Source organism: Papaver somniferum, chromosome 2 (genome assembly GCF_003573695.1).
Source record: "Papaver somniferum cultivar HN1 chromosome 2, ASM357369v1, whole genome shotgun sequence".
NCBI lineage: Eukaryota > Viridiplantae > Streptophyta > Magnoliopsida > Ranunculales > Papaveraceae > Papaver > Papaver somniferum.
In genome coordinates, this window is record NC_039359.1 from 105,139,575 (window position 1) to 105,211,663 (window position 72,089).

At 35.5% G+C, this 72,089-nt stretch overlaps 4 protein-coding genes and 1 pseudogene across 5 annotated transcripts; 2 read left to right on the forward strand and 3 right to left on the reverse strand.

Annotated features, from left to right (window-relative positions):
• Positions 1-26,703: 26,703 nt before the first annotated feature.
• LOC113348667 lies at positions 26,704-28,913 on the reverse strand. Its single transcript, XM_026592512.1, has 2 exons — positions 28,516-28,913; positions 26,704-27,631 (listed from the first exon to the last, which is right to left on the reverse strand). The coding sequence occupies exons 1-2, from the start codon at positions 28,895-28,897 to the stop codon at positions 26,925-26,927; spliced, it is 1,089 nt and encodes a 362-aa protein (XP_026448297.1). The 5' UTR covers positions 28,898-28,913; the 3' UTR covers positions 26,704-26,924.
• A 153-nt stretch (positions 28,914-29,066) lies between these two features.
• On the forward strand, positions 29,067-36,072 carry LOC113348668 (double-strand break repair protein MRE11-like). Its single transcript, XM_026592513.1, has 23 exons — positions 29,067-29,207; positions 29,543-29,586; positions 29,884-30,019; positions 30,498-30,655; positions 30,892-30,982; positions 31,408-31,527; positions 31,615-31,683; positions 31,782-31,873; positions 32,089-32,191; positions 32,320-32,427; positions 32,529-32,591; positions 32,668-32,739; positions 32,894-32,971; positions 33,072-33,134; positions 33,246-33,309; positions 33,414-33,496; positions 33,742-33,855; positions 33,997-34,074; positions 34,232-34,303; positions 34,417-34,676; positions 34,812-34,932; positions 35,367-35,576; positions 35,760-36,072. The coding sequence occupies exons 2-23, from the start codon at positions 29,570-29,572 to the stop codon at positions 35,790-35,792; spliced, it is 2,205 nt and encodes a 734-aa protein (XP_026448298.1). The 5' UTR covers positions 29,067-29,207; positions 29,543-29,569; the 3' UTR covers positions 35,793-36,072.
• Positions 36,073-37,044: 972 nt separating this feature from the next.
• LOC113353778 lies at positions 37,045-38,399 on the reverse strand. 2 transcript variants are annotated; one of them, XM_026597277.1, is made up of 3 exons: positions 38,384-38,399; positions 37,500-37,596; positions 37,045-37,404 (listed from the first exon to the last, which is right to left on the reverse strand). In XM_026597277.1, exons 1-3 carry the CDS (start codon positions 38,384-38,386, stop codon positions 37,259-37,261), a joined length of 246 nt encoding a protein of 81 aa, XP_026453062.1. In that variant the 5' UTR covers positions 38,387-38,399; the 3' UTR covers positions 37,045-37,258. The 2 variants fall into 2 exon arrangements, with proteins under 2 accessions (XP_026453062.1, XP_026453063.1); XM_026597278.1 differs by lacking the exon at positions 38,384-38,399 and having other exon boundaries at positions 37,500-37,601.
• A 709-nt stretch (positions 38,400-39,108) lies between these two features.
• Positions 39,109-42,667, reverse strand: LOC113348669 (serine-rich adhesin for platelets-like). The gene is made up of 6 exons (XM_026592514.1): positions 42,324-42,667; positions 41,920-41,984; positions 41,795-41,824; positions 40,671-41,661; positions 40,351-40,587; positions 39,109-39,381 (listed from the first exon to the last, which is right to left on the reverse strand). Exons 1-6 carry the CDS (start codon positions 42,465-42,467, stop codon positions 39,310-39,312), a joined length of 1,539 nt encoding a protein of 512 aa, XP_026448299.1. The 5' UTR covers positions 42,468-42,667; the 3' UTR covers positions 39,109-39,309.
• A 25,610-nt stretch (positions 42,668-68,277) lies between these two features.
• Positions 68,278-68,374, forward strand: LOC113354808 (annotated as a pseudogene).
• Positions 68,375-72,089: the final 3,715 nt, after the last annotated feature.

Genomic DNA, 72,089 nt, shown 5'->3' on the forward strand with positions numbered 1-72,089 from the left:
CGTAATTATCAAACGAATAACTTACTTTCATATGTCTAAACCAATTGGTTTCAGTACTCATCCTGTGTACCCTACCTGGAAAGTCAGTTCTCTGAGTTCCTTAAATATTCTTACTCAGAATAAAGGTCCTAACAATCTGAGAGAAGTTCGGATTCCTTCCTTCGTAAAAAGCGGAGTTAATAATACAGTTGATGTGAAAAAGGTATCAGGAAAAAGCCGATGTCCTTCAGGTAAGAATCAATTTTCTAAGTCATATTTTTGTAAGGATGAATTTTATGATTACCGATCACATCATAATGGTTTCTTCCAACATTTCGTAAGGAAAAGGATAACCAAAAACCTTATTCGTTTAATGATCTAATGACCCATACTTGTGTTAAGTAATCACAAGGTTGAAATCTTACTCACAAAAATCATGGTTGAGTAAGATATATTCAGGTATACTTGATGGCAAAGTGTTTTCTAATTCTCTAAACTATTTTCTTATCGTCTTTAGCTAGAGTATCAATCACAAACATTTTTGCATAAGTATTTTTTTCTTTGTTTGTTTTATTCTTTTGGGCCATGTTGTATTCGTATGTGTACACGGGTTGCCTTCACGAGTCAACTGTTTAAACCCTAAAATCCCTTCCTCAATAAACCCTTAAATACTTACCTATTGAGTTACAAAATTCACATACGCATACTCTAGGTTAGTTTATGGGTTATCAAGAATGTCTTCTTCTTCATCTTGCTATGGTATTTTGCAAGAGGATTCCTTGACAAAGGTTTTGTTGTTGAGTCCAAGAAGAAAAGAACCCTTGTAGATGAAGATCATCCTAATGCTTCATGTTATTTTGCCTATGTTCAGGATGATGCTGAAAAGGATGATATGATTTCTGCTGAAGTTGTTCATGACTTTCTTAAGTACTTTGGGGAAGCAAAACAAGAGCTCATTGTTACTCTGAAAAATCTTGATGCATTGAAAACTGAGTTGGAAAAGGTTACTATTGACCTTGGTCTCATAAAGTCTTACATCAATGATCTTCGCAAAGAGAATCACCTCTCTAATGCTACAATGAATGATGTCGATCACAAGCTCAAAGACCCTATGACTCGTGAGGATCCTGAACCGTCCATATGATTAGTTCGTGTTCGGGTATACGCTGGAGTCTGTTTTTCTTTAGCTTGTTGCTTTTTAGTTTCCTAGTATATCTTCTTTTTGGTTTAGTTGGAAGAATAACTAATGCTTGTGACTACACATAACTATTCTTTTTTCATCTTCTTATTTTTTTTAGGTTTATTAGTATTAAATTCTAAAAACAAATATATTTGGATGATGATGTTTTTGCAGTATTAATCTTTATGATTTGATATATTGCAATTTTTTATGGGATGTTGGTGTTTACGTCCGTGAACTATGTTTGTCCCATACTCTGTCAAAAGTAAAGTCGTTTGTGATCGGTATTCACGTACTGGTAAAAGAATGAATAGAATTTTGACAAATACAAAAGTTAAGCCTATATTTTCAAACATTTGATGGAAGATAGGTTAAAATCTTTTGTTTTCAAGGATTATGTCTATTAATTGTCATTATGCAAATAGTGATTGAAGATAGAATGAATCCTTGTGTATTCCGCAGTATGGATCATCCCTGACCCATATTTTTATGTATTATTGTGAGGCTCCGTAATGCATCTTATGTGGAGCACTAAACAACCAAGTTGATTTATTAGCTTAGTTGGTGTTCCGTGAGATATGTTATGTCGAGCATATTGAACTAAATTAATCATCTTGTTTGGTAATTTAGTTATTGCTCCAAAAGTTTTCTTATGTCGAGAAAAACAAATGACAATTAAATTGATTGCTTTTGTGATTAGTTTGGTTGTGTATTCCAATTAGATTAATTATGGGTCCTCTTGTAATTAATTTAGTTGAGTATTTTCGTGTCTCCATAAGTTCACTTATGTTGAGCATAATCAATTGAATTGATCACCTCTTGTGTTTAATTCGATTGTGTATTCCGATTAAATTAATCATGGGTTCACTTGTGATTAATTTGATTGAGTTTTTTGGATATATAAAATCATTTTCATGGTTTTTGGTGTCCAATAAAATCCTTCTTTTCTTTTGAAATTAAGTTCGCTCTTGTTGCTCTTTCGGGAATGACATCTAATGGGGGAAAGTTCTTTTGAACTTGTGCTTAATGGTCATATCTTGAGGGATGTGCGGCTGTGGAACATTAGAGGGGTTATCTTGTATCTTTAAACTCCTTGATGAATGCATTTAGCTTTGGCTTTATGATTGCATCTAAATTAGTTGGTATGTATTTTTATTTTAGTCTATGAAACGTCTCTTTCGGAAATTTCATTAGGATCCCGTTCTTGTACCTTTGCCAATTTTATTGACAAAAAGGAGGAGAATTAATATGTAGTTCATACTACAAATACATATGGTTTTCGGATCATTATGTAAGGGGGGGGGGGGGGGTGATTTCCAAGTGAGATGGAGTATTGACTAAGGGGGAGTGATACATATCACCATAGTATTATTGTTGAAGTTGTGATACAACTGAACTTTGACACTGTGTAATAATACTATGACATTGTATAACAATGATTGAGACCGATGCTTTCTCATTGTTATAGCTACGGATCTCCAACAACGGTGATACTAAACTTACAACCTTTGGGATCATTGGAGTACTTGGAAGTGATGAAGATTTCGAGGAACGTTGAAGATTAGACATGTGGAATATGAGCTACTAAAGTTTCTTTATCTTTTTTGTATTCCATATGTATTGATAGTTTTTCACTAAAATTGACAAAGGGGGATATTGTTAGAACATTGCTCGGTCGAACTCGCATGTGTTGCTATCTCAAGCATGTTTGTCAATGTTAGTGATCAAAACTATAAGTCTTGATTTATAGTCTATTATAGATAAGTCTGGAACTAGGATGGTAAGTGTAGTTGAGCTCAAGGACTTCATGGCGATTCATCATACAAGCAGAAGAACTACTCAAGGAAACGGTGGAACTTCTCAACAAAAAGGTATGTGAAGACTTGAACTTATCTATCACTCAAAAGTCTATCTACTCTATCTCCTACTCTTTGAGACAAGAAGTCGTATGCTATATATATAAACTTGGATTATACACATTTGGTATTTCGAGCCGAGTATACCTCTCCTATCTACATCTCGAAATATGTGTTGGTAAGATTTTCGCTTCGATCAAGATTATCTTTACCTAGTGACGAAAGTCATGATATATTTCAATCACTTTGAAAATTGCTTTGACGAGAAATGGTGTAACAACTGTATAAGGTCCTCTAAGAATGTTTCAATGATCGAAATGAGAGTTTAGATTACATAACCAATGATGGACATAAGCATTGTTGTGGAAACACATTTATGTATAAGTCATATTCCTTGAACCAAAGTTTGCGAACTTTGTTGATCAAGAGAAACCGGAAGAATGGCTTGTTGCCAAGTCCGCGAACTCAGTCCGCGAACTGCCGAACTTCTCATCCTGAGAAATTCTTCCGGTTTCTGTTGATCAACAAAGTTCGCAAACTTGGCAACAAGCCATTCTTCCGGTTTCTGTTGATAAAAAAAGTTCGCAAACTTTGGTTCAAGGAATAGGACTTATACATAAATGTGTTTCCATAACAATGCTTATGTCCACCATTGGTTATGTAATCTAAACTCTCATTTCAATCATTCAAACATTCTTAGAGGACGTTATGTAGTTGTTTCACCATTTCTCGTCAAAGCAATTTTCTAGATGATTGAAACATATCATGAATTTGGTCACTAGGTAAAGATAAACTTGATCGAAGAGAAAAGCCTACCAACACATATTTCGAGATATAGATAGGGGAGGTATACTCGGCTCAAAATACCAAATGTGTATAATCCAAGTCTATATACATAGCATACGACTTTTTGTCACAAAGAGTAGGAGATAAAGTAGATAGACTTTTGAGTGATAGATAATTTCACGTCTTCACATACCTTTTTGTCGAGAAGTTTCACCGGCTCTTTGAGTAGTTCTTCTTCTTGTATGATGAATCTCCATGAAGTCCCTGAGCTCAACTACACTTTTTATCCTAGTCCGAGACTTAGCTATAATATACTAGAAATCAAGATTTACAGTTTTGATCACTAACATTGACAAATATGCTTGAGATAGCAACGCATGCGAGTTCGACCGAGCAATGCTCTAACAATACCCCCCTTTGTCAATTTTATTAACAAAACTATCAATACATATGGGATACAAAAAAGATAAAGAAACTTTAGTAGCTCCTATTCCACATGTCTAATCTTCAACATTCCTCGAAATCTTCGTCATTTCCAAGTACTCCAATGATCCCAAAGGTTGTAAGTTTAGTATCACCGTTATTGAAGATCCGTAGCTATAACAATGAGAAAGCATCGGTCTTGATCATTGTTATACAATGTCATAGTATTATTACACAGTGTCAAAGTTCAATTGTATCACAACTTCAACAATAATACTATGGTGATATGTATCACTCCCCCTTAGTCAATACTCCATCTCACATGGAAACCACCCCCCCTTACGCAATGATCCGAAAACCATATGTATTTGTAGTGTGAACTACATATTAATTCTCCCCCTTTTTGTCAATAAAATTGGCAAAGGTACAAGAACGGGATCCTAATGAAATTTCCGTAAGAGACATTTCATGAATAAAATAAAAATACATACCATCTAATTTAGATGCAATCATATAGCCGAAGCTAATAACATTCATCAAGGAGTTTAAAGATACAAGATAACCCCTCTAATATTCCACATCCGCACTCCCCTCAAGATATTACCATTAAGCACAAGTTCAAAATAACTCTCCCCCATTTGATGTCATTCCCGAAAGAACAACAAGAGCGACCTTAATTTCAAAAGAAAGGAAGGATTTGAATGGACACCAAAAACCATGAGAATGATTTTCTATATCCAAAAACTCAATCAAATTAATAACAAGTAAACCCATGATTAATTTAATCGGGATACTCAATCAAATTAAACACAAAAAATGATCAACTTATTTGATTATGCTCGACATAAGAGAACTTACGGAGCATACGACTAACATAACCATTAGAAAAGGAATAGGATAGTCGTTCATATACTCAACATAAGAGGAAACTTACGGAGTATGAAGATACTCAACTAGATTAATTGAAAGTAAACCCATAATTAATCTAATTGGAATACACAACCAAACTAATTACAAAAGTAATCAATTCAATTGTCAATTGTTTTGCTCAACATAAAAAGACTTATGGAGCAATAACTAAATAACCAAACAAGATGATTAATCTAGTTCAGAAATGCTCAACATAAAGTACCTTACGGAAAAACCAACAAAGCTAATAAAAAATTAATAAACTTGGTTGTATCGTGCTCAACATAAGACACATTACGGAGCCTCACAGTAATACATAAACTATGGATCAGGGATGATCAATACTGCGGAATACTCAAGGATTCATTCTATCTTCAATCACTATTTGCATAACGATAATTAGTAGACATAATCCTTGAAAACAAAAGATTTTAACCTATCTTCCATCAAAGAATTGACAATATAGGCTTAACTTTTGTATTTGTCAAAAGTCTATTCATTCTTTTACCAGTAAGTGAATACTAACTCATGAATGACTTTACTTTTGACCATATATGGGACCTTCAAGTTCACGGCCATAAACATACATATCCCATAACAAATTGCAATATAATAAATCACAAAGATTAATACTGTAAAAACATCATCCTCCAAATATTTTTAGAATTTTATATCAATAAACCTAAAAAAGAACAAGAAGATGAAACATAATAGCTATGTGTAGTCACAATCATTGCTATTCAAGCACTGGTTATCCTTCTAACTAAACCAAAAAGAAGACATACTAGGCAACAATAAATAACAAGCTAAAGAAACACAGACTCCAGCGTATGCCCGAACACGAACTAAGATCATATGGACGGTTCAGGATCCTCACGAGTCTTAGGGTCTTCAAACTTGTGATCAACAACTACTATTGCATCATCGGAAAGATGATTACCTTTGTGAAGATCATTGATTTGATGTTTTATGAGACCAAGGTCAGAGACAACCTTTTCCAACTCAGTTTTCAACTTATCAAGACCTTTTAGAGTATCAACGAGCTATTGTTTTGCTTCCCCAAAGTACTTAAGAAAGTCATGAACAACTTCAGCATAAATCATATCATCCTTTTCAGCATCCTCATGAACATAGGCAAAATAACACGAAGCATTAGGATGATCTTCATCTACAAGTGTTCTTTTCTTCTTGGACTCAACAATAAAACCTTTTTCAAGGAATCCTCTCGCAAAATCACCGTAGCAAGATGAAGAAGAAGACATTATTGACAACCCAGAAAACAACCTAGAGTATGCATACGTGATTTTTGCAACTCAATAGGCTGGGTACTTAAAGGATTTCTTAGGGAAGGAAATTTTAGGGTTTACAAAATGTTGACCCGTACTGGTTACCGTGTACACATACGAATACAACATGGCACTCAAAGAATAACCAAAAAAAAAAAAAACTTTTGCTAAAGAGAAACTCATACATGGCTCAATAAATTCCATGACCATGGTGAAGAAACTTAAATCACAAGTGTAGCAGGCAAAAGGAATTCCAAAGAGAGAAGTAAAACTAGACAAGAGAATACTTTTAGGCAATATTGTTTGCAGACACTAGTTTAGCTATAGACGATAAGAAGATAGCTCAACTAATAATAATAAAAAAATTGCCACAGTATACCTGACAATATCTCACTCAACAAGGATTTTTGTGAATGAGATTCCAACCCTGTGATTAATTAGCACAAGTATGAGCCTTGAGCTCATCAAATGACCGTAGATTACGGTTGACTCTCTTTTTCCAAGATCTTGAGGAAAAACGGTTATGATGTGAAAAATTATCATAAAATTTGCTATCAACAAAATAGGATGCATAGTTTTTATTTTTACCCGAAGTAGCTTGACCAGGGCAATTTGACAACCTGTTAATGATCTCTTTATAACCTTCAATTATCATTTTTAGATTGTCTTCGCAATATTTGATTCTTTCTTCTGGTACCTTTTCCACAACGTCGTTTCCCTTTCTATCATAAGAAGATTTATGAACTCTTCTTCGATGAAATGATTTAGGAAGACTGTCTCTCCTTTGAATATTTTAGGAACATCTTGAACTGACCTTCCTGGTATAAAACACAGGGCGAGTACTAAAACCAATTGGTTTAGACATGCGAATGTCAGTTACACCTTCAAGAATCAAATCTAAGGTGTGTTGAAGACGATCAATAGATTTGTCATTCAACCTGGATTTTCTCTCTCGTTCATCATGTCATTTTGAATTACAAAAGAGACATACTTTCTCATCAAAGAGGTGCTTAGGAGAAATAGTTTTACAACCATTGTTAGGATACTTCTTCCTTCCATGTGGTGTATAGGTTCCTTGATTAGAGGAAGACATAATCACATCATTTCTTACAGGAAGGGATTCTGATATTACTTCTGGTTTAGGAACGTTTTTAGTCGTAGCAGAAGTACTTGGTATATTAGACTGCTTAGAGCATCATTGAATAGAGAGTTTACTCAATCGATGTTCAATTTACAAGGCATCCCTTTTCAGGCTAGCCTCAAGAGTCATACGTGAAGAATGATCTTCAGTATTTTCCTTGAATTTGCAGTCTCTCATAACACCAAGAAGAACATTGACATGGTGTTTCAACCGATTAAATCTATCAGCTTGGATTCTAGCAAGATTTAGAATCAATTCACTTTCTTCAGATGTTTCCCGTTCATTAATAGAGATGGTCTCTCTTGAAGGGTAATCAGAATCACACATGTCAGTGTGGGTCTGTCTCGTCAGAACACAAGGTTCTTCAATATTCGAGATTGAAATATCTTTCTCTTTATTAGACTTAGACGAGACATAACTTTTATTTCTGGTGAAGGGTTTATCAGAGATACTACTGTTGTACATAGAGTTAGATTGCTACAAACACATACTTGTAAGGTCTTGAACGTGTTTGTCTGCTCTGATACCAATTGAAAAAGCGGGGGTCTAATAACACCACCCAATATTTCACTTAGCCATCTGTATGGACTAACTCGAATATACTTTTAAGAGAATCAACAAGACTCAATCAATTAAAAGTATATCAACGAGTTTATATCTCACTCTTGATTTGATTTACTCAAGCAGGAACTGCGAGTTCTAATCAAATGCAAGGAATAACTTGGATGGTACCAAAGACCAATATCCAAGGATCAATCAATATCAATCAACAACCAAAGGTTGGATTTCCAATTGATTGAATCAAACGAAAAACCTGTATTATTTCAATTATATAAAAAAATATAATGCGGAAATAGAAATAACACAGACACCAGAAATTTTGTTAACGAGGAAACCGCATATGCAGAAAAACCCCGAGACCTAGTCCAGATTGAACACACACTGTATTAAGCCGTTACAAACACTAGCCTACTCCAAGCTAACTTCGGACTGGACTGTAGTTGAACCCCAATCCATCTCCCAATGATCCAAGGTACAGTTATGCTCCTATGCCTCTGATCCCAGCAGGATACTGGGCACTTGATTCCCTTAGCTGATATCACCCACAACTAAGAGTTGCTACGACCCAAAATCGCAGGCTTTGATAATAAACAAATTCGTCTCACGCAGACAAGTCTATCAAAGGATCAATCTGTCTCCCACAGATAATCCCTAAAGGTTTTGTTCCGTCTTTTGATAATAATCAAGGTGAACAGGAACCAATTAATAATCCGGTCTTATATTCCCGAAGAACAACCTAGATTAATCAATTACCTCACAACAATCTTAATCGTATGGTAGCGAAACAAGATGTTGCAGAATCACAAACGATGAGATGAAGATGTTTGTGATTACTTTTATATCTTGCCTACCGGAGATATCAATCTCAAGCCAATCAATATGATTGTACTCGTACGATAGAAGATGCAAGATTAGATCACACAACTACGATAAAAGTAGTATCGGTCTGGCTTCACAATCCCAATGAAGTCTCTAAGTCGTGAACCCGGTTTGAGAAAAGAAAACCAGAGGTTAAAGGAGAATCGACTCTAGTATGTAAACTAATATCACACGTAAGGTGTGTGATGGTATTTTCAATTGTTGTTGTAGTAATATAAGATTCGAACTGTAAGACTTGTGAAGATTAAATTTAAAGGTTTAATGAAAATAATAAAAGAGAGATTTACTGGTACTAGGACTCCACCGCATTCACATCATAGGGCTCAATTATTTATTCTCAACAATTATCGCTCAATAAATAAAATAACATCGACTCTTACTTTGCCAAAGTAGATTCTCAAAATATTAGTTATCAATCGTAAGCATGGAACATCAAACATCTAAGCAAGCATGACCCATCAAATACAATGATAACTAATTAATTCAAATCATAATTATATTTTAATTAGTGCAAAAGTCATATAGAAAATAAAATAAATTCACCCGTGTATGAAGTTCGACTTCCTCCGTCGACCCAGTGTTGGGGTTTAGCTTCTCATAATGAAAACACACTCAAAAATATAATTTATAGCTCAAATGGTGTTTTTATTAAAGAAAACTAATATTACAATGAAACTGGAACGTTGTATTGGCGTTACAGAAGTCACCGTTACAAGAGCTGTTGCAAATTCAAAACAAGCGTGCCAAACTGACTGTTACGAGTACTGTTTATAAACGACAGTTCTCTGCGACAGTAAGTAGGCGTCAAATGTTCTTCTTCTTCTTCTTCTCCTCTGCAACAGCAGAGAAATATGCTATGCAACCCTCTGGTCTTCTCCCCAACTCTCGATACCCTTCTCTGCAACACCAGCACCCTTTATATAGCCAGCAGCACCAAGAAATCTCGCTCAATCACTCCAAAGTTTCTTCCATTACTCGGCAACAAAAGAATATATCCTCGAGATATTTTCTTCTCAAATTTATCTTCTCACGCTGTCTTCTCATGTTGAAACACTCCAAACGCGCTCAGTCAGCATCCTAGAAGTGGTTAAACGCACAACAACCACACACAACCATCCAAATCACACACACAGAACTCGGGTTACTCTGTTTTATCCAAAAGCAATGATTCGGCCCTTGTTAGTCGATTCTAACCAATATACCCATCCTGTTCTGTCGTAACAGGATCATACTAATCCAACTCACCGAAATAATCTCTCTCAAATCACTCCCTGCTTCAAACTAAAAACCCGAGAAATATCTATCTTCCTTGATTTTCTGAATCAAATTATCTAGACAATTCTGGTTGAATCAAAAGCTATCACCAAACCTGATTATACATTAAGAACAAACCCAATTAATCTGAGCGATCGAGTCTCCCTCTAATAAGTCCAAAACATGAACCCTAACTTTTCCGGTCACTGCAACAATTTGATTTGAATTATCCAGCCCAATTCTTTCGAATATAATGACTATACCAATCCTGTTTAGCGTTCACAGGTCCAACAAAACTGAATCCAGCGACTGAATCTTTCCCGAACAACCCTGAAATTCGTATCCAAAATCTGCCTAAAACTTCCCGTGAATATTTATCTTCTTGTTTTGCTCCAACATGATTCTTCAGCCAACCCTGATCAAATCCATTGCATATATCAACCCTGTTTAGTCTTAATGAACCCATCCCAAAAAAATTCAGGGATTGAATCTCTCTAAAACTCGACTAAAATCCGAACCCTAATCTGTTCTTCCCTGAGACCAGTTTCCCGCCAAAACCTGGAATTTGAATTCTTGAAGATGACCTCCCCTTATCCTCCGATGGGGTGCGGATAGTAAGTGGGCCCCCCTTAGTAATAAGGTGTCCCTTATCCAAAGTAGGGGTCCATTTAGCAAGAGTCCTTCGGGGGTGCAAAAACCACTTTTCGAGCAACTTTCTCCATAAGAGCTTATTTCCCTGAAAAGACATAAAACAAGTTTATTAGTAATAAAATGGGGCCTAGATAATATAGTTATGGGTGAAAATGCGTCGCACTTGCATGCTTATCAGTGTGAGGATTAGTTTTGCACAATAAAAAATGTCTTCTTTATATAGACTTTCAAATTAGGGGTTTGCCTTGGTCACAAAGCAAACAATATCCACTGTTGGATGGAAACCTAGTTTAGATTCAAGTTAATATTTCTCAACCGTTAGATCGAAAACTTAGCTTGTTACACACACTTGACAATGCACACTTCTAGGTTTGTTAACCGTACCCAAACGTATGCACTTTTTGGTTCAATAATAGTCAACCAAAAGGTTAGCCATATGAGCATTTCATATCAACCATGTTCTTCTTCACCATAACTAGTTCAAATGACTTAAAGCGAACTAGTTAGAGAGTTGTTGAATTGCAAGGAAAAATCTCATGTACTACACAAGACACAATTGAAGCAAAGATGATTTGATTCACTTGAATCGGTCCATGAAATTTTATAGCCACGGTTTGCGTACTGCATTCTTTAGTCTTTTTAAGTTTAAGTTCAGAAATCATCTTCAGATATATAACCTTTATCAATTTCGCAGATTAGGTCCGCGGACTTAAGCAACAAGTAGAGTTTACAAACTCCAGCATAAAATCTCAGCAAAGACCTTCCGCCGGTTCTCGGACTAGTTTAGTTTGTCAACTCCAGCAAAATTTCTCGGGATGAGAAGTTCGGCAGTTTGCGTATTGAGTTCGCAGACTTGGCAACAAGCCATTCTTCCGGTTTCTCTTGATCAACAAAGTTCGCAAACTTTGGTTCAAGGAATAGGACATATAAATAAATGTGTCTCCACAACAGTTTTTATGTCCACCATTGGTTATGTAATCTAAACTCTCATTTCAATCATTGAAACATTCTTAGAGGACGTTATATAGTTATTACACCATTTCTCGTGAAAGCAATTTTCAAAGTGATTGAAACATATCATGACTTTTGTCACTAGGTAAAGATAAACTTGATCGAAGAGAAAATCTTACCAACACATATTTCGAGATATAGATAGGCGAGGTATACTCGGCTCGAAATACCAAATGTGTATAATCCAAGTTTATATATATAGCATACGACTTTTTGTCTCAAAGAGTAGGAGATAAAGTAGATAGACTTTTGAGTGATAGATAAGTTTACGTCTTCACATACCTTTTTGTTGAGAAGTTCCACCGGTTCCTTGAGTAGTTCTTCTTCTTGTATGATGAATCGCCATGAAGTCCTTTAGCTCAACTACACTTTCGATCCTAGTCCGAGACTTCGCTATAATAGACTAGAAATCAAGACTTATAGTTTTGATCACTAACATTGACAAATATGCTTGAGATAGCAACGCATGCGAGTTCGACCGAGCAATGCTCTAACAAAATTAGTAAGTACGCCCTCCCGATATTCCAAACTCCATCCAAGGATTAACTTTCAGATTTTAGCTTAACATGTCATACAAATTTTGGTTCTAATCCTAACTAGCCATATGTGCATAATTCCTTGCAGGCATCCCTTTATTTGTTTTAATCTCGGACTCCAAATATTGATCATCACAGTTAATCCAATTCTCATTACGTTGGGTTTCTGAATTACCAGGTTATGCATAATTATGCACATGAGAATAATTTTATACATTTCACGGGTACTTAAGCCACGATATATCCTGCAAATGTTAGCGAACTTTTGATTCAGAGTTCCCAAAGTATGTTCCATATCCTTTCTCAAATCCATTTGTCAACTCTTAAAATAACTAAATCAACGATCAAAGTTGCAAGAACGACCATTTTTTATAGATTCCATCAGCAAGATAATATCCATGTGTGTATTGATTGTCATTGACTGTGAAATGTATTTGATGGAAAATTCTTACTTTGGATATTCAAACAGAAGTGATTTGTGCAAAACATTTATGTCATTTAGTGAACCTGGAAGACCAAAAAAACACACGCATTATTTCCAATAATCATAAGTAGTAGCAACTTCCAAGACAATAATTGTGCTAGAACATTGCTCGGTTGAACCCACCAAGCGTTGGTATGTCAAGTTTGGTTGTCATATTTTAGTGAATCAAAACTCATGTTAAGAGTCGCTTGATTATGTACTAGAGTCAACTTCGTATAGGTTAGCTTGAAAGTATTAGGTTAATGAGACATTACAAGTATTGGGAAGACTTGAAGATGTGAAGAAGCAAGGATCTACAACGACAACAATCATCCTTCCACTTGAGGTTAGGGATATTTGACTTGAACTGTTTCATCCCCTAACGTATCTTTCAAGTCGTGCATATTGAAAACAAAACTGCGAAGCATATTTGAACTCTAAATAGACATGGTATTAAGGAATACAATACGAGGTTTATTGCTTAACCATTAAACTTTGTAGATAAAACATCGTCATAATCATTTGAATGCTATTGTGATTATGAATGAGTATAATGTGAGGATTTCATCCTAGGGAAAAATGTTTTACATGTGTTCTAAGGAAGTAAGTTCATAAACTTGTTTGTGAATCAAAAAGGAAATCACCAGGCGTTATTGGTTTTGTTATTCATTGCATATCTTATAAACAACCAATATGTGTGATTGAGTATAACCGTTCACGAGTTGTTGTGTTCTTGGTAGAACTATTCACAAAGGCCTAACTTATATATTGGTATGACTTTTATTAGTAAAACCGATCTTAAGTAATCACCTGAGATGGTATGATCGGGTTTGTGATTTTATGTCTGACCATATATGGGAAAGGGGAACCGATCCTAGTAAGAGGTGCAGTACATCACAAAGGGGAACCAATCCTTGTATGAGGTGCAACAAGGTTTATAGCAGAAAGGGGAACCGATCCTATGAACATGTGCAACACGTTTTTAAGCAAAGGGGAACCGATCATATGGACATGTGCAACACATATAAGTTAGGTACCATATATATGTGGGAACCGATACTAGTACCTAGTCAACCGAATTTTGGAAAGCTAGTGTGACTATGCACAGTACTCACATGGAAGGTAGAACCGAAACTTGTTTTGGTAGAACCGTTAAACCCATGATTGGGATTGATTGTTATTTGATCAATCACATAGTTCTTAAAAGTCAGATGAACCAATTCTAAACTTGTTTGGAAGTGTGGCAAATCGGTTTCGAGGTTGTAAGTTTGAAAGAGAACTTACAAAGTAAGGATGTCAACATACTTTGAACACGTGCTATGAATGTTTATTTCTTTAATTGTTCAAAGTTATTCCTTAATAGCTAAGGTAAGGGAATCCCAGGATCGAAACATAAATAAGTTAAGAATCTTTTAATTAAGGTTATTAATTTCATTTTGTAGGGAAATAAGAATTAGTAATGTGCATTTACTAATTAGAGATTTTCCGAGAGATTTCAATCATTATTTTTGGACAGAGCATTTCTAGGAATTACGAAAACCGAATTTGTGCTTTAATGAATATCTTGAGAATATTTTCGGTTTTGGAAATTGCTTGGTGTCCATACTTCTTTGTCTATAAATACTTGAAGTTTGCCTTTCTAGCAAACTAATCCTTCGTAACAACAAGCTTCCTCTTTGTTGTGTTGTTACTGGTGTAGCCGCCTATTCGGAGAGGAGAGTAAGCTAATTAAAAGAAATATCTTACGGTCGCTCAGTTTAAAGTCTTCTTTGGGATTGTGAATCTCCAGCGTGTACCGTTGGTGGGAAACTAGATAATTACGGTTTATCTTTTGTTTTCATTGATTTGATTGACTAACGGTGGTTGAACTTTGATTGAACCTAGTTTGTTTATGCTTGAGAATCTTCTCTTCTGATATATGATTCACTCAAACTAGTTCAGAGTTTCGACAGGGATCTTTAGACTGTTGTTAGTTCTAAAGACGATCTTGTGATAATCCATTGTTAACAGACTCCGTTCTGTGCGTGATTGATCACAAGAGATTCAAGTGATTGTGTGCAGGTTATTATTGAAGATCTAAGAAGATTTTAAGACGAACAAGATATTGAAGATTTCTGATTTGTGGGTTCATAATCTTTGGTGTGCACAATACTTTTTTCGGTAAAAGAGGATCCAATTAATAATCGGTTTATCCTTGTGATAGATTGGATTGATTAATTGAGTAGATCGGCATCAACACAATTCTTTGGAGTAATTGAATATAAGATAGATCTAAGGACCCGATGAAGGAGTTTATGTTAAGATAAACATAAGAGCCTTTGTCCGACTCATATCACTTGGTTGAAGAGAGTTGATACCAAACAGATTTGTTGTTCCTTTACTGTTTGGAATACGAACCAAAAGAATTGTTCCAAGTACGTGACTTTTTTATAAGTTGGAGGCGTGGGAATACAGACGAAACTAGGTGAACTATAGGTTTAGTTGCTTGGTCTCAACTATACGAAGTTAGGTGTAATTTTGTGTAGTGGCCTAATCCTGAGAGTATTCAATTCTGGACAAGGTCGCGGGATTTTTCTGCATTTTCGGTTTCCTCGTTAACAAAATCTTGCTGTGTCATTTACTTTATATTTCCGCATTATAATTTTTTTACTATAATTAAAGTAAATTACACAGACGTTGATTCCTATTTACTTGATAAGTGAATCCTATTGTGTTTGGTTAAGTCCGAACCTTTTTATCAAGTAACATACTTCGTTGTTGTATTGTCTCGATCTCGTATCCATAGACGATCACACGAAGTGTGAACCAATTAGTTGTATTGTCTCGACTCAGTCCATAGACATTCACTTTCGGAGAAAGGACTTATAGGTAGGAAAAGTTTTAGCTTGAGGTATATTTGGGTACCCTCGCCTTTCAATTGGTATAAGAGCAGGCAAACACGAAAATATCTAACAATCTGTGTTTGGTGCGATCCAACCTATAAGAATTGCATCTAATGTCTAATTCAGTTAACGTTATGCAAGAGTATGAATACTCAAAAGTTGAAGATGTTACTATTTTGTTGACTCATGATCCAGGAGTTACGAAAACATCTATGTCTATCTCTGATGAAAGAGAAGATGCTGATAAAGAGTTGGTAAAACTCCTAATGCCTATATAATCTCTGTCTTCTAAAGTACTCATCTTAAAGACAGAGTCAAATCTTATTAAACAGAAGATCAGAGAAAAAGACATTCAACTGAATTATCTAGTCATAGAGAAAATGGATCTCACTGTCAAACTAGAGGCTATTACAGATAAAGAGACACGTCCTATGATTCTAACTAATGATGTTGTTGTGATTTCTTATGATGAGGAAACTAAAAGTCCTTGCTCGACTTCTACAGACTGTGATAAAACCGGTTTAATCACATTTGAAATAAATCAATATGATGGTAGTTTGCCTAACTACATCAAGTTAGAAGAGGATGAGAAACCATCTTCTAGATCTACTGATGATCAAACGAAATCTTGTCCAAATGAAGCTCTGAACTGATTCCGTGATGGTGATCTTAAGGAATACAATTTTCAGTCACTTGATAGGAAACTTATACTTCTTCAACATATGGTGGTAAAAATTTTGAAGGAAGTTTCTTGTCTTAAAAACTGAAGGAGAATTCCTCAGTAGTAAGACAGATTATACCATATCCCGATAATATCAACTCAAAAGAGTCAGAGGAAAGATTTGATAATCACATCTGGGAAAAGGTTCCTTCGCACCCTTATCGAAATAATTATGGTTTTGATAAGGAACGACTTCAGAAGGAAGGTAAAGGGAGAATCTCTGCCAAAAGAAACAATCAAGAATATCCGATAGTTGTTTCAGACAATCACACTAATGTGGAAAATAAGGAATCCCTTAGAATGAGAAAATCTTATGAAAATCTCATTGAAAGAATTAAGAGAAATTTATCTATCTCTGAGAATTCTCACATTAGTACGATTTCTCCACATGATCATATCTCTCTAGTTAGAAAAGTTCATCGTCTTGGGAGAAAATATTTTGGGAAAAAATCCCGAAGAGAAACATGAACTATGTTTTCTGATATTCACTGTAAGCTGGAAAAAACTTACTCCGATGCAACTTAGTTATATCAAAATTGTGCATTCTCATCCTTTTCGTGCTCATAATCTTGGATGGGAAAGGCACAATAAAACAGGAGCACATTTGTTTTGTGTAGTTGTTTATCAGAAACATTCTGTGACACTATATGGGTAGCTGCGAATCCATGGTTTTCTAAAAAAATGTTCATGTTTAACATAATCTTCCAAAAAAGAAGTTTTATTTAGAACTTTCGAATTTTAATAAACCTTCCATCTTGAGAAATTCAGACTAAGGAAACGAAATATATTTTTTACATTTTCGGATTCTCCAGAGGTCTTTTGTTCCGAAAAGTTGTCTCTTTTAAAAGGATAAACTTTCTCTTGCCTGTATTCAGAAACCCTGATCAATCCTTTATATTTATTTATTCATAACCGAGCATGCCTCCAATAACTCGTAGTATCTCAAAGGCTAATAAGGAGGAAGCTCAAAAGGTTAAGGATTGTCAAGGAATCAATACAGAGGGAAAGAAGAAAGGAATATCAATTATCATGTCTGATTATGACTCTGATACTTCAGTTGGATCACAAGATGAGTCATGTCTGCTGGCTTACAACCTACAAGATCCAACCAAAACCAGGTGGATCCATTCTGATAGTATGATTGACTATATCTAGGGTTTTGAGGAACTAAGAACCAATCTCATTATAACAGTTCGAAATCAAGATTGGCTCAAAGATAAGATTGAGGAAACAAAAGCTGATATTGCTGATATGAAGATTCAAGTTGAAAGACTTGAGAAACAAGAAGTGGTTGCGGACAAGTCTCTTGAGACATGCTTTAAGAGTTTGAACACTGAAGAGACCTCAATGAACAACAAGAGCACCACTAGATATTAAGTTATATGTTGTAACATTTAATCTAGGATAATAGACATCAATTTTTGGATTTCTTTCATTTATTGTATTAGTCTATTATGAATAAAACTATTATGAATAAAGTTATTTGATTTATAATTTTTCTTGTGATAGTTTTCGGTTTACATAGCTTGTGCTTGAATGCTTTTATATTATTGCTATGTATGTTTATGGGATGTTTGATTTCGGTTTTCACTACCTTAATATTCGATCTCATTATGTTGTGAAACCTTGTGGTTTGGGTGACTTTTTGATTTAGCAGGATTAAGTTCTAGCCCATGTTGGTAGGCTTTATCAAAGAATCATGAGGGGTTCCGGTAGAAACAATATGCGAAAAAGTCACAATATGTTGAATCGGTTTTGGTTTAGCATAAAAGCATATATGTTTCGACGGTTTTGAACCTTTCTCTGGTAAAGGTTGGTTGTTGTTATTCTTTTGTTTTTGCATAAAAATGACAACATGATAATATTTTGATATCAATTCTCCATGGACGAAGATGGAATCATATTGGAGAAGCGGATGCGAAATTTGAGGTAACAATCTTGTTGGTTAATTGTTTTCTTGTTTAAGAAAAGCCTGAGTTTATATCATATATATTTATTGCTTTTGTTTAACAAAATTTCGGTTCAATTGATGTTTATTCCATGATGTGTGTGTGGATGTGTGTGATTCAATTTGTTCCGGTTAAGAAAAACTATTCTTATCTTGCTTTATTGTGTGGTATCAATTATTTAGGCTTACAAAATTTCGGTGCAATTGCGGTGTTTTAATGCTTATGTTGTTTCAATTGCTTCCGGTTGAGGTGAATAATTATGCCAGTTGTTTTATGTTGGCCTGTATGAATTATTTATGGATTAACGAAATAAAAGGATTACGGGATGAGTTGTTTAGTCCAATTCGATTCCGGATAAGAGAAACTAAGTTAATTCTGATCTTAGTTAGAGTTATCGAAGTGAGTTTTCGGTTATTCAAGTCTAATCGAATGCTTTAATAAGAAATGCTAGTTAACTAACCTAGTACTTGTATTTTTTAAAATTGAAAGGTCTAAGTTTATGGATAATTAGAACCTGATGAGAAAAATAGAGTTATCTTTATTTTGGTCTTATCGAGTTAAGCGGTTGTTTTTGAACAACCGGTTTAGCAAAGGGACTAAGGTGCTTAGTTGATTTTTGTTTTGATAAATTAAATTGGAAAAATTGTTTCATACAATTTTTTCCTTGGTAACATATCAAAATAAAACTACTTGTAGTTTCGGTTTTGATATTGGTTATCAGAACATGATGTTTGGAACCCTCGTTCCTAACTCTACAGGTTGCAAGTCTATTTTGAGATTTGTAAGATTCTTTTCGTGTTGTCCTTTATTTTTTCTCTTCTTTGTCATTTTGTGACAAAAATGGGGAGAAATATATGGAGTTAACAAGTGATACTGACATTGATTTTATATTGATTGGTATCGCTAAGGAAAAGAACATTGGTGCTTAAACGTTTTATCTAAACGAAAGAGTGAAAGAACAGACTAAGGGGGAGTAACATGTCATATGGATTGGTATAACAAAGACGTGCGGATTGAATATCTACCTATCTTCCTTAAGGGGGAGTATTTGCTTTGTTATTATAACGTCAACAACGACATTTTCAAGGATTGAATGTAAGCAGTTTATTGTGCTGTTGAATCGGGAATTAAGCGTATGTGTAATGAATTCTTGTAATTTGTTTATCCATATGATGTAAGAGTTTTTCACTAAAATTGACAAAGGGGGAGGTTGTTAGAGCATTGCTCGGTTGAACCGACCAAGCGTTGGTATGTCAAGTTTGGTTGTCATATTTTAGTGAACCAAAACTCATGTTAAGAGTCGCTTGATTATATACTAGAGTCAACTTCGTATAGGTTAGCTTGAAAGTATTAGGATAATGAGACATTCCAATTATTGCGAAGACTTGAATATGTGAAGAAGTAAGGATCTACAACGACAACAATCATCCTTTCACTTGAGGTTAGTGATATTTGACTTGAACTGTTTCATTCCCTAACGTATCTTTCAAGTCGTGCATATTGAAAACAAAACTGCGAAGCATATTTGAACTCTAGATAGACATAGTATTAAGGAATACGATACGAGGTTTATTGCTTAACCATTAAACTTTGTAGATAAGACATCGCCATAATAATTTGAATGCTATTGTGATTATGTATGGGTATAAGGTGAGAATTTCATCCTAGGGAACAATGTTTTACATGTGTTCTAAGGAAGTAAGTTCATAAACTTGTTTGTGAATCAAAAAGGAAATCGCCAGGCGTTATTGGTTTTGTTATCATTGCATATCTTATGAACAACCAATATGTGTGATTGAGTATAACCATTCACGACTTGTTGTGGTCTTGGTAGAACTATTCACAAAGGCCTGACTTATGTATTGGTATGACTTTTATTAGTGAAACCGCATCTTAAGTAATCACCTGAGATGGGATGATCGGGTTTGTGATTTTATGTCTGACCAAATATGGGAAAGGGGAACCGATCCTAGTAACAGGTGCAGTACATCACAAAGGGGAACCAATCCTTGTATGAGGTGCATCAAGGTTTATAGAAGAAAGGGGAACCGATCCTATGAACATGTGCAACACGTTTTTAGGCAAAGAGGAACCGATCCTATGGACAAGTGCAACACATAAAAGTTAGATACCATATATATGTGGGGAACCGATCCTAGTACCTAGTCAACCAAATTTTGGAAAGCTAGTGTGACTATGCACAATATTCACATGGAAGGTAGAAATGAAACTTGTTTTGGTAGAACCGTTAAACCCATGGTTTTAATTGAATGTTATTTGATCAATCACATAGTTCTTGAAAGTCAGACGAACCAATTCTAAACTTGTTTGGAAGTGTGGTAAATCGGTTTCAAGGTTGTAAGTGTGAAAGAGAACTTACAAAGTAAGGATGTCAACATACTTTGAACACGTGCTATGAATGTTTATCTCTTTAATTGTTCAAAGTTATTCCTTAATAGCTAAGGGAAGGGAATCCCAGGATCGAAACATAAATAAATTAAGAATCTTTTAATTAAGGTTATTAATTTCATTTTGTAGGGAAATAAGAATTAGTAATGTGCATTTACTAATTAGAGATTTTTCGAGAGATTTCGATCATTATTTTTGGACAGAGCATTTCCAGGAATTATGAAAACCGAATTTGTGCTTTAATGAATATCTTGAGAATATTTTCGGTTTTGGAAATTCCTTGGTGTCCAAACTTCATTGTCTATAAATACTTGAAGTTTGCCTTTCTAGCAAACTAATCCTTCGTAACAACAAGCTTCCTCTTTGTTGTGTTGTTACTGGTGTAGCCGCCTATTAGGAGAGGAGAGTAACCTAATTAGGCAAATCTCTTCTGGCCGCTCAGTTTAAAGTCTTCTTTGGGATTGAGAATCTCTAGCGTGTATCGTTGGTGGGAAACTAGATAATTACGGTTTATCTTTTGTTTTCATTGATTTGATTGACTAACGGTGGTTTAAATTTGATTGCACCTAGTTTGTTTATGCTTGAGAATCTTCTCTTCTGATATAAGATTCACTCAAACTAGTTCATAGTTTCGACAGGGATCTTTAGACTGTTGAGATAGTTCTAAAGACGATCTTGTGTTAATCCATTGTTAACAGACTCCGTTCTGTGCGTGATTGATCACAAGAGATTCAAGTGATTTTGTGCAGGTTATTATTGAAGATCTAAGAAGATTTGAAGACGAAAAAGATATTGAAGATTTCTGATTTATGGGTTCATAATCTTTGGTGTGCACAATACTTGTTTCGGTAAAAGAGGATCTAATTAATAATCAGTTTATCCTTGTGATAGATTGGATTGATTAATTGAGTAGATCGACATCAACACAATTCTTTGGATTAATAGTGTTGTTGGCTTAATCTTAAACGATTACTTCGGTAATTGAACATAAGATAGATCTAAGGACACGACGAAGGAGTTTATGTTAAGATAAACAGAAGAGCCTTTGTCCGACTCATATCACTTGGTTGAAGAGAGTTGATACCAAACATATTTGTTGTTCCTTTACTGTTTGGAATACGAACCAAAGGAATTTTTCCAAGTACGTGACTTATTTATAAGGTGGAGGCGTGGGAATACAGACGGAACTAGGTGAACTATAGGTTTAGTTGCTTGGTCTCAACTATACGAAGTCAGGTGTAATTTTGTGTAGCGGCTTAATCCTGAGAGTATTCAATTCTGGACAAGGTCCCGGGGTTTTTATGCATTTGCGGTTTCCTCGTTAACAGAATCTTGATGTGTCATTTACTTTATATTTCCGCATTATAAGTGTTTTATTATAATTAAAGTAAATTACACAAACGTTAATTCCTATTTACTTGATACGTGAATCATAATGTGTTTGGTTAAGTCCGAACCTTTTTTTATCAAGTAACATACTTCGTTGTTGTATTGTCTCGATCTCGTATCCATAGACGATCACACAAAATGTGAACCGATTAGTTGTACTGTCTCGACTCAGTCCATAGACAATCACTTTCGGAGAAAGGACTTATAGGTAGGAAAAGTTTTAGGTTGAGGTATATTTGGGTACCCTCGCCTTTTCAAATTGGTTTTGGGTAATGACCTTTATATTGACCGACCCAATATGTAGGGAATCCCTTCCACATCCAATGCATGCTGTCAAAAAGTTGTCTAACATTCTTGGAAATCCCTAAACTTGGTTTTGGTTTAATATTTCTTTAACATCTTCCTCGACTGGTTTCGGTAATTACGTTGGAACAAAATGATTAATCATTGTTTCACAAAAATATGAAAGTGTATGAAGTTGTTTTTCCAATATGGAGGTACTCATTGTTAGAATTCGCTGGACGCGCATGACCTAAAACCCTTATGACCGAAGTAACCTTCGTTTTTTTAAGGATTGTACAACAATAAAACAACAACTACAACTAAGCCGTTATTCCCAAACATGTTATGGTAGGCTAGAAATTAAACCCAGATCATAAACCATCTTTCTTATATTATGATTCTTGTTCGTGGATTGTGAATTTTCGCGTGCTCTTGTCTAACACCGACTCTTTCGATACCTTCCATTTCTTCAAGTCTCTTTTCACTGCCTTTTCCTCTTTGTCAATCTTGGCCAACCTATATTTTTCTTTGTGTCCGCGGAAAGCTTATATTTCCAGTGCATACTGGTGCCTCAGGGGATTACGTTGGAGATATATTACCTGTGCATACATATGATGAATAAGATTTTCCTCGATCTGTGCTACTCCAAGTCTATCACGTATATCATCATACTTAATTCGGTAGAGTCTCGTGTTTCCCCAACTCCAGCACAGCATAAGCATTTCTGCTATACTTTTCTCCTGAACGTGTTTTATTATGCGCACCCAACATTCGGCACCATACATCATCGCAGGCTTGATCGTCGTCCTATAAAACTTTCTTTTGAGTTTTTGCAGAACTTTTTTATTGCATACAATGCCAGATGTTTATCTCCATTTTACCTATCCCGCTTGAATCGTATGGCTAACACCCTCATCAATCTCGCCATCATTCTCCAACATCGAATCTAACTATCGAAAAGTATCCTTTTGTGGCGCTAGTTGTTCTGCCAAAGTGACCTCCCCATCCTCCGATCCATCATAGATAGACCCATATATCATACACTCGGTTTTAATCCTACTAAGTCTAAATCCTTTTGATTCTAGAGTCCGCCTCCAAAAACTCCAATTTCATGTCAACTTCTACCTCACTCTCGCCAATTAGCACCACGTCATTGGAGAGCATGCACCAAAGGATCTCTCCTTGAATATCCATTGTAACTTCATTCATCACCAAGGTAAAAATATAAGGGCTTCGCGTTGACCCTTGATGTAATCCTATTTTAAGAGGAAAATCACTAGTTTCGCTTTTGCAAGCCTGAACACTAGTCACAACTCCATCATACATATCCTTGATGAGGGTAACTCTTACTTTGTGGGGAATTTCTCATTTTAAAGAGCCCACCACATGACCTGTTGTCGCACACTTTCTTCAAGTCGATAAATATCATTTTATATCATTCTTTTGTTCCCGATATCATTCCATAAGTTGTCTCGTTATAAAGATCGCGTCCATAGTCGACCTCTCATGCCTAAAACCAAATTGTCTTATTCCCTTTATAAGCGGTGCACAATTGTATGACTGATGAGCTTGATTTTTCTATAATTTGTGCAACTTTGAATATCTCAGTTGTTCTTGAATATTGTTACTAAAACGTTTTTCCCCATACTCATCCGACATCTTTTTCGATTGGAAAATATTGTTCAACAACTTGGTTAGCCAAGTTATCCCTACATCTCCAAGGCATTTTCTCACCTCAATAGGGATGCTATCAGGCCCCAACGCCTTCCCTATTTTCATCCTCTTTTACCTCCGGCTTTCGGACCTCCTAACAAATCTTCTATTGGTGTCGTTAAAAGAGTCATCCAGATCGATCGTGGTTTTCATTCTCTATAATGAAAAGCTTGTTGAAGTATTTTCTTCGTCTATTCTTTATCTCGGTGTCCTTTACCAAAAGTCGATTATTTTCATCTTTGACACATTTAACTTGGTTGAAGTCTCTCGTATTCCTTTCACGAAGTTTAACTATCATGTAAAAAAAATTTCTCCGTCATTTGTATTTAGCTTCTGGTACAAATCTTCATATACACGACCCGTTGCTTCACTTATCTCTTGCTTGGCGTTCTTTTTTATCGCTTTGTAATTTCGTATGTTCTCCTCACTCCTTTGTAATACTATTTTTTCCTTGATTGCCTTTCGTACCTCCTCGTTCCGCCACCAAGTATCTCTCGGTTTACGTCTATTTTTTCTCGTTTCTCCAAACACCTCTACAACCACCTTTCGAATGCGAGTTATCATCTCTTCTCACATGTTATTCGCTTCTACTTCTACTTCTATGCTCCATACCCCTTCCGCCAAAAGCCTATCTTTAAACACCCTTGAGACGTCTTCTTTGAGCTTCCACCACTTCATTCTTGTAACCTTGAAGCCTTTGTCCCGTCGAACACGAGTCCTAAGGAGAAAGTAGGATATCAGAAGTTGATACTGTGAGACGATACACTCTCCAGGTATAAATTTACAATCCATATATTCCCTTTTATCCACTTTCCTAGTAGTAAGAACAAAATAGATCTGACTAGAGTATTGACCACTACCGAAAATCACTAAACGGGATTGTCTCTTCCTAAAGAAGGTCTTATAAAGCATGAGGTCAGAGGCTATAACAAAAATCAAAATGTCTCCTCCTCCTTGGTTTTTATCACCATACCTGAACTCTGCATTCACCCTCTCAAACCTGCCCTACTTGTGCCAACGTGACCGTTGAAGTCTCTTCTAACAAAAAGTTTCTCGCTACTAGCCACATCTCTAACGATGCCATTTAGATCTTTCAGAATTCCCGCTTGGCTTCCCAACTAAACCTACTTGTGAGCATACACACTAATGACGTTCAAAACCATATCCCCAACTACGAGTTTGACTAGGATGATCCTGACCCCTTATATTCTAACGTTGACCACTCCGTCCTCGAGGCTCTTACCGATTAATATGCCTATCCCATTCTTACATGACTGCTAATGGGGACCGAAATTAGCAAGGATACCGTTTCATATGAGACAAAAGAATTATATCCGATCCTCGCCATCGGATCACTCAAACGGTATCCCCTGCTAATTCCTGTCCCCCCATTAGCAGCCATGCATTCTTGTTTTATTTTTCTCCTATGTACCATATCTTGAAGCATGTTAAGACCCCCACATTCCAGCTACCCAAACGAATCCTACTTACCTCGGCTAACTTCCTTTACCTTCGCAATCGTCGAGTAAAGTATGAAGACTCACACTCATTTACCACTACATCCGGGCGATGATTTAGCGCGCCATTAACAGAGGGACGATCTGGCCTTTTCTATTTTAACACCATACCCATGTCTTGATATGGGTTCTTTGGAGCCCCTTTCCCGTCAACAAAAAAATATGGCGCATCACCTTAGAGGTGACAACCCGACCCTTGCTCATTTAATACCATACCCGGGTTTCAATATGGCGCGTCACTAAGAGGGTGACCCCAAACGATTTATGTATAGGTCTCATTTCATGAAAGTTCAGCTATTTTTATGTTGGGTCAGCAACCTAGCACCGTCTTCCCACTATATCCTGGCTTAGAACAAGCTATGCAGTAAGAAACTATACATGCAGAGTTAATGAAATCCAAGTTGTACCAGAGAAAGCTCATTAATAATCTTTATCACCAGGGGTGGGCAACATATAATCAACTTTGGAAATTTCCATTAGGGTACCCATAATCAGGATTAAACTAATCGTGCATCAGCTTCTGGTGGAACTCATCCCTCCCTCGATACGCGTATTTTCTTGTGAATGCTTCTTTGGCTCTGAAGCTCCAAATATCTGCTATGAATGTAGCACCATCATAGTGTCGGTTAGTTCTCTGACTTGTCATCCTGGTGTCACAACATCTGAACACACATTTGTTGTTGTGATTTAAATCGATTCATATGAACTTGCATCTCTTCATCGGAAGAATCCATTGATTACGGATTTAAAAGTAAATAAATTGGGAATAAGGTAGATAGCGTTAAAAAAAAATTAAAAACAAGTGTGAGTAAATTGAGAATAACGTGAAAGAAAAAGGTGGATAGCGAGTAACATATTTTCAGTAGCAGGAACATATTTGCCGCAACATTATGATCCGAGAATGAGAGATTGTGAGTGTAACCCAATTAGCAAAACAAAAACACCTGACTTACTGCTTTAGCCTTTAAGTTTATAAAATTTGTACAACAAGGAAAAACCATGTTAACTCTATTCCAATTTAGCCAAACTTTACCAACTGGGACATGTAGGCTACTATCAATAGTCTTAGCAACTTTTACAATCTTTTAACAAGAATTAGGTGCTTCTGCTAAAGAGAACACTGCTGCTAAAACATGTCCATGCATACTTATACGATCATCCAAGTCAAGTGCCGGTAACGAACCCATTTGGCAGCAAGATGGATACCGACGGCCAAAGCCGCTCCCACCAGCGGCACTGGAAGTTTTCGAACAGAACTTGCAACTTCAACTTCTGCATATTCTTCTGGAAGACTCTTCTTCATATTTGAGTGGTGATATATGGCGAGAGAGGTAAACAAAGTCATCACCAGAGCTCTCACCCATGGCTCACCTACAGCGGTCAACACTGCAGCGACTGGCATTGCAGATGAGACATTATCTTTCTTCTTAACAAACTTTGCGAAACAGAATAGTCCTACAAGGAACACCCAAAAGAGTGACTCGGGGATGAAACTCTTCACAGCTGCTAACCCAATAAAGCCAGCCACAGATATGAGATAAGATTGGCAATTTATGGAGTTTGGTACAGGGGCTTCTGCAATAGCTAGCACTGCTGATGTTAAAAGAATGATTACCATTAGCTCTGGAACAGGGGCTGCTGCAACTATATCCGAGTACATGTATCGAACACTGTAGAGTGATGTCTCGAAAAATCCAAGGACTGCAGTAATTGGATCACTGAAGAAATGATATACAATTGCCAAGGCAAGTTTAGAAAGGTAAGCGGTGAAGCTGGCAATGCCCACAACAGCTTTTTTCCAGTTAGAAAGTTCCCATAACACTGATCGCCATGCGTAAATGAGGAATGCCAGGGCTGCCAATTATTTCAAAGTAGACAAGGTCAACACGTGTTCACAAAGCAACATCATTACCTTACCTGTTTATCACTAGCGAATTACCAGTATGTAAAAGACAAACAATATCAACAGCTAGTTTGACATGAACCATGACATCCTAGGAACTAGGAATTGGTACAAAATGAGTGTGTACAATCATATGAAAAAATCACACGAGGCCGATAAGATGTTGTCATGTTGCTAACCCTAACTGGAAATGAAGATAATACAGGAATCCTTTTCACTGTTTTAAAGGGAGCTACTTGGCACAAAAAACAACAGAAAGTTGTTTACATCTAGATAGCACCGTAAACTCTTTAAACAGTATAAATGTAAGTGGAAGCTGTTTCTTGGACAATATTCTTGCAGAAAATGGAGACTGTTGGTAACACGTTTCAATTAGTTATGCTACTTCTGTTGCTTTAGTATAAATAACCAATTGTCTGATATTTAAAACCAATCATTTGTTCGCTTTTTCCTCACAAGACTCAATTCCTAAAGTCCCTCTCTCCCTCCCCTAACCGCAGAAAACTACAGAGTGCATTTGAATCTCACCATAATGTATATACTACTTGAAAGCGCAAAAGAGGGACTCTGTCAGGGAACCTATGTTCAGTGATACAAGGGAGCTTCAAACAACACACAACACCGTAAGCAATTTTTATAAAACATCTACTTGTTCACTTTGTTCTTGAAAGACTACTAACATCTGTGGTAAATTCCCAACATAAAGATATCACCGTAACATGTTTTTCCCTATTTTCAGCATCTTAAGCAAATTTTGGCACACATACATATAGAAATGACAATCTAATAATCTCATTTAACAAAGGAATTAAAACATGAATACAATTTTACTAACCAATCAACCATGGCCATCTGACAGGACGATCTGGAGCTTCTTTAGTCAAACATCTAAACCTAGAGGGCATTGTACTTTGTCCTCTAGCTTCTTCAGCTTCATCAACAACATCCTTCTTTTCCTCTCCTTCTCCATTCTCTGCACAAACACTGAACCCTAGTTTTCTCCCAATAGGGAACTGTTTAATCGACAACCCAGAAAAATCAGAACACCGTTTTATTGGTTGTTGAATACTTCTAGTCTTAGTATAACGAAACTGAAGAAGTTGATTACAACGAAGAAAACCATAATAATTAATCTGACAAGTTTTCTTAGTAATTGAATTGAATGGTGGTTTCTGAATTAAGTTTGGAGACGAACATAGAGATGAAGAAATCGACATTTGATAATGGTGTATAGGTTTTCAGAATTTTGGGTTTTATCTACACGAAGGGTTTAAGTTTTGAGAATAGCCCTAGCGTTTAGTAAAATTACATCATATACCATTGATAAAGAGAATGAGTATTAGAATATAACTGTCAATTACTGAAAAGACAAGGACAACCGTGTGTATTGGATAGTATTTCAGAATTTCTTAGTTTAAAATTCCGCGCCACCTTCTTCTTCGTCTCTCTCCGCAGATACTTACACACTCGCTGAAATCTCTCTCGCCCTCTTCTTTCTCTCCATAGCTTACTGGAATAGTAGTAAAGGTAGTTCTTAATCTTCACTTTGTTTCTGTTTCTCTCGCTATTTCTTTTCCGGTTATTAGGTCAAAATTTGTTCTCTTGGGCATTCGTTTGTTTTAGGGTTTCTCATTGTCATGTTACTATAGTCCTTAGTGTTTACTGCTGATTTAATCCTGTGATTCTTAGTTAAGTTGATTCACTTTTGTCATAATTTTGTACTTAGGATTTATTTTTCCTTCTTCTAGGGTTTGATTGTTGGGCGTTTTAGTTTGAGTTTCCATTTCCCACTTTGTTTACTGCTTTATATTTTTTAATTGGTTCTTGGACGAGTTCCTCATTTTGTTGTTTCTTCTCTGCAGGATCTATAGAGGTGAAGCTGAGACAAGATGGGTGATTCCTCTAGGTAATTTTCTTCTTAAGAAGTTTTACTTTTAAGAATTAGAGTTTTGGAATGTGATCACCTTGGTGATTTTGTACTTGATTGAGTCCCATAACAGTAGTATTAACCCATGAAGCACGCTATTTCTTGTTACGCATTCTATTCATTTTCGCCCAGACAAAAGAGAGGAAAAGAAAATACTGTGGAATGCAATGTATTCGACTCTGCGTGTAATATGAAACACACTTATAATGCTTGTTTGCACTATTTTTTCTATTCTGCAGTCTTTCTAAATTTTTATTTATTCGATTGACATTACAGGGAGGATGGCAGCGACACACTCCGAGTGCTTGTTGCCACTGATTGCCATCTGGGTTATATGGAAAAAGATGAGATACGTCGATTTGATTCGTTTCAGTCCTTTGAGGAAATATGCTCAATTGCGGAGCAGAAAAAGGCAAGCCATATCCCTGCTATACACTTATTATATGAGCATATTTAACTATGGTTTGTATCCCCCCATAGATGCACGAGTGGCTTTGTTTTTTTATATGCTTAGTTATTCAACTCTTGCTCCAGTATAATCTCTTTTGTAACTGGGACAGAATAGCTAACTTTTGGTTTTCACGCTCTAAATGCTGGTTGGTTTGAAAGTGCTCGATATCGTTTGGTCCATGAAGCCGCCTATAGGTCGAATCCTGCTTATAGTTATAGGTGTTTCCACTTTTCGTTTTTGTCAGGCTTCCTGCAGCCTATCCAATGTCTCGTTATGATACTTCTGCTTGCATCCCTATTACTTTTTTTTAATCAGTGTAATTATTGAGGGTTCAATTTTTACTCTTCTATGCCATCTATAGTTATGTTGTTTGTGGATATGCATGTGTTGCTGTTAAGTAGAATCCTTAAGAGCAGTATGCTGATTCTCTTGATTGCAGGTGGATTTCTTACTTCTTGGTGGTGATCTTTTCCATGAGAATAAACCTTCAAGAACAACCCTAGTGAAGACGATTGAGATCCTTCGTCGATACTGCCTCAATGATCAGCCCGTGCAATTCCAAGTTGTCAGTGATCAGACAGTGAACTTCGCTAATATGTAATGTCTCTATATGCTTCAACTTTTCTTAATTTGTTCTTTCATTTCAGTAAATATCATTGTAACTTTTTTTTTTCTGTAAGATCCTTACCTTTGTTTCTAAAAGGTAGTTACCTACTTTTTGTTTCTTCTTAAATGAATTCAGTAGTCAGTGTATCTTCTTTCTTGGTTCTTTATCTGTTTAAATTGAGAACAAACATCATTTAGGTTCTAAAGCTTTCGATGTGCTTATCCAGCTTTGGTCATGTGAACTATGAAGATCCCCACTTCAATGTTGGCCTGCCAGTGTTTACCATACATGGAAATCATGATGATCCCGCCGGAGTGGTAAGCTATATGTTGATACTTGTTAGCAACCAGAACATTCTATCTGTTCCTTTTTTTTTTTGGCCTATTGAATAATGCTCCATAGTTTCCATCCTTATCTCACTAAGCTTATTCACATTATAGGATTTTTCGTTCTTTCAATGTCAAAAGCTAGGTCAGATTTCGTTAAAAGAATCCCTGAATTCATGGTTGCCATGGGAAATAGTACTTTCTATTTGTTGTAATTCAAAGTGCCATCTTTTCTTTTTATTTCTCCTTTTATCTCTATGTGGATAATCGGGATATCCTGGCCATCCTCTTAGACCTACCTGGCTAATCTCCAGATACTGTACTGGCTTGATCAATTGATCTTATAAATCGTTTTTAGTCATCAACATTTACTCTCCGTTCACTGACGAGAAACTGTTGTTTAACTGTTCTGACAGGACAATCTGTCTGCTATTGATATACTTTCCGCTTGCAATCTTGTGAACTATTTTGGGAAAATGGTCCTTGGAGGCTCTGGTATTGGTCAGATAACTCTTCATCCTATTCTTATTCGAAAGGTTAGTTATACTAACATATATGATGCTGAGAGTGGGGCATTAGTTTCACCAGGCATGGTAAAATAGTCTTGCTGTTTCTGAGTGCAGGGTTCAACAGCTGTGGCTCTGTATGGTCTTGGAAACATAAGGGATGAACGGCTCAATCGAATGTTTCAGGTACTTTTTTCATTGAAAATTAAAACAGGTCTCAGGATTTTTCTAGGTTTTAATACCAAGTTACTAAAATGTGGGTTCATTCTATTATTTAATACCAGACACCACATGCTGTACAGTGGATGCTTCCTGAACCTCAAGAAGGGTGTCAAGTGTCAGACTGGTTTAATATTCTTGTTCTTCATCAAAACAGGTCATATACTGTATCTTCATAACTAATATTTAGTCAAAGTCAAAGGTGATAGATAAATGATGTCCTTGAACAATTGAAACTTAGAGATTATTCTTTTGAGAGCATTATGTTTTGTGGTGCAAAATTTTCAAGATTTTATCCTTTTTTTATATAAGCAAAATTTGATCATCTGGATCTGGACTGCCATTATAATAAACAGTCAATGTGATATGCAGAATAAAGACGAATCCTAAAAATGCAATCAATGAGCATTTTCTGCCACGATTCCTGGATTTTGTTGTGTGGGGGCATGAACATGAGTGCCTTGTTGACCCTCAGGTACGACATGTTAGCTTTCTTGTGCATGCTTGTTTCTTATTCATAATCATGGCATTCTCTCTCATTTTTCACCTTTAGTTATCTCAGTTATCTGTTGTAACATCTTATTCATATGCTTCTGATTTCAGGAAGTTCCAGGGATGGGTTTCCATATTACTCAGCCAGGTTCTTCTGTAGCAACCTCTTTAATAGACGGGGAAGCAAAACCTAAGCATGTCCTACTTCTAGAAATTAAGGTTGTTATGGTGCAAAATCATGTCACTTTCTCCTCCCTCCTAATGCACATGTGACCCATCATTATGCACTGCCTAAATGGTTGACACCTTCACTTTTACAGGGAAATCAGTATCGCCCTACCAAGATACCATTGCATTCAGTCAGACCTTTCGAATATGCTGAGGTTAGTAACTAGGTATACAATAACGTTCTTTTTAGTTCCTTGAATCTCTCTTACACATCTAGTGCTGATGAATTAGGTTGTGCTAAAGGATGAAGCTGACATTGATCCCAATGATCAAGCATCAGTTCTTGAACATTTGGACAATGTGGTAAGAGATACTTTATGTTCTTGATGGATTGTGCGCTTATATTTATCTCGGCTCTGCTTTATATTTACTGGCTTTACGCCCTTTATGTAATAGTTTTTGAGTTTATTGACTATTCTTATGCTCATTATATCTTACAAAGTCTCGATCGCTTTAGGTCAGAAATCTGATCGAGAAATCTAGCGGGACGCCTGTGAGTAGATCAGAGCTTGCCCTTCCGTTAATCAGGTTAAAGGTAACACCTTCTCTTTAATTTCTATTATATTAAGGTTTTAGCTAATATATAAAATTGTTAATGCTGCGGTGTTTGATACAGTGATCTACTGATTCAACAGGTTGACTACTCTGGTTTTATGACAATAAATCCTCAAAGATTTGGGCAGAAATACGTCGGGAAGGTACCTTGAGGCTTGAATTACCACTCAGCATCATTAAGGACTATGAAATGTATTTTAATTAGTTTTAGATCACACTTTATTAAATTGATTGATGTTTCTTAGATTTTGTAGGTTGCAAATCCACAAGATATTTTAATTTTCTCGAAGGCTGCCAAGAAACGCCAGGCTCATGAAGGTAATCAATTTATCCATTTTGAATTTTGATATAAGGAATCGATATCGTCTACTCTGCACTCGTGCCCCGAGGACTTTATTTGATTATTTGTTGTTGGGGTGTAGGCAAGATTGATGATTCCGAACGGCTTCGCCCCGAGGAGTTAAATCAACAAAACATTGAGGCTCTGGTTGCTGAAAGTAATTTGGTATCCAGCTATAACTTTCTGTTTTCTTATTTATTCCTTTTTCATGGTTGGCATTATCCTCGCGGCGCTCATCTTGACCATACAACCTTTTTCAGTTCCTTCTAAACCCTAATTTACTTTGTCATTGTTGTTTACCCTGGCCCTATATCAAGAGATATTCCAGTGTATACGTTCTGATATTAGTTGGGAACTTTTAGCTATTCGTTTTCTATATTCACATCAGTAATCATATCTCGTGTTTGCAGAAAATGGAGATCCTTCCAGTTAATGATTTGGATGTTGCACTGCACGATTTCGTTAACAAGGATGACAAAAACGCATTCTATGATTGCCTGAAATACAATTTGGAAGAAACACGTGTAAGTTTAACCTTGCTGTGACTTCTGACTTCTTATGCTGTTACTATTACATAATAGATATTCTTGCATTGTGTTCTGTTGTCAGGAGGTATTACATTTCTTCTGTGCTTAGATCTGACATATCAAGTCCTATTTATACAGAAACAAATTTCAAAGGAACCAGATACTCTGAAGTTTGAGGAGGAAGATCTAATTCTTAAAGTCGGAGAGTGCATGCAGGCAAGAATCTTTTTTATTTTATTTTTAAGCTCTAGTATGTTTAAAGGTCTTCAACTCCCCCCCAAGTCAAGCTGGTGCTTGTTGCATCAGGAACTGTTGTGTTGTATCGAGCTTTTCCTTTTTCTTTTCTTTTGTAACCAATGCTAGTATATTTCAGGCACGTGTAAAAGAAATGTCGATGCGCTCCAAGGACGGCGCAGAGGCCACACCCTTCTCAGGGAGTTTCAGGGTTGGGTTCCTACCTTCTGTTTGTTTGATGTAACAAAATTGCACGAGTTTCCTGAGCTAGGTTATTCTCGTTTTCTTGTAATTAAATTTAGCCGTGGTTTTACATGTATATAGGATACAAGGGGTAAAAATACAGCTGGATTTGGAATTTCTAATTCCTTCAGTGATGATGAAGACACCACCCAGCTGTTATCAAGCTCAAGGTCTACTGCAAGAGGCAGCAAATCATCAGCTGTTGCTTCTAGGTCTTCTCAGGATGCTTTTGGAACCTCTACAAGAGGTAGGGGGACCAGGGGAAGGGGTAAAGGAAGAGGATCTAGTAACCTTAAGCAAACAACTCTCGATGCAGCACTGACCATTCGGCGTTCTGATAGGTTAGCCTATGGACAATATCTTTAGCCTTTGGGAGGCTTTTGCCACTTGAGCATTATACTTTCTGTAGCACTTTATAATGACATAAAAGACAAGATTTTTTGCTTCGGGGGTTATTTAAAATTTATTCATTGCAGATCTGCTTCAGTTGCTACACCAAGTGCAGTCCCAAGTACTGAGAACGATGATGATAAATTGGATTCTCCTTCTAGTGATGAGGTGGAGGAATTTGGGGTTAATGACGTCCTTGACAGTTCGGTTAGTCCTAATTCCCTTTTAAAAACTATTGCCTTGTGTTTGAATTTAAGAAGGAATGCACTGAGAAATTACATAACTAATAAATTTACTAAATAGCTTTGATATAAGAGGTATGATCTAGTTAAGGAACATTGCATATTAGATACATCGTAGAGTTATTAGTGCTTAAATCTAAGACATCTCTTTAAGTGAAATCTTATGTCATGTCAACACATTTGACTTATCAGGCAAGTGTAGAACTTCAGTTATGAAAGATGGTGTTTAAGAGAGTGGTGAATGTTTTCCTTAAAAAAGTTCACCATAGCAATCCTTCCCCTTGTTTGATCTTGTCATTGCATATCGAAGTGTTGCTTAGCTGAAATCAGTTTTATCAAGATAAAATTTGTAACATAGCCTATATATGATTGTCTGGATTCTTCTTTTCTTTTGTGAAGGAAAACGAAGATATCCCCGCTAAAGGTCGCAAAAGAGCAGCCCCAGCTACAAGAGCAAGAGGTAGAGGTAGAGGTAGGGGAGCTACATCATCTAATAAAAGGGGACGGAAACAGGATTCTTGTTCTAGTCACAAACCAATCTTGACTAATGATGATGACGACGACGACGATGATGATATGGCTAACAGGTTGAAGAAGGCTCAACCTCGGGTAAGTAGGAATTTGAGAAATAATTTTTATAAAGCATATGAATGTTATTCGCACTGGTAAAAAGAATTGCAAGAGTGATAGTAATAAATTGTAGCTAACACGAACAAAATAAACTGGAGTCCTTTAGCTTCGTTAAAAAGAGCAGTTGGACCAGTATGTAACTCTTTGTTTTCCTGTTTGCAGGTAACTAGGAATTATGGCGCTCTGAGGAGATGATTATTGACTGTCGGATCTTTGGAAGCAACAATTGGTTCTTAGGGTCACACCATAGAAGGTTTTGGTCATGTAATATTTCCATAGTAGATTGGTGATTTTAACTTTTTTTAATATATATAGATTGGTAATGAATATGTTGTGTATATTTGAATCAAAACAACTCCTGACTTCTACCTTTTTAAGTATCTCACTAGGCACAATGAAAACCTCTCGACTCTTGTAACAGTTTTGATGACAAAACCTGTTTAATCCAGTTGCGATCTCATTGCAGGTTTTACTTCAATTATTCTTAGCGATGGTATGAGTTGAAATAGTGAAACTCTGGATAATGTACTAGTCTAGCTGGTTATGTTTCATCTATTTCCATTCTCAGGTGATGGTGATTTCATCTTTATGGGCTTCCTCGTCAATTATGGATTCCCTGACGGTGGTTCCATGTGGAAAGTGTCATCAGTCCATGCGTTTACAGTAGACGATATAAAGTTGGGGTTTATTTGTAGTTTGTTGGCAGCTTGTATAGGGAAAATTATTCAAGGCAACCAGGTGAATAATGTGTATTTTGTGTGCACCCCCCTGCTAAAATTGCGTCCATGGATGTTGGCCAAGTTGGTTTTTATAATTCTACGACGGTTCACCGTAAGAGTAGAAAAACGCATAGATGTAGGCAGCGAGCTAAGAGGCAAGTTACTAAATGTTGGCCAAGTTGGTTATTAATAGATTAAATTAGATCAATGTGTTAAAAGGAAGCCACCGAGCAAGAGGCGGTTACTGCAGCAGAAAGGGCATAGGGTAAATGTAGGCATGGAGACACACAGAAACAAATGTTTTCATTACTCCCTCGATTCCCAAGGTTTTATTGTTGGATACATGTTTTATGCTTCATGTTTCCAAGTGGTGACCGGCAAGGGATAAGACCAGACTAGATTTCTTCCCCCCAAACCAAGATGGAAACATGAAGCACACAGAAACTTAACACAGCCCTAAGCCGTAATATGAAAATTGAAATGAAAAGAAAAACAGGCCAACAAAGCAGTCGACCAACAGAGGATCTTGTAAGCTTAGGTTTTCCAGAAGGTTTTAGCACAACCTTGATTTTTGCCATAAGAAGATGATATGACTTTGATGCAGGATGAGTATATACCATTATTTCAAATGGCAATAAAAAATGAATGAATAACAAAATCCTATCCAACCTTGAAACTAGAAGGCAGAAAAGAAAATAAGAATCGCACCATAGTACTATCAGAACAATCATAAGGTGCATATTGTGTTCCCAATCAGGTTTTTATCATTATTGACCAATACCTATATCCACAAAAACAACTACACAATGTGATAAAAAAAAAGTAGTCATTATAATCAGACTTCGAGTAGATGAGCTACTTCCATTCTGAGTATCCACTTTCAGGGGCAGATTGAAAACTAATCACGCACCACAAATGATACTACAGCACTTTCCTCCCACATTATTCATCACGAGACTTGACAATGAAATTCTGGCGACTGATGGGGTTCATAACAACTGGGGGTCCTGCTACACGAGGCCACGACTGGAACTTCTTATCAGTTTCTTGCCACCATGCCTGGTTTGAAACAGTTGACGGAGTGGTCCCTGTGGTGTTTCATCATATAGTAAAATATATAAGATTCAAACCCTGATATAAGTATTATAAGAAAAAACTTAAAGCGCCACCTTGCAACTATTACCTCCAAACAACTTCCTATCAGACATAACATGTTCCAACCCGAAATCAAGTACCGTAGTCCCTACCACAGCTCCAATGATTTTGGCTGCTGTCATTGTCTGAACTGAGCAAATATTAAGGCATCATATTACATATAAGAGAAAATAAATTTCATTTACAGAACTTAAAAAGTAACAAGACAAACTATGCTGAAAAGTAGCAAAAAAAAAGAAAAAGAAACAGAGGCATGCAGAATTCATAGTTTAGAGAATATCAATCGCCGTTATAGATTTCTCTCTAAACTAAAAGAATTACTGAGTTACTGTCTCTGGTTGGAACCATAATTTCATTCATCAATTCGAGAAGGAAGAGCTTAACGCACTGCAACTCCAAAGGTTCACTAGATACTCTTTAAGGAACATCCATAACTCAACCACGGAAACCCCGAGGGACCTTTATAATTTAGATGCACTATTTTCTGTTTCGAACCCTTATACAGTTCTACCATGGAAACAATTGAAGAATTGCACAACCTGATGGTAAGGGAACACCCAACTTAAGCAGGATAGCATATACAATTAACTGCTTAATTCTTAAGAAAGTGCAGCGATTTGATGTGCATTTTCTAGCCCCAGATGCACACTTTCCTAAATCCTAAAGAAGGATATGGTCATCACTTCCCAACTTCCTGTATGTCAACCAAATCAAGTTACAGAAGTAGATAGATCATCTAGTTAGTGTTTGTAACTTGTACCAATAGTGGGTTTGATCACTGAATAGTGTCCGTTAATTTGAAGGTTCTACCACTTGCACAAATATTCTAGAAAATAACATACAACACGATTTGTACGAAGTTAAATAGATTTTACAGCTACAATGCCTTCCACTGCAGAATATTTCAATTACCATATTTTATTTTTAATCAAGCAAGTGACACCTTCCATGGATTAATTCATGTTTTGCCCATTTTAGGATTTGCACCAATCAAAATAAAAAATAAAAAAAAAATTAACAAAAGATTATTGGATTTCTAGATGAATTGATATTAGATTAAGAAGCGATCTGAACTTTCTTCTTCTGTAGAGAAACACTAACTTGATTGAATTTAGAGAGAAAGACAGCGAAGACGAAGAAGGCCTATTCAATCTGAAACACGATTCCATGGGAACCTCATTTCCATTTTTTATATTGACACATGTTTTCAATTTTACCAGTTTGACCCTGCTATTTTATTTCTGTGCCATTTTTGTCCTACCCTTTTGTTCCCTGGTCTTGGTCCATGGGTTAAGGCTACATTTACAAAGAAGAAATGAAAACGCATGACGAGCTGCAAAAGTCTTTCTTGTCATTCTAAACAAACAAATTGTATGGGCAAGCAAGTCCTTGCAGGAGGAAGATGATGCGTTACGAGCAATCAGGAAAAACTCAAAAGTGACATATATGCCCCTGCATCAGAAGAGGATTTCATGCGACTCAGAAAAATAGCTGTGAAAACCAAATTTGTAAGGGACTTCTTTTTTCCAGCCTTGATTCTGTGTTGTTCAGCCTTGTCAATTCAAGCAATGTTTTTTTTTCCTTCAAATTACAAACATTCAGGCGCATTCAGCCCACAATTTTCTACACATGAAAACAGAAAAAGGGACGCTGCTGAATATATTCGCATATGAAAATTGTATAAAGACATTCTCAAAGTTAGATGAGTCTACAACAAAAGAGGTAATCAGGTCAAGGCGTCCTGAGTTTTGAAGATGGCAGAAAAGAAATCCGTCTTCTTTTTGGGATAAACAAAAGAAAGTATTTACAGTACTATACAATTTCATTCAAGTAGTCTTCTATCGAAAGTAAACCTTCTTCTGTGCTAAAGTCTTTGGATTTTTTCCTTTGATTCTTCCATCAGCTTTTTCCTGTTTGTATGGATGATAATGAGAGAGGGAATATAAGAACTTGAAAGTTCAAATGAAATTATTTCTAGTGATTCAAATTAAGACTTCCACCTCATACACTCACACCAAAGAGAAAAAAACAGAAAATCTACAGTTAAGAGAAAATATTACAAAAACTTGAAAGTGAAAGAAATCTGATCCATTCAAACGACACATCAACTTCATACATTCATCATTGAAGGATATAAATAAATGGAAAAGAAGTGCCTTGTTTGCTCTAAATGCACGAAATATACAAGACATAGCTTGCACCATTTGTTTATAAAGTTACTGTTCTCTGACTAAGCTTTTGTTCTTAGTGAAAGTTTGCATGTCATTTCAGTTAGAGATCATGGACTGGTTTTGAGTCATAATTTCGAACCGGAAGCTCCTTCCTAAGTTGTTTTAGCTTGTTTCTAATGGAGAAAGGTCAAGCTGCTACACAGTTCAATAGGGATAGGTGTACTAAATTGATATAAAACTATTTATCAATTTCTATATATCTATAGAAACACACCAGTAACGTTTCGGTTAGGTTTGTCCCAACAACACCAATCAGAATGTAAAATGAGTATATTACTAAGTGTTGGCTTCTAAACCAACTTCGTATCAAAACCATATCACACCAGAACGCACACAAACTTCCGCATTGTTTTCTACAGAGTGAGATTTGCCTGACATTACTAATCAATACTGACTATAAAAGTGAAAATATCAGAATGTATTGGCTTCTAAATCAACTTTATATCAAATTTTATCACATCAGAATGTACACAAACTCTCCAGTCGCTTGTTTTCTACACGGTGGATTCGCATGACATGATTCACGCAATTTAGGCATTCATCGAGATGTCGAAATTCAGACAATTTGGTTATTCTAAGTTTCAAACATATTGAATTGTAACAAGAAAATGAAGTAAACAATTCATTAATGGTAATAAAAACTCATACCTCTAGTGGCCCTTTGCCATCCTTATTTGCTAAGCCGTTTTTTGAAGCATCAGGACACTGAAGTTTGCTCTTGAAGGTATCATCTTTGACATTTGCTTTCCGATTTGGGCCAACTGGCGCACCGGGATACACTTTGCCACTGTCAGCTAAAAGCTTTTTAGCTTTCAAACCAAGTGAATTTTGTTCTTGTGCATTACGCACCCGCAATGATCTTCTTGGATCAGCTTGATAAGAAACCTGCAGGATTAAATTTAAATTTTAGATCAGTTTGCACACATAATTGGCATCTCAACTGGAGCTGTTGTACAGTTTATCATCACCTTTGTCTTTGATGCCTTAAGCTTTGGTTTATCTTGGTAGATATAACTTGATTGGCGAGCTACACGTTCACGCTGAAACTTAGAATTGAGATTAGAACACTGACTACTTGATGACTTGGAAATAGTTGTCCCATTTCGTATGTATTGGTTCGTATGTTGAGAAGCAATTGCCATCGTTATACTATTGCCTGCAGCTCTCTTAATGTCCTTAGGGTCAGAGTTAGAACTTGACGGCGACTCAACACTGGACTTGCTAGAAGAAGAGCTCTGAATTTCTCTGCCATCCCTGACTTCCACCCTCGATGCTTGTCTTGTAACGATGCTTCTTCTGAGACTGATCTTTACATCAGAAAAAAAATCACTATTCCGACCAAATAACTCAGTAGGTCTGACGTCAGAATATGGCTGTGATTGACAACTTTGAACCATAGTGCCAGTGCTTGAACTTGACGAACTACTAGAATTGCGTGCTTGCATGCTGTCTGAACTGGTTTCTCCCACAGAACATGCTTTTACAGTTGGTTTGCTTTCTGAAACTCCGAAACTGGTCTTGGTTTGTATAATATTCGGCTTCTTGGATCCATTTGAACTGCTTTCACTAACTGCGGTTGTCTTCAAACTCGAGGTGCACTTCGTATATCCTGAGCTAGATTTGGTTTGGAGTGAACCAGGTTTTGAAATTGTTTTCAAACTCGAGGTATGTCTTGAATTTGGGAAGCTTGCTTTTGCCTTCACATCATGGCTTACTCCTGGCACTACGCGCTTGATTTTCCGGTTCAAAACCTTGATTGGGTGCTGCTTATCCCCAACTTTAGCTTGATCATTACCTTTCCATTCCTTACTCTTGTAATTCTTGCCTCTCGACTTTGACACCGAAGGGGGAAGCTCAGGAGCAGATGCTGACCCGAGTAAGTCTGCATTTGAGGTTACCTGCTCTTCTTGTAAAGCAGAAAACTCGGCCATTAACTTGTGTGATGAGCACTGATGGAACCTGAAATAAGAGAAACTGATTTAGTATAGTTTCTAACAGCAACATTTACTCATTTTTATTTCACAAGCAAGGCTTTTGTAAAAACAGTGATAGCATATTATAGAGATTACAGAGAAAGATTGGAGATGCTTACGGGTGAGTTGTTTGAAACCAAGCATCATCTCTGCAACACAACAAAAATTACAATATGTATCATAAATCAATCGACCAAAAACAGATTAAAAAAAACCCTAATATATTAATTTTCCAAGTACTCACATGTCTTGGTACATGGATTTTGATTCTAACTTCAGATCAACCCACATTGGTGCATCAATTTCTTCCTGTATTAACAATTTCAAAGAGAAAGAATAGTGTTTATCCATCAAGAATCCTTGCAACAAACAAAAATGTGAATTAAAAACCTAACAACACATACAAATTGCAACAAACAAACAGCTAAAGAAGATAACACGCAGACAAAAACTGACGAAACGAACATAACGATACACAATCAATCCAAGAACATCCATAACCTAGAAATCTACAGCTACACCGAAGAAATCCATATTTCCGCTAAAATCAAATCAAAGAATCAACGAATCCCCAAAGGTACCAACAAAATCCAAGAAACTATGAACACAATCATTACTAGAGGAAAAGAAATGGGTGCATTTTTTTACCAGAAAACCCCAATGATCTACATCTACGCTCTTCCTCTGAGACTTCTTTCTACCTCCTCTATTGACACCGCTTCTTTTCCCATCAAACCCTTCACCACCGCCATTATCAATATGAAATTGGGAATTTAATTTCTTCAAAAACATTTTTCTCTCTTTTCTTTATCTATCTTCTTTCTTGAACCCTGAAAATCAAATTGGTTTTCCGATTCGCCCAAAAATCTCTTACCTCCCAGAAATCATCATCTCCGACTGATTTTTGAATGTCCGTAATGTTTTCTTTCTCCTTTGTTTAATTTTTTTCGGAGAAAACTTATTGACCATGGTCAATATGATCTCAAATCTGAACCGTCAATAGATTTCGATCAACAGGTTAGATCTAAAGATAGTTTGACATTTTGACTTAAACTCAAGATTAGATAGATGTGTGGTGGTCGTGGCTTATTATTAGTTATTGTTTTCGACCGTTGGGGATGAGAATATTATTAAAAGCGGAGAGTCATGATAAGATACAGCGGCAGCAAGTTAGGTTAAGCACATAGTTATCTGGGCCGGGTCTGACCGGATAGAACCCAGTAAAAAATTGAGAAATTTGTTGGTTGGTCCATAAAACCCGACCCAGCTTATCCTATGGTCCGGCAGCAAAAAATAATTAACCGGAGGTCCAAAAACCTTTTAAAAACTAAAAATTACTACCCTGCCCATCACCATTCACGTGCGAAATTCTCCACGTCCCTCAATTCCTGTGAATAGAAACACGGTTCTCCCAAATCTCTTCGTTTCTCCCGTCTTCGTTCTCCTTCTGTCTTCATGTTTCTTCTTCGGTAATCAACATAAACCTAGATTTACAAATCAAATCACGTGATGATCATCGAAATCTAGGTCGTTTTTTGGAGAAGAATCAAAACCTAGATCTACAATGAAGAAATCGTATAAAATAAAAAATTCCACTTTCTGAAGAATCGCAAGCACAAAACCCTAGTCTACTAAGAAAAATTAGCAAAGATTCTTCTCCAAAAAATTGGTAGAAGATAATGATTTTGAAGAACAAAATACTTCGAGTTCTAAACCTACATCAAAGAAGAAGAAGAAATCTGTTGTTCCTGAACTAGCATCGAAGAAAAAGAAGTTGATTTCTTCCAAAATTCTGGTATTCATTCTAATATGTGTAATGTGTTTATTTTTATTATTGTTGATTCTTTATACAAATTTTCTTATATGATCTACCCTACATATCAGTATAAATCACTTCTGATTTCATTTTATAAAGAAACATTACATATCAATATGTATATTTGGATAGTTTGATTAGTGTAGTGTGTATGATCTAACAGTACATATTAACATGTATTACGTGAAAGAAAAAAAACGATATGAATCGGTACATATTGATATGTAGTATTATGAAACAGTTCATATTTTGGTTAAACCCCTTTTACCGCATCTTAGTGTGATCCTATAATACATATTGATATGTATTGAATGTATGATGTGTGTGATACTACAGTACATATGAAAATGTACTGCTAAAAACCTAGTTTTATGGTTGATATGTACTGTTAAGAGTACTTCTGAGGATATGTAGTGTTTTTTAAATAGTACATATTGATATGTATTGATGGACATATCTTGCCAGTTTATGTTATATCTGATGGATACAGTTTACTTTGTTCTTAGAGTCATCAGTACATATAGATATGAATAAGCATAGTACTTATCAAAAGCCTAGTTTATGGTTGATATGTACTGTTGAAACTACTTTGTTCTTGACTAGTTCATGTTGTATCTAATAGATACGGCTACTTTGTTCTTGGAGTTTAAATCTTCAATACTTATTGATATGAATGCATATCATTATGTAGAGTGTTGTCGAAGAGGTTACATATGTACTATTGAAAAGTACATGTTCATCGGTATATATCATCATGTACATGTAAATGTGTTCTTGTTATTTTTTTTTCTTTGCATATTTTTCTGGAAGTACATATGAAAAGAGATACGTATTGAGTTCCGAAAGGACATTGAGTATTCTGAATATGATGTAATGTACACTACATACCTTTCAGTAGATATTTTTGTTTTTGAAACTAATCCCAAGTACATATCAATATGTACATCTTGATACCATTTTTGATGTTGGTTGTGATGCTTGAATGCCAACAATGTGGTTGAATATTAATTTTATAATACTTGAAAATGTATCAAAACAAGAGTGCATATTGATATGTACTAGGTTAAAACAAATAGTACATATTTATAGAAGCAACAATAGATATTGTTTTCAAAACAACAGTGCATGTCAATATGTGTTGTGTGAAAACCTAGTTTATATCTTATATACTTTTCGGTACATATTTTGTTGTTCGGATACAATTACCTCATATCTACTCTGAAAGGAAATAATGCAACATACCAATATGTACTACCTTGCAAAAGAAAAAAATAAAAGTGTTCTTGTGCTTCGTTACTTAGGTTTCTAACGCTTGAATACCAACAATATTTTTTTATGTAAAAAACTAATTTCTGATGATTGAATGCAAGCAAAATGTTTTTGACATTATATATCCAATAAAATATATCTATATGTACTAATGGAAATGTACTTTTTTGTGATGCTTGAATACCAACAATATTCAAAAAGCGGGGGTCTAACAACACCACCCAATATTTCTCTTAGCAATCTGTATGAACAAACTCGAATATACTTCTAAGAGAATCAACAAGACTCAATCAATTTAAAGTATATCAACGAGTTTATATCTCTCTCTTGATTTGATTTACTCAAGCAGGAACTGCGAGTTCTAATCAAATGCAAGGAATAACCTGAATGGTACTAAAGACCAATATCCAAGGATCAATCAATGACAATCAACAACCAAAGGTTGGATTGCTCTAATTGATGATTTAATCCACAACCTGTATTATTTCAATTATAAAGATAAAAAAATATAATGCGGAATTTTAAATAACACAGACACCAGAAATTTTGTTAACGAGGAAACCGCAAATGCAGAAAAACCCCGGGACTTAGTCCAGATTTAACACACACTGTATTAAGCCGCTACAGACACTAGCCTACTCCAAGCTAACTTCAGACTGGATTGTAGTTGAACCCCAATCGATCTCCCACTGATCCAAGGTACAGTTATGCTCCTACGCCTCTGATCCCAGCAGGATACTGCACACTTGATTCCCTTAGCTGATCTCACCCACAACTAAGAGTTGCTACGACCCAAAATCGCAGGCTTTGACAATAAACAAATTCGTCACACGCAGACAAGTCTATCAAAGGATCAATCTGTCTCCCGCAGATAAGCCCTAAAGGTTTTGTTCCGTCTTTTGATAATAATCAAGGTGAACAGGAACCAATTGATAATCCGGTCTTATATTCCCGAAGAACAACCTAGATTAATCAATCACCTCACTACAATCTTAATCGTATGGTAGCGAAACAAGATGTTGCAGAATCACAAACGATGAGACGAAGATGTTTGTGATTACTTTTATATCTTGCCTACCGGAGATATCAATCTCAAGCCAATCAATATGATTGTACTCGTACGATAGAAGATGCAAGATTAGATCACACAAATACGATAAAAGTAGTATCGGTCTGGCTTCAGAATCCCAATGAAGTCTTTATTAAGTCGTTAACCTGTTTTTAGAAGAAGAAAACCAAAGGTTAAAGGAGAATCGACTCTAGCAGGCAAACTAGTATCACACGTAAGGTATGGGGACTAGTTTTGCACAATACTAGATGTCTCCTTTATATAGTCTTTTAAATCAGGGTTTGCAATCAATGTTATCTTAGTAACAAAGCATTCAATATTCACCGTTAGATGAAGACCTGAATTAGATTCAAGCTAATATTTCTCAACCGTTAGATCGAAAACTTAGCTTGTTACACACACTTGACAATGCACGCTTCTAGGTTTGTTAACCGTACCCAAACGTATGCACTTGTTGGTTCAACAATAGTTAACCAAAACGTTAGCCATATGAGCATTTCATATCAACCATGTTCTTCTTCACGATAACTAGTTCAAATGATTTCAAATGAACTAGTTAGAGAGTTTTTCAATTGCAAGGAAATCTTACGTACTACACAAGACACAATTGAAGCAAAGATGATTTGATTCACTTGAATCGGTTCATGAAATTTTATAGCCACGGTTTTCAAACTGCATTCGTTAGACTTTTTAAGTTTAAGTTCAGAAATCATCTTCAGATATATAACCTTCTCAAGTTCGCAGACTAGGTTCGCGGACTTAAGTTACCGGGAAGAGTTTACAAACTCCAGCAGAAGTTCTCGGGTATGAGAACTTCTCCGTTTCGCGGACTTAGATTCACGCAAGTACTTTGTCAACTCCAGCAGAAATTCTCGGGTTTGAGAACTTCGGCAGTTCGTGGACTTGGCTCACGTCATTCTTCCGGTTCTCTTGATCAACAAAGTTTGCAAACTTTGGTTCAAGGAATAAGACTTATACATAAATGTGTTTCCACAACAATGCTTATGTCCACCATTGGTTATGTAATCTAAACTCTCATTTCAATCATTGAAACATTCTTAGAGGACGTTATATAGTTGTTACACCATTTCTCGTCAAAGCAATTTTCAAGATGATTGAAACATATCATGACTTTCGTCACATGGTAAATATAAACTTGATCGAAGCGAAAATCTTACCAACACATATTTCGAGATATAGATAGGCGAGGTATACTCGGCTCGAAATACTAAATGTGTATAATCCAAGTCTATATATATAGCATACGACTTCTTGTCTCAAAGAGTAGGAGATAGAGTAGATAGACTTTAGAGTGATAGATAAGTTCAAGTCTTCACATACCTTTTTGTCAAGAAGTTCCACCGGTTCCTTGAGTAGTTCTTCTACTTGTATGATGAATCGCCATGAAGTTCTTGAGCTCAACTACACTTTCTATCCTAGTCCGAGACTTAGCTATAATAGACTAGAAATCAAGACTTATAGTTTTGATCACTAACATTGACAAACATGCTTGAGATAGCAACGCATGCGAATTCGACTGAGCAATGCTCTAACAATCTTCCCTTTTGTCAATTTTAGTGACAAAAATATCAATACATATGGAATACAAAAAAGATAAAGAAACTTTAGTAGCTCCTATTCCACATGTCTAATCTTCAACATTCCTCGAAATCTTCGTCACTTCCAAGTACTCTAATGATCCCAAAAGTTGTAAGTCTAACATCTCTGTTTTTGAAGATCCGTAGTTGTAACAATGAGAAAACATAGTTCTGGATCATTGTTATACAGTGTCATAGTATTATTACACAGCGTCAAAGTTCAATTGTATCACAACTTCAACAATAATACTATGGTGATATGTATCACTCCCCCTTAGTCAATACTCCATCTCACATGGAAACCACTCCCCCTTACATAATGATCCGAAAACCATATGTATTTGTAGTATGAACTACATATTAATTCTCCTCCTTTTTGTCAATAAAATTGGCAAAGGTACAAGAACGGGATCATAATGAGATTTTCGAGAGAGACATTTCATGACAAAAGGAAAAAAATACATACCAACTAATTTAGATGTAATCATAAAGCCGAAGCTAAATGCATTCATCAAGGAGTTTAAAGATACAAGATAACCCCTCTAAAATTCCACAGCCGCACACCCCTCAAGATATGACCATTAAGCACAAGTTCAAAAGAACTCTCCCCCATTTGATGTCATTCTCGAAAGAACAACAAGAGCGACCCTAATTTCAAAAGAAAAGAAGGATTTTATTGGACACCAAAAATCATGAGAACGATTTTCTATATCCAAAAAACTCAATCAAATTAATCACTAGTAAACCCATGATTAATTTAATCGGAATACACAATCAAATTAAACACAAGAGGTGATCAATTCAATTGATTATGCTCACATAAGAGAACTTATGGAGACACAAAAAAAACTCAACTAGAATAATTACAAGAGAACCCATAATTAATCTAATTGGAATACACAACCAAACTAATCACAAAAGTAATCAATTTAATTGTCATTTGTTTTGCTAGACATAAGAAAACTTACGGAGCAATAACTAAATAACCAAACAAGATGATTAATTTAGTTCAATATGCTCGACATAACATATCTCACGGAACACCAACTAAGCTAATAAATCAACTTGGTTGTATAGTGCTCAACATAAGATGCATTATGGAGCCTCACAGTAATACATAAAATATGGATCAGAGATGATCGATACTGCGTAATACACAAGGATTAATTCTATCTTCAATCGTTATTTTCATAATGACAGTTAATAGACATAATCCTTGAAAACAAAAGATTTTAGCCTATCTTCCATCAAAGATTGACAATATAGGCTTAACTTTTGTATTTGTCAAAAGTCCATTCATTCTTTTACCAGTACGTGAATACCGAACACGAACGACTTTACTTTTGACAAAGTATGGGACAAACATAGTTCACGGACGTAAACACCAACGTCCCATAACAAATTGCAATATAACAAATCGTAAAGATTAATACTGCAACATATCATCCTCCTAATATTTTTTAGAATTTAAACCAATAAACCTAAAAAAAGAACAAAAAGATGAAAAATAATAGCTATGTGTAGTCACAATCATTGCTATTCAAAGCACTAGTTATTCTTCCAACTAAACCAAAAAGAAGACATACTAGCCAACTAAACTTCTATGAAGTATTTCACTTACTTTGAACATTCTTCTCATATTCCCTGTATTCATCAAGCTCATCTTCGATTAGATCAATCCTAGATTCAAGACTATCCATCTTTTCTTCAAGTCTTTTGGAAGAGGCTTCGAGTTCACTTTTCAGGGCACGTACTTGTTCTAAGACAAGATTCATGGTTAACGAGAGCTTATCAAACTGTGAGACAGAAGAATTCTCATCAGAAGAGGAGATACGCTTGTCATAACACATCTCATTGTCATAACACATCTCATTGTCAGAGGAATCAAAACGAATCTTCTTATATGGAAACAGAACAGTCCATACATAACTTTCTTTGCTTGAAAGACTAGAGGAGGACATGATAGAGAAGATAAATGAAATGATCATCCAGAAGAGGAGAAACTTCATTTTAAAGGAATGAAGATGAAGACTTTTCCAAAAATGACCTTTTACCAAACCCTAACAGAATTTGGTTATCTCCAGAAAAAGACTTTTAAAGAGTCAGAAACCGTACATGAACAATAACGGTACAAGAGGAGAATAAACAAAAACCGAATTAACAGGCACATTCCAACACAACCCTCTCGAAAATTATGATTCTTGCCTAAGAGGGATAGACGAAAGAATCATGAACAACAATATTAAAGCTCATAATCATTCCAATCCAATATAGGACTGGGATATATTTCGTGAGGGGAGGAAGAACTTGTTAATCCAAGTTTTTGCTTATTCTTTAGGGAAGAAGAGTTATGCACATCATTCTTTTCCCTTTCAATAACAGTTTTGAAGAACTTGATTATTGATTTGCGCAAATCTTGCACCGTTCTAGAATCACTTTTTGAGGGAAAAAGCATTTCACAGGATATTTCTTCTTCTTCCTATGCACACAACGTTTAGCAGGGCAGGGCTGCTTTTGATCATTCGTGCTAAGATGATCCTGAATTCTACACATGGAAACCGAGGGTTTTGGTAGCATCTTGTGTTTTCCTGTATCACTCTTGTTGTCAAGATGACTGGAGAATGATACATAACCATGTGACATTTGCTGACACCACTTATGAGACACAGTCAGAGTTATTCGACATGTCGTATAAGAATCACGATTGTGATTTTCAGCAAAGAGATTAAGAGAACAATCACATATTTCATCCTTAGAACAATAATCATGAGTATTCATCCATGATTTAGTTATCTTATTCACCTCATTATCTGGACCTTTGGAAGTATGAATACTTTTACATCACACGAGACCAGTTTCGCTAGCACAATTTTTCTTATCTTCCTTTTTGATTGATCGAACTTCTTTTTGAGACTTTCTTTTACTTTGTCTAAGAATTTTCTTAAGCTGTTGTATAAACCGAGACAATGTAGAAATAAAGCAATTCTCATTTTTCTTATCAATCAATTTAAAACGGTGAGATTTTCCATCAGGAATAGTAACATGATTACTAGACAAGTGATGCTTATCTCTTGATTTAAGTTCGCGATCTAAAATTTTAAGATTCCCGATAAGCGTATTTCGCGAAAGAGTATCAAGGTTATTTCCCTCAACGATGGCGTGTTTTTAGATTCGTATTTAGATGGCAGCGATCTGAGAATCTTCATCACAATTTCCCTTTCAGGAATAGTCCTACCCAATGCACATGATGCATTAACAATTTCAGACATTTTGTGATAAAATTCATCAAATGAATCTTCTTCTTCCATATGAAGGTTTTCCCATTTGGAGTTAAGGTTTTGAAGCCTAGCTTCCTTTTCGTTAGAGTTACCTTCAAATACAGTTTCTAGAGTATCCCAAGCATCTTTAGACGTGGAGCATGAAGCCATATAGTGACGAAGATCTGGGTAATGACATTCAAACCGTCGGAGTTCTGCTTTGCAGCAAGTGACTCAACAGCAGTATATGTGCCGATGTTTTTAGGCATGGTAGCATTTTCAACTATAACGACGGGAACCTCATAGCCATTAACAACATAAACCCATGATTGGAAATCACGCGATTGAAGAAAAGTACGCAACAATTTTCCACCATAGGTAGTTTGAGTTATCGAAGACCAGTGGTACGTTAATAGAGATAACACCTCTGTCCATAGAGTCAGATCGCTACAAACACAGACTTGTAAGGTCTTGAACGTGTTTTCCTGCTCTGATACCAATTGAAAAAGCGGGGGTCTAACAACACCACCCAATATTTCGCTTAGAAATCTGTATGGACAAACTCGAATATACTTTTAAGAGAATCAACAAGACTCAATCAATTAAAAGTATATCAACGAGTTTATATCTCTCTCTTGATTTGATTTACTCAAGCAGGAACATCGAGTTCTAATCAAATGCAAGGAATAACCTGGATGGTACCAAAGACCAATATCCAAGGATCAATTAATGACAATCAACAACCAAAGGTTGGATTACTCTAATTGATGATCTAACGCACAACCTGTATTATTTCAATTATAAAGATAAAACAATATAATGCGGAAATTTAAATAACACAAACACCAGAAATTTTGTTACCGAGGAAACCCCAAATGCAGAAAACCCCCGGGACCTAGTCCAGATTGAACACACACTGTATTAAGACACTACAGACACTAGCATACTCCAAGCTAACTTCATACTTGACTGTAGTTGAACCCCAATCAATATCCCACTGATCCAAGGTAAAGTTATGCTCCCACGCCTCTGATCCCAGCAGGTGATTAATGTTTTTGAGAGTCGTTGTTGCAAATAGGATTCTTTTCAGACTTGTGAAGGAAATGGAATTTTTAGATTTAAAAATTAAAATATATATAAAAAAAATATTAACAATGGGCGAGAGGTACTGGGACTAAGGATTTGGACGAATTCACTACACAGGGTTCATTCATATATTCTTTGACAAATAAAACTCAATAAAATTAACATAGACTCTGATTTTGCCAAGATAGATTCTCAAAACATCGATTGTAAGTCCTAAGCATGATGTATCAAAACACCTAAGCTAAGCATACATCATCAAATTAAATAACAACCAATTAATTCAAATCATATTTCAATTTAAGATTAATGCAAAAGTCATAAAAAAGAATAAAATAAATTTACCCGTGTATGAAATTCACCCTCCTTCGTCGTCCCAGTGTTGGGTTTTAGCTCATCATGATAAAAACACGCTCAAAATATTTATTTATTGCTCAAATGGTGTTTACAATGAAGAGAAGAAGAGAAAATGGTGTAAAACTGTAATCTGCGACGCACAAAAAGCGTCACAGAATGAACAATAAAAAACAAGTGATGCTGCTGTTTAGACTGCACTGCGACCCACGGCTGTGCGTCTTAGACACCGTTGATAAACCACTGTCCTTGCGAGTCTGTTCTTCGTGTTCTTGGTGTTCATTATCATCAGCAGCAGCAGAAACAGTGTTTCATCAACTCTTGATTTCTGCTTCTCTGGACCTCCTCTCGACCCCAAACTCTCGACACCCCCTCTCTGTGATACCATAAATCTATTTATACTCCTCAGCCTCATTTAATCACGCCATAACTCAAGATAATTCTCTCTTTACTCGGCTTAAAGAGAAAATATTTTTTGGATATTTTCTTCCTTTAATTAGCTCTCCACGCGCTGAAATGATGTATAAACACTCCAAACATGATCTTACACGCTGTAGAATTGATTCAACACTCTCCAAACACATGAGTACACGTCTAAATTTGATGTGATCGTGTGATATTCATTTCTTGAACGTGCTTCCTGATTTCTTGATTGCGATGATTCCAGCCAATTATGATCGATCCTAACACCCAAAATGTCTTCCTCTATCCATATCACAAATACGCATTGAAAATCACAGGTTTAATCGAACTCTAACCCCTCCAAAAATCGGTCGACCCAACTTCCAGTGAGAAGAAATATTTTCCCGCCTTTTTCCAAAATTTGAATTATGAGAAGAAAAGTGTCCTCCCCCTAATCCTGTACGGGTGTCCCTTTAGCAATTGGGGTGGAAATAGTAATTTTGGGGTGGAAATAGTAATTTTTCTGGGTTCCTCCGGTACATTTCTGGGACGCTTTCGGTGCATTTCTGAGGTGCCTCCGGTACATTATCCTGGGGTGTAAAACACTACTTTTCGAGCTCATTTCTCCGCAAAGGCTTATTTCTCTAAAAACATCTACAAAAACACAAAATAACACAATAAGTACTTAATCGAGTCTAACAATACAGAATATTGAGAACAAAATAGACACATAAATGTATCTATCAAATACCCCCAAACTTATTATTTGCTAGTCCTCGAGTAAAACTAATAAAAAAATAAATAAAACCGAGTTAATCTCGGGAGGGTTTACCAGAGGTGTGCCCACAAAACCATTACTCCTAATTGGTCACAAGTATCCAAAGAGCTATGAGGACATACATATTCTCAACCTATCTCCAAGTAAGTAGAATGCCAGAGAAATTAAAGGTGTCATCTCTAAAGCTGACTGAAGAAAAGGGGAGACACATCCACACGACTGCTAGATAAAGAGATATCCGCTACACAGCTAGATAAACATTGTAAGATGCGTCCGCTGCTTTACAGCTGGATAAGATTAGGAGAGAGATAAAAATGAGAGGGACATCTGCTACACAGATGGACTAATTACGTGTGATGAGTTAAACCAGTGCTAGAAAGATCTTGTGCCAGATTGAAAGCAGACTAACAAAGCAACCAAAATGCATCTTTCTTCGACTCTCTCACAGTGCTCAGTAGAAATAACGTCTTCTTCGGTCTTCAACTGTTGATGATAAACTTTTGAACCTCATAGAACCTTGACAATTAACTCTTCTCTTCGATTTCTTGCTTGACTTATAAATTTCTTCTTCCCTATGGCCTTATTGAAGAAAAAGAACGTAATTATGTTTCATTTTATTTTCATTTTCATTTTTCATTTTTTTTTTTCATTTTTTTTTTGAAAACAAACAAAAAATTACAAGACAAAAATTTAATGGCCATGAGAGAAGGACTTTCAAAACTTGGATCTTCGCAACTTGTGATGTCTTGGTATCATGGATTCTAACAACTTATATCATTTGCTCTTATAACTTCAACTTTGATTTTTGAATTATTCTCTTCTATTGTTGCTTCTAAACCTAAAACGTCTTCAACTTTCTTCATAGATTTTGATGTCGCTCCGCTTGTTGATGATGATAAGTTTCTACTGAGAGAGAGTCGGAATCCAGTAACTAAGACTACATTGTGAGGTTGCTTTGTCTTTCTGGCATTTCCCTGACCTACTTGCCTTTCCATCATGTATGGTTAGGTCCATCACGGTTACCCTCTAAAAGGAACAAGTTCTCTCCTGAATTTCAAGGATCTCAATGTCTTTTTCTCTAATGTCTCAAAAGGTTGTTATTCTTAGCATTTTAATTTCTATCTTTTCGGTAAGAAACAATATGTAAACTTAGCTAAACGGATACCATGTGACGCTAGAAGTTTCAAAAGTGCAACTAAAAAGTTCTTCCCCACCCCCAAACTTAAATCTAACATTGTCCTCAATGTTCTAAAGATAAAATTAAAAACATGAACAAGGAGAAGCTGTTACCAATGAAGCAAAAGAGATAAGGAAAGATATTACCGTGTCGCATGAATATTGGGTTACCTCCCAAGAAGTGCTAAGTTTAAAGTCTTCAGCCAGACTTAGGAAAGGTTTAGTCAACTCGAACCGTATAACAATAATCGGAATAACTGTGGGTCTTCAAAACCAAAAAGAGCTGACAAAAGGAGACTGCCACAAGCCAGAGAGTGATAGTCTTCCTTAAACAGATGTGTCGACCCTAATCTCCTAAAATAATTAGGTTTAGTCTCAAAACTTAAAAATTGACACATTTTAAACTCATATGTTCCCCCAATTGGTAGAAAAGTTTTTGTGGGAAAACAAAATCGATCTTGGAATCATAGCCTAGGTAAACCACATCAACCAGAGGATGGGTTTCTAACGACTGAATTTCCTTATGGACACCATTAGATTCAGGAAAACGTGTATGAAGATAATCTTTTAGAATGGTCGAGGCATTGATGTCAAGTCCCAAGTGAGGGACCTTTTTAAGAGTTAAAGCACACGGAGAACGATAATCACCCCCAAACTTAGAGTTTTCGGCGTCTCTAGATAGACTGGTCACAATCTCCCTAATTTCTAGGTCATCAGATTCCTGAAAATGGGCAATTGATTCTTCTAAGTCAGGTTCATCCTCACTAATCTCTACGAGTTCATCTAAGACTACTGTTTCCAAATCGTTCGACTCGAAAACAGAATTCTCAAGATAAACCGGTTCCTCTAAACCATCATCATATAAAGGATTATAAGAGAAAGTTTCCAATAAAAGCTCATTAACTAAGGTGTTAATCAAAGTTACTTCCTCCGATCCATTAATAAGTTCATCAAATAATGGATTGTCCAATACTCTATAGGCTAAAGGATCATGAACTACATCGTCTAAAACGGTGGTATCTCTAGTCAGATCTACATCCTTTTGAATAGGTGAATAATCATTAAAATTATTGGGATCTGAACCAGAAATAATATTATCATTATGAAGCTCAAATGGAGTAACTAGTTCCGGATCACTATGCCTACAAATGTATGATTCTCCATCAATATTATCTTCATCATAATCATCAAGAACCTCATCTAAAGTAGTGTCTTTTATTCTAACCTCGTCCTCTAGATTGGGAAAATATTCACTATTGATATCAAGGGTAGAATTGGAAACACTATTTTGGAAATTTAGATTATTTCAAGCAGCATTAGCTAACTGTTCATTTTCTGCCTCTAAACGTGCTTGAATTTCACTGAGCGTAACACTTATACGTTCACAAGTCTCATTGAATATCTTAGACCGTTGTGTACTCTCTTCTCTTGAGCTAACTGCACGTTCATACTCCCTTCGAACTTGTTGGTAGGTTTCTTCTAGAGATTGAACAGGTTTAGAAATGTCATAATCATGACTAATTTTTAAGTAATTTTCCAAAAACGCATGACTAGTACTATAATATTCCTGATTTTCTTGCTCGTAAGACCAATTCGTGTGTGGATAGTAATTGGGCTCACTATGGTATGAACCATAACCTTGAAAAGGTTGGCGTTCCCAACTACTATTCCCACCATGGTCATAAAACTGATGATGTCCATATTCAAATTCAGGTCGATACTCATTGTATTGGCTTCTATCATACCAGTTCGACATTCTTAATTGCAAGGGAATTCTACACAACCACAAACAAGGCCGACTCGACTCCACCAAAAAAAACCTAAATATTTCTAGCAAACAAAAAGCATGATGGCTTCACTTAGATTGTTTCTAGACTTGCTTCTATCTCTCGAAGGGAAATTCGTTACAGTTTGAGCAAACCCCTCTGGAATCAATCCGAGCTAATGTGAGGAAACTTGAGGTGAGGGAAGCTCAATGGAGCTTTGATACCCAAGGCCTCACCGGCGTTACAAGGCGGTTCATTTCAACTCACAATAACCTTCTTGAACTTTGAGGTGTGCTTAAGAAAGTAACCAATATCCTTCGAAATTTTTTCCTAATAAGCGCGTTACCCTATCGGTCTCGTTCTAGTCAAGTTTTAAGCTTGGGTTCGCGTTAGGTTTCGTTTTCCTAAGGCGGGCAAGAAGGGAGCGGTGATGAAATCCGAACCCTTATCTTGTATTGGCCAGACCTTGCCCTTTACTATGAATTTAAAAACATTCCAAATTCGTCCTCAATCAATGAATCACCTTAAGGAATACAGTAACTCGCTTACAGGAGATTCGCGAGTGTTTCGATGGACTTACCTCCCGTACCAGACGGGGGATGAACCGTTGAAGTCGACTCGGGCCACGACTCCTATGTCATGTACGAACCCGAGGGGCCGAGACGATATTGTAATCGTCGTCCTTCCCTGCAAATAGTTTATATTTATTTATTTTTTTATATAACCCTTCCGTAGGGTTTAAAATTAAAATAAATTGTCCAAAGTCCAGTCCAATGAAAAGAAATACAAAAAATAATAATAATAATTACAAAAAAAAGGAAAGTCTCCAAAAAAAATAAAAAAAATAATTCTCTCTTCTTCTTTTTTTCTCTCTTTTTTCTTTATTTTTTTGCTTTGTCTTTTTTCCTTCTCTTTTAGCTTTAAGCTTTGATTCCAAGGTCTTTAGTATCCAACTTCAAACCTGTAATACAAAGACACAACGAAAGAGACGTTAAAAGAACAAATGGAATAATAAAAAATAATAAAAACCTAAAAATTCTACCTAAGCACAAATCCGCGTCGGCGGCGCCAAAATGATTAATGTTTTTGAGAGTCGTTGTTGTAAATAGGATTCGTTTCAGACTTGTGAAGGAAATGGAATTTTTAGATTTAAAAATTAAAATATATATACAAAAAATATTAACAAAGGGCGAGAGGTACTGGGACTAAGGATTTGGCCGAATTCACTACACAGGGTTCATTCATATATTCTTTGACAAATAAAACTCAATAAAATTAACATAGACTCTGATTTTGCCAAGATAGATTCTCAAAACATCGATTGTAAGTCCTAAGCATGATGTATCAAAACACCTCAGCTAAGCATACATCATCAAATTAAATAACAACCAATTAATTCAAATCATATTTCAATTTTAGATTAATGCAAAAGTCATAAAAAAGAATAAAATAAATTTACCCGTGTATGAAATTCACCCTCCTTCGTCGTCCCAGTGTTGGGTTTTAGCTCATCATGATAAAAACACGCTCAAAATATTTATTTATTGCTCAAATGGTGTTTACAATGAAGCAAAGAAGAGAAAATGGTGTAAAATTGTAATCTGCGACGCACAAAAAGCGTCACAGAATGAACGATAAAAAACAATTGTTGTTGTTGTTTAGACTGCACTGCGACCCACGGCTGTGCGTCTTAGACACTGTTGATAAACCACTGTCCTTGCGAGTCTGTTCTTCGTGTTCTTGGTGTTCTTCATCATCAGCAGCAGCAGAAACAGAATTTCATCAACTCTTGATTTCTGCTTCTCTGGACCTCCTCTCGACCCCAAACTCTCGACACCCCCTCTCTGTGATACCATAAATCTATTTATACTCCTCAGCCTCATTTAATCACGCCATAACTCAAGATAATTCTCTCTTCACTCGGCTTAAAGAGAAAATATTTTTTGGATATTTTCTTCCTTTAATTAGCTCTCCACACGCTGAAATGATGTATAAACACTCCAAACATGATCTTACACGCTGTAGAATTGATTCAACACTCTCCAAACACATGAGTACACGTCTAAATTTGATGTGTTCGTGTGATATTCATTTCTTGAACGTGCTTCCTGATTTCTTGATTGCGATGATTCCATCCAATTATGATCGATCCTAACACCCAAAATGTCTTCCTCTATCCATATCACAAATACCCATTGAAAATCAGAGGTTTAATCGAACTCTAACCCCTCCAAAAATCGATCGACCCAACTGCTGGTGAGAAGAAATATTTTCCCGCCTTTTTCCAAAATTTGAATTATGAGAAGAAAAGTGTCCTCCCTCTAATCCTGTACGGGTGTCCCTTTAGCAATTGGGGTGGAGATAGTAATTTTGGGGTGGAAATAGTAATTTTTCTGGGTTCCTCCGAAACATTTCTGGGACGCTTCTGGTGCATTTCTGAGGTGCCTCCGGTACATTATCCTGGGGTGTAAAACACTACTTTTCGAGCTCATTTCGCCGCAAAGGCTTATTTCTCTAAAAACATCTACAAAAACACAAAATAACACAATAAGTACTTAATCGAGTCTAACAATACAGAATATTGAGAACAAAATAGACACATAAATGCGTCTATCAGCAGGATACTGCGCACTTGATTCCCTTAGCTGATCTCACCCACAACTAAGATTTGGTACGACCCAAAATCGCAGTCTTTGACAATAAACAAATCTCTCTCACACAAACAAGTCTATCAAAGGATCAATCTGTCTCCCACAGATAAACCCTAAAGGTCTTGTTCCGTCTTTTGATAATAATCAAGGTGAACAGGAACCAATTGATAATCCGGTCTTATATTCCCGAAGAACAACCTATATTTATCAATCACCTCAAAACAATCTTAATTGTATGGTAGCAAAACAAGATGTTTCGGAATCACAAACAATGAGACGAAGATGTTTGTGATTACTTTTTATATCTTGCCTATCGGAGATATCAATCTCAAGCCAATCAATCTGATTGTACTCGTACGATAGAAGATGCAAGATCATATCACACAACTACGATAAAAGTAGTATCGGTTTGGCTTCAGAATTCCAATGAAGTCTTTACGTCGTTAACCTGGTTTTAGAAGAAGAAAACCAAAGGTTAAAGGAGAATCGACTCTAGCACGCAAACTAGTATCACACGTAAGGTGTGGGAATTAGTTTTGCACAATACTAGATGTCTCCTTTATATAGTCTTTCAAATCAGGGTTTGCAATCAATGTTAGCTTAGTAACAAAACATTCAATATTCACCGTTAGATGAAAACCTAATTTAGATTCAATCTAATATTTCTCAACTGTTAGATCGAAAACTTAGCTTGTTACACACACTTGACAATGCACGCTTCTAGGTTTGTTAACCGTACCCAAACGTATGCACTTGTTGGTTCAACAATAGTTAACCAAAAGGTTAGCCATATGAGAATTTCATATCAACCATGTTCTTCTGCACCATAACTAGTTCACTTGAATTCAAATGAACTATCTAGAGAGTTGTTCAATTGTAAGGAAATCTTATGTACTACACAATACACAATTGAAGCAAAGATGATTTGATTCACTTGAATCGGTTCATGAACTTTTATAGCCACGGTTTGCAAACTGTATTCCTTAGTATTTTTAAGTTTAGGTTCAGAAATCATTTTCAGATATATAACCTTCTCAAGTTCGCAGACTAGGTTCGCGGACTTAAGTTACCGGGCAGAGTTTACAAACTCCAGCAGAAATTCTCGGGTATGAGAACTTCGGCGGTTCGCATACTAGGTTCACGGACTCAGCTTCACGCAAGTAGTTTGTCAACTCCAGCAGAAATTCTCGGGTTTGGGAACTTCAGCAGTTCGCGGACTGAGTTCGCGGACTTGGCTCACGCCATTCTTCCGGTTCTCTTGATCAACAAAGTTCGTAAACTTTGGTTCAAGGAATAGGACTTATACATAAATGTGTTTCCACAACAATGCTTATGTCCACCATTGGTTATGTAATCTAAACTCTCCTTTCAATCATTGAAACTTTTTTAGAGGACGTTATATAGTTGTTACACCATTTCTCGTCAAAGCAATTTTCAAGATGATTGAAACATATCATGACTTTCGTCACATGGTAAAGATAAACTTGATCGAAGCGAAAAAGCTTACCAACACATATTTCGAGATATAGATAGGCGAGGTACACTCGACCTGAAATACCAAATGTGTATAATCCAAGTCTATATATATAACATGCGACTTCTTGTCTCAAAGAGTAGGAGATAGAGTAGATAGACTTTTGAGTGATAGATAAGTTCAAGTCTTCACATACCTTTTTGTCGAGAAGGTCCACCGGTTCCTTGAGTAGTTGTTCTACTTGTATGACAAATCGCGATGAAGTTCTTGAGCTCAACTACACTTTCTATCCTAGTCCGAGACTTGGCTATAATAGACTAGAAATCAAGACTTATAGTTTTGATCACTAACATTTACAAACATGCTTGAGATAGCAACGCATGCGAGTTCGACAGAGCAATTATCTAAAAAATATGTTTTTAACAGTTGGTATCTACTCTTATATTACAATATATATCCATTTATACTGAAAGAAATGACTTGTTTGTGCAGGTAATGTGAAGAATATGAAAAACAATAAGAAAGCATCTGCAAAAGACCCTAGGAGAATATACATATCTAGTTTTAAGGGGTTGTATATTCTTGTGAATACGATTAAGAATGAAGACTAAAATTGACTGACGCGCAACTGCAAATGATAAGTGAGGCGTCTTATGGGAACTTATTCATAATATTTTGGTATCAACACTATAAGACAAGAGTAGATATCTCCCTATACTGGAAAATTAGTTAACAATGGCCATTAGTATGTATAAATTTTTTTGTGAATAGCTTATAGATATTGATATGTACTACCAGTATTTTGTTGTGTGATAAGAACAACTTGGTGCTTGAATTCCCATTATTTTTTTTATGTAATAAGAACATCTCGGTGCTTGAATGCCCATCACAAATAAAGTGCAGTATGTCTTCATTCCATTTTTTTTATTTGCAGTGTTGTATCGTTGTCTAATATTGTTATTTTATATTTATTGTTACAACAAACTAATCAGTAAGAATACTTGGAAAAATGAAAGTATGGAGCCTTAAATACAGGCAGTACATATATGCATGTACTGTAAAACTTAACAGGATAAGAAAACCAGGACTGAAACTCAGAGTTATATTAGTACATGAAGAGTTCGCAAAACAAAAATTGAATGTGTTTCAATACTTCTTATAGTACAACAAACTAGTCGTATGAACTTAATATAAGAGACTAAGAAAAAAGTATGAAGCCTTAAATAATTTCAGTACATATCTTCCTATAGTAACCTAGAGCGCAAAAGAAATTTCTGCCAAAAACTATATAACTTAGCCAACTTTAGTATATATCAACATGTAGTGAGTTAAAACCCAATACATATCCACATGTACTGAGTTAAACCATATTATACATATCGATATATACCGAGTATCAGATCCTTTTAATTTGCTGAGATGATTCCTCCAGTCTGCCTCTCAACCTTAATGCTTGCAAGTCTGCTAACCTCAACTGCTAGTCTGCCAACATAGACAAAGGTATGGTTTTGGAGGATGGGAGGTAGTCAGCTATCTAGGATGGATGTATGGTTCATTTGTTCTTCTTCCAACTGCAACTAATGAGGCATTTCTGGGGATAAATGACGATTCTCATAGACAAATTTCTTGTGCTTCTCCGTCCATTCGAGGTGACTCCAAAATCTTGAGGGGATGGGTTCTATGGTTCCATTGCTCTATTTGATTCTCATCCGCGTCAACAAATTCAGGAAAGTAAGATTGCAAAAGAAGACACCAATGGTTAGAAAATAAACGTTCCACCCAAATGTAACCTCAATCAAACTAAAACCATGTGACACATATAATAATACCTTTCCAAAATGTTTTTGACTGTCCTCCCAAATATGATCATATGCTTATCTTTTTTTATCTTGCCTATGTAATATTAAAAAAGAATCAGAAAGATGGCCTCTCACATGTACATGAGTAGATGGTGAGTTTTTCACTATCAAGCAAGACAATGAAAATAAGGAACTTTGGTTTAAACTCAAGAGCCAACAATCCATATCGATACGTAGTGATCAAAAAGCTAGCAAATATCACAGTACATATACACATATACTAAAGAAAACTAGTTTACTTTTATTTTTGTTATACATCCAATACCAGTAAATGAGTAACCAGTAGGATCTTGAAAGATACTATTCAATTAACTAAATTTTTTGCTTAGGAGGGGGAGCTTCCCCCTCGACCCCCGTTAACAGGTCTTAATTATTTACTGGGTAAAAGCCTAGTTTATGCTTGTATATGCACAACAATATGACATAGTTATAGCTGTGTCCAGAGAATGGTGTGAGGCTTACTTGCCGAAAATGAATCTCGCATTTTCTTCAATGAAAGCACATTTCATCTGTAACGGTTTAGTAATATCCTGCAAGTAATAATACAGTAATCAGTTATAGAAAAAAGAAAACAACATCCTTTAAGAACTCAACCAACAATTTTGGACATAATTTGTATAATCACCTAGACATTAACTTCAAAGTGATGCTCTCATAACACCTGATAAACAAAATTTCATTAGGCATAGGTGGCATGAATATGTGAGCTCTAATCATAAGAAAAAGAATGCCAACTAATCTTACTGGGAGGAAAAAATGTACTGCGAAATCAGCACATGGAAATATGTATTGCGAAAATTAGTACATTGAAATATGTACTGCGGAAATATCCTACGTTACATATTAATATGTACTTCTAAAAATCCTAGTTCATGGTTGATATGTACTGCTTAATAACCCTTGTATTATATGATCCTACCTAAAGTACATATCAATATGTAGTACAAACATGTCTAATAGCTATTAGCTCTATAATAACTAACTTTGAAGTATTCGTCAATGTAATAAAAGAGCTCCCCCCAGTTTAATATCCGAGGTAGATGCAACAAATATATAGCATAATACGTATACATGTATATGTGTTGAAGCAAAACAATAAGAAGCTCCACTTATATCCATAAACTATTATGGGTCTCAAGCAAGTGAACATATAAAAAACCGATGAAATTGCAACATACGCACCTTAAACGTCTTATGAAATATCCATATGCAAATAACAAGACTTGTGCAAATTGCCATCTCTTTGCTCCAACAACTCAATACCAGGCACCATCCACTGAGATTTTCTGAAAATTGGGAGAAATTATGTGTTGCGGTAATCAGTACAAGCAAATATGTATTGTGAAACACTATAGACAAACATGTACTGTGAAATCACTACATGCATATGTGTACTATGAAATCAGTGCATACAAATATGTACCGCAAAATCGCTACAGATAAGTACAAGATATAAATGATATTCTTTCATATGTATACTCAGAACGCTACTGAACTATCATGCTTCCTATGGATGCTTTCTCAGAAGCAGTGGTAACTAACTAGTTCTCAAAACCCCAAATTTCTAATTAACAAAACAAACACACATTTACCCAAACTGCACAAATCTCAATCACATACCATTCATCTCAATTTTCTTACAAATTTCTCTCTAAATTTAATAATTTCAAAAAACAACCAAATTCCTAAATTTCCCATCCACCAAACACATATCCCATATTTTTTCAAATTTCACAAAAACCATACTAAAGACAGTACATATCTATATGTACTGCAAGATCATAAAATCTAGAAAAATATTTGAAATTGTGATTTTCTGTAAATCTAGAAAGAACGGAAATCATACATATCATTAAAATGATATGTTAACAAAAGAATAAGATGATCTAATCAACAGAGTAGCACGGGTTCAAAATCATATTCAAAAATCAACATAAAAATATTAAATGCGAACAAAAAATGGGATTAAATCATGCAATTGAATAATGTACATCATAGAAAAATGATAACAATTACTAGATCTACAAAGAAAGTAATGAAAAAACCAACCAAATCATGAAATCGAGCTGCTCATCATGACTTCATTTGAAAAAACAAACATAAATTCAAAAAGCATAACAAATATTAAAGAATGGAGAAGAGGTTTATAGAAATTACCTGGAGATTTAAGATCGAAAATCTTAAATTGAAGAAAACCAACTGAAGCAGAGAGGAAACTGGATCTGAGCTGTTGAAAAAAAAAGGAAAAGAAGAACGAAAATACTTTCTTATCGTCTATTCTTGTATGTTCATTGCAGAGAAGGATATTTTCGGAATATAAAAACTAGGCGTCATTTTACTCACACGTGGGATGGACTAGGAGATAAAATTTCTGGTCCAAAAACATGTTTTTGGACCAGCGATTAAAAACATTTTATGACTGGACTAGTCATTAGACGGGTCTCTCATTCTAGGACTAACCAGTAATTCCTAGTAAAAAACTTGGGAGATTTGTTGGTTGGTCCAAAATCCGCATACTCCGCATACAAGTCCGGTGCGGCTATGATGTAGTCGGGCCCCATATTTCTCATCTTTATATTCAGACACGTCGTATAAAGTTGAAAAAAAATTTCAAAACAATTTTATTACCTAATTGTTTTATCTTTACACTTTGTTTGGTTAAAAGAATTGGATTCCTAGGAATGTAATTATGGGAAAAGTAGTTAATATCATGTATCGGTATCGTATAGGTTGGGTCCGATACACCTATACAAAATATTACATCGGTTTTTACAGGTGATACAACATTAAGAATAGAATTTTAAATATTTATACATGTTTCAGTCTAAGAATTTGGTGCCATATGATGCATTAATTCTCAAGATCAAAAGCTCCACATTACAAATTAAATCCCATTCCACTATCTATTCCAAGTAATCCTCGTTAATTTTCACTATTGTCTCCACTAATTTCAACTCACACCGAAAAATGAAATAGTTGGAAATTTCTTTACTGAATCAGATTGATATTTTAAGCATACAGAGGAAGAAGGCGACTATGAGGAAGGATCTGTTTAAAATTTTCAAATCTAAATAATTTATTCTACCAAATTACCCTTACCTATATTTTTAGTGTATCAGTGAACCCGATATATCGGTTTGCACAGGCCAATACGAGCGTTTTTATCATTCAATCCTTGTATCCCTGATATTTTAGATATCGTGAAGGTTTTTTCCACGATAAAAACCGATAATATCGGCCGATACAACCGATATTGACTACTTAATTATGGGGTAATCCAATTTTTGCAATTGAATTCCAAAAAATAAGCGTCTGGTTGAGGTAATTCAATTACTTTTGTTTCTACCATAGAATCCAATTCCATTGCACTATTAAACCAATGCAATGAAAATATATTATTTTTGGAGGGAATCAAAATTCTTAAGCACATAGAGTTGATTTGTGTTGTTGGTTCAAGGAATTGTCCACATGGCCATATTTCCCCAGAGATGGATTTCCATTGAATTCAATTTCTTGAACCAAACATGTTGTTATTTGTTATTAGCTTCCTACGTTTTCTCAATAAGTAAAGAAATTAACGGCATTTGGAGTTGGATGTGTGTCATAAAATAAAGATGTACCACATCTTATACGGAGAGATACACGTTATCTTATAGTCCAGTGGGAAAAAACACTTATCTTATAATCCGAAAATCTTTTTGAAAACTGAAAATTAATTTCCCGTTCATCACGTGTGAACCCAAGAAAACTGAAAAATCTTGCAAACTGATCAAACAACTGAAATCTTAAAAAGGAAATCATCAAACAGGGAAACTAAAAATCAATCAAAAGTAATCATCCAATGCGTAGATCCAACCTGATTTCTACTGAAAAATATTGAAGAAAACCTTATTTTCTAAAACTATGAAGAAATTTACATTTGGTGAATGTCGAGGAGAACAAGATTGAAGAATACTAAGAATACACAAAAACTACAATATAAGAAGAGAGTACAGAAAGAGTAGATGATCCAATTGTACATATTGATATGTATTGAAGGAAAAAATGTATGAAGGAAAATATGTCCCGAAAGAAAAAAGAGTACAAACAAAAATAGAGCAAACGACCCAACAGTACATATTTAACCAACAATACATATTGATATGTGTTGAAGAAAAATATGTACTGAAGAAAAAGTGTATGATTCAACATTACATATTGACCCAACAATACATATTGATATGTACTCAAGGAAAATATGTACCGAAGGAAAAAAAGTACCAAAGAAAAAGAGTAGATGATCCAACAATATTTATTGATATGTACCGAAGGAAAATATTTATTGAAGGAAAAAGTTTATGATTCAACAGTTGATATTGATACGTATTCAATGAAAATATGTACAGTAAAAGAAAAGAAAATTAGGGTTATTGTAGGATCATAAAAGAACTCCAATTTTTTGTTACGATCCTACAATAATATTGAAAAACTAAAAACCAACACAATTTGATCAAAAATAAAATTAACAAAAAAAATGAAATCAAACTAATCGGAAACGAAAAGTGGATAAACCTTCACTTTAATCAACTAAATCATATTGCGAAATCATATTACGTGACAATTATGCAGATTGCAAAACCTTAGGTAATTTTATTATTAATAAATGTAAGGAAATTTCGTGGAAAGCTGAAAATACAATGTTTGAAGTGGAAGTAATAATGGAAAAACTTCCCCAAGTTAAGGTAAGAAATATTAGCAGAGATCATAATTCGGCAGCGGATATAAAAGCAAATGAAGCAAGAATCAAGAGCATACAACATACGTCCTCACATTTACAGTAAAAAAAAGTTAAAAAATCAAGTATTTTATCTAATATTTTTGATAGAAATGAAAATATAAACTTATTGTACTATATCTTTTGATTAACGAAAATTATCCTTCTCATGAAAAAAAGGTACATATATTCATGTAGTTGATTGATACTCATATATTTTTTTTTAATACCTGTGGTCTCTGGATTTTTGGTCCGACGATTGTTGATGATCTTCTTCTTTCTATATCTACTATTTTACAACAACTTAAAAAGTGACTATGTTGAGGATCCATCGGATTATGTTTGTATCTCTGATTCTGATTCTAGTGTGAATCATTGATCAAAATTTTGATTCCAAGTATTCCAAATATGTATGTATCCTAATTTTATTATCTTATTAAGATTGAATGTTATTTGTAATGGTGTAGTTGGTATTCTTAACTACTATGTTGTGAAATTGGTGCAACATCTTTAGAAGATAGAAGACCCTCAATCCTACAATTTCACCCGAGAGGAGAGATTAAAATCATACTTTGTGTTCGTTTTAATCAAAAATATGTGAAGATCCTTGCGGAGTCTTCTTCTACAGTCCATAAATTACGTATTTAATGGTTTTAAAGATAGTTTGTCTAGTGTTAGTTGGTGTGTTTCAATGCTTGTGAAAGCTTACGTTCATGTTTTCTGAGTTATGCTTCCACTCAGTGTATTTCTTGGTATCATACTAGCTTGCCAGCATGTAACTAGGGTTGTGCTACACTTTTGTATCATCCGTCACCAACAATGTTTTTTAGACTATGCGTTCTGAAATATTGTCTGATCTTAAATGTGTTGCAGTTGGACCCTGAACTGTATTGTGTTCGAGTAATATTAAACCTATTAATCCCGTGTCACTGTAGTGTGGTGGTAAAGTCATTGGGTGATAATACCAATGACCTGAATTCGAAACTCACTATCTCCAAATTCTTTATCGATAAAAATAAATAAAAATATTAAACATATTCTTGACAGTGAAATGAAAGAGTTGTAGAGTATATGCTTCATGGGAAACTTTATTAAACTTGTGTTTGACAATGAACTGGAAAAACTTGAGAGTTTATGGTTCTTATTTTTGCCCTATGTTATGTCTAATTCATTTTGAATTCATATTTGCAAGCTATGCTTAAAATGAGACCTACTTAACCGCTTGCCTAGATTAGCAAGAGGCAATCGGCTATGGAGGGTCTGTTTTTAAAAAAAAAACTTTTTCTCATGTGTTCTTTTTTCAGTTGAAATTTACATAAAACAGACAGGGGCATCAGATTCTTATTTTAGGATAATAAAATGTTGACACGTCTTGGGAATCTCTCTGATGAATTTTCATCAAATGTTTTGGGTTGTTTTAGGTTCAGATTATCATGTTTGTGCGATATATCTTGGCACGTTTAGTGTTCTATGTTTTCGCAAGTGTTGCTAACTGTTTGTTTTTATGTTTAAAACAAAATGTTAAGGGGACATTTCATGTGGATTGAAACTTTACATTTTTAGTTTTCATTAATATGACCACTCTGCTTAACGTAACCATTGAAAGTCATGTAGTTTTATTTTCTTCTTTCTTTTGTTACCTATTTTGCATATGGTCTGTTGTTTCTACGATTTTTTGAGGGAAATGATTATAGTCGGGCATGTTGCGCTAAATAAAAAATTTAAGTCCTTGCAGATCGAGATGTTCTAAATTTTGATGTTAAAACAATTTAACTTGCATATCGACGACTAGGATTACTTGTCCTTGCCTTTTCTTATATTTTTGGTTTCTTGCTTTGTCGAGTAGAAGGTTCAGTAGTTATTCTAACATATTAAGTTTCAAAGAACAAGCATGTGATCAGTAGTTAGAACATGGTGGCTACTATGAATGCGAGTGTTAACCATGGATTTGCAGAAGATTCTAATGTATTTGCTTAATATGTAATGCTTTGAATATGTATTTCTTCTCAGCTTCTTGAATTTTTATTTGAGGTATACGCAAATTTTCACTTTACCAGAAGAGGGAAATAATATAAGCATATTTTTCGGCCATTTGGTCATCTTTGTCTAGCCATTTATACGTAGCTTCCTCTTGTACCAAGAAAAAATGGTTTTCCAAATAAAAGGACCATGTAGCCCGAACAACTAGGTCTAGCTTATTGTGAGTTTATGTTGTTAATATTAAAATAATTCATGTTTGGTTCTTGTATTTTATGTTATCATAATAGCTTGTACTAGTGTTGCATTATGGTTAGTGAAATTAGATGAAACGGTTTCAATTTTGTTTTGTATAATACGAATTGTATTAGCTTAGGTTTTCTTCTTCTTTTTTTTTGAAAGAAGCTTACGGTTAATTACATGTAGGATTGGGAAATATGGAGCACAAAAGTTATGATAATTGTTAACTACAGAGTTTGTAGGTTTTCATGAATAGATAACTATGTTTCACCTAATTGTATGAACTATTGTAGTTTTTAATTATTTACTTCTTGCAGTAAATTACACAAAAGTTATTTACTTTTTTCTCCAGCTATCTAATCATTCATATGTTCTCTTGTTTATGTGTTGTTTGAGTGGGCATCATGTTCAGGCCAATAATCCTGTTAAGTTTCTTACTAATCAAGATGTTCTAATTTTTGATGTTAAACAATAATGCATGTTACTGGGGTTGCATGTATTTTTCTCATGTTTTAGGTTACTTGTTTTTCCAAATACATTTTTTAGAGCACTGCTCGGCCGAACTCGCTAGCGCTGCTATCTGAAGCTTGTTTGTCAAGTTTAGTTGAACAAAACTATATACTTGATTTCTAATCTACTTAAAGCTATGTCTCGAATTAGGATAGAATGTGTAATTGATATTTAGACTTCACGGCGTCCACCAATTGAAGAAGAAGATCTACTGAGGAGCTTAAAGGAACTTCATCAACAAAAGGTATGTGGAGATTAAAACTTATCTATCACTCAGAGGTCTATTAGATCTATTATATCTTCTAATGAGACTAAGTCGTATATCAATATAGACTTTTACATTATACACATTTGATATTTCGATCCGAGTTTATCTCGCTTATCTAGTTCTCGAAATATGTGTTGGAAGCTTTTGCTTTAGCCATGTCCATCATATTATTGACGAGTTTAGTTGGAAACAATCTATTTGTTGGACACTAAATATTAAGTCAAAAGATAATCATGTGAAAATTACCTTGAACATCTTATATGATTTGTATGAGACAATCATTTGACGTTAGCTTGGGAAGTTTCGTATTGATCATTCGATCACTTGAAAATTACTTGAAGCTAATAGTATGTGTAAGATTACCATTGTCGCCTTTCAAGGATGTTTCAACGATTGAAATAAGAGTTTATAATAATTACTCATGTATGGATACAACATGGTATGCATACCTAGTATGCCAACTGTATTGTGATGATTCAGGTACGGAACTCTTGTTTGCTTACCTAGTACATAACAAGTTTACCTGAGTTGGGTCCGGAACGGTTGTTTGCGAACAGCTTGACTAGGACAAGGTCCAGAGCTATTGTTCGCGTACCTGGTTTGCAAACACAGTGATGAAGTTCTAAAATCGGTAATGTATGATTCTCAAACTCATGAACTAAGACATTTACAATTTAAGGAATGCAAAGTTTGAAAACCGTGGCTTATTGATTATTGTATAAGTACTTTGTACGAGTACGAATCAAACCGATTTCGATTCAATTTGTTTATATATATTTCTATGAGATAGTGCAACTGAACAGCTCTATTTGAAACACAATTAGATTCATTTGATTATCTTTTATGATTGATTGATCATCATATTTGAATTAGAAGTGTTAGATGAATACGTCTAAGACTAAAGTGTTCATATAGATAACTTCAGTTAACTGTTATTGACACAACTCAATATACACATTTAGGTACGGTTACATATATCTAAATATAAGTATATTTCATTTGTGTGTAACAAGCTAATACCATCTAATGGTGGAGATTGATTGCTTTATTTCTAAAGCAGACTTAGCTTGAATCTTAAATCAGGAGTTCATCTAACGGTGAATATTGGATGCTTTGTTACTAAGCTATCTTAGCTTTGATTATAAACAACCCTGATTTGAAAGGTTACATAGGGGAGAACTCTAGCACTTGGAAAACCTAATCCCCACACTTTTGTGTGTTCCTAGTTGCAAACTAGAGTCGATACTCCTTTAACCTAGGTTTTTCCAAAACCGTTATTAGGTTAACGATTTAAAGACTTCATTGGGATTCGTGAAGCCATATCCAACTATTTTCTCTGTAGTTGTGTATTCTGATCTTACTTGTTCTGTCGTATTGAGTTTTATCTTCTCTAAGATTTACTCGAGATTTATCTCCAATAGGTAAGATACAAAAAGTAATAAAAAAAATTCTTCGTCTCAGACTCTTGTGATTCCGCAATAACTTTTACTGTTAATCACTTGGGTTATTGTGAGGTGGCTAATATTTCTAGGCTGTTCTCCGGGAGTATAAGACCGGATTATTAGTTGGTTCCTATTCACCTTGATTTTCGTATCAAAAGACAAAACAAACAGAATAAAGGATAGACATATCTGTGGGAGACAGATTTGTTTATAAGTCTTCGACTTTGGGTGGTAAGAACTCTCATTTGTGGGTGAGATCAGCTAAGGTAATCAAGTGCGCATAATCCATCATGATTCTAAAGGCGTAAGGAACGCGAATGTTCTTTAATCGGTATGAGACTTGGTTAGGGATCAACTACATTCCAGTCCGAAGTTAATTTTTAGTAGTTTAGAGTCTGTAGCATCTTAATACAATGTGGTGTTCAATCTGGACTAGGTCCTGGGGTTTTTCTACATTTGTAGTTTCCCCGTCAACAAAATTTCTGGTGTCTGTGTTATTTATTTTACGCATTATGTTTTTATATAATTGAAATTCACAGGTAATGCGTAGTTCAATCAGTTGATAAATGTTTGTTGGATAAAACTTGATTGACACTTGGGCATTGGTCTTTGGTACCGTCCAAGTTATTTCTCATATCAATCAGGCTCACAGATTTCTATCTGTGTAGATTT

Coding starts and splice junctions, on each gene's coding strand:
- LOC113348667 (XM_026592512.1), bottom strand. CDS start 28,897: ATGTCGATTTCTTCATCTCTATGTTCGTCTCCAAACTTAATTCAGAAA. Junction 27,632..28,515: donor CAGATGGCCATGGTTGATTG/GTTAGTAAAATT, acceptor AATAATTGGCAG/CCCTGGCATTCCTCATTTAC.
- LOC113348668 (XM_026592513.1), top strand. Junction 32,592..32,667: donor GACCTTTCGAATATGCTGAG/GTTAGTAACTAG, acceptor CTGATGAATTAG/GTTGTGCTAAAGGATGAAGC. Junction 33,135..33,245: donor GGCAGAAATACGTCGGGAAG/GTACCTTGAGGC, acceptor TAGATTTTGTAG/GTTGCAAATCCACAAGATAT.
- LOC113353778 (XM_026597277.1), bottom strand. Junction 37,405..37,499: donor TGATAGGAAGTTGTTTGGAG/GTAATAGTTGCA, acceptor GAAACACCACAG/GGACCACTCCGTCAACTGTT.
- LOC113348669 (XM_026592514.1), bottom strand. CDS start 42,467: ATGTTTTTGAAGAAATTAAATTCCCAATTTCATATTGATAATGGCGGT. Junction 41,985..42,323: donor TAGATCATTGGGGTTTTCTG/GTAAAAAAATGC, acceptor TTGTTAATACAG/GAAGAAATTGATGCACCAAT. Junction 39,382..40,350: donor ATGGCAAAGGGCCACTAGAG/GTATGAGTTTTT, acceptor CCATACAAACAG/GAAAAAGCTGATGGAAGAAT.